This window comes from Amphiprion ocellaris, chromosome 4, assembly GCF_022539595.1.
Source record: "Amphiprion ocellaris isolate individual 3 ecotype Okinawa chromosome 4, ASM2253959v1, whole genome shotgun sequence".
Taxonomy (NCBI): domain Eukaryota; kingdom Metazoa; phylum Chordata; class Actinopteri; family Pomacentridae; genus Amphiprion; species Amphiprion ocellaris.
Window position 1 is genome coordinate 19,944,797 of NC_072769.1, and position 67,715 is coordinate 20,012,511.

At 39.1% G+C, this 67,715-nt stretch overlaps 2 protein-coding genes across 3 annotated transcripts; both read left to right on the plus strand.

Annotated features, from left to right (window-relative positions):
* The first annotated feature begins 4,793 nt into the window (after nucleotides 1-4,793).
* si:dkey-17e16.9 (polyunsaturated fatty acid lipoxygenase ALOX15B) lies at nucleotides 4,794-12,905 on the plus strand. Its single transcript, XM_023274006.3, has 15 exons — nucleotides 4,794-5,141; nucleotides 5,326-5,502; nucleotides 5,746-5,950; nucleotides 6,108-6,189; nucleotides 6,457-6,579; nucleotides 6,675-6,778; nucleotides 7,581-7,747; nucleotides 7,859-8,002; nucleotides 8,299-8,502; nucleotides 8,760-8,846; nucleotides 8,940-9,109; nucleotides 9,729-9,850; nucleotides 9,959-10,059; nucleotides 10,846-11,016; nucleotides 11,153-12,905. Exons 2-15 carry the CDS (start codon nucleotides 5,350-5,352, stop codon nucleotides 11,330-11,332), a joined length of 2,013 nt encoding a protein of 670 aa, XP_023129774.2. The 5' UTR covers nucleotides 4,794-5,141; nucleotides 5,326-5,349; the 3' UTR covers nucleotides 11,333-12,905.
* Nucleotides 12,906-14,786: 1,881 nt separating this feature from the next.
* Nucleotides 14,787-32,503, plus strand: aimp1a (aminoacyl tRNA synthetase complex interacting multifunctional protein 1a). Of its 2 annotated transcripts, none has more exons than XM_023274013.3 (7): nucleotides 14,787-14,942; nucleotides 19,279-19,409; nucleotides 20,211-20,324; nucleotides 24,522-24,683; nucleotides 26,160-26,368; nucleotides 30,031-30,199; nucleotides 32,205-32,503. In XM_023274013.3, coding segments are annotated over exons 1-7 (954 nt in total). In that variant the 5' UTR covers nucleotides 14,787-14,940; the 3' UTR covers nucleotides 32,372-32,503. The 2 variants fall into 2 exon arrangements, with proteins under 2 accessions (XP_023129781.2, XP_023129782.2); XM_023274014.3 differs by having other exon boundaries at nucleotides 14,883-15,032.
* The last annotated feature ends 35,212 nt before the right edge of the window (nucleotides 32,504-67,715 follow it).

Below are 67,715 nucleotides of genomic sequence, written 5' to 3' on the forward strand. Positions count from 1 at the left end.
ACAGTATTTTTGTCTGTTAGACTTTTCAAGGGACTTGGACACAACTGTTGGTGCCCTCAGTGTTTTCACATTTTAGGCCTAAAGTCATTTCAGGGCATGTGACAGACCTGTCAGGATGTCAGGCCGGCCACACCCGATGGTGTCCCAGGTGTTACAGGGTGTATGCCACCTTGACACGGTTCATGGAATCATTGTCCATTTTGTGATCTCAATGTCCTCTTTAATCAACCTCTTGTGCTTGTTGGTCTCCAATGTTATAATTTTGCCCTTACCCCAGTCCATAATTGGTTGTTTCTCTTGCAGTGGTCGGTGACGGCTGATTTTTTGTTTTCTTGATCTGCTTTTTCTTTTAGTGCTCTTGTGAGTCGTCCTGCTGTCTCTTTTTCACACTCTGTCTGGTATTCCTTTTTTCTTGTACTGAATGCTCCCCCTGCTTCTCCTATGTATGTTTTCTTGCATGATCTACACAGTGTGTCATATATGACGTTATGTCACAGGGTCAGTCATGCAGCAGTGGTTTCTTCTTTAGAAAATGTACACTACTGTTCAAAAGTTTGGGGTCACTAAGAAATGTCCGAATTTTTTGAAAGAAAAACTTTTTTTTTCAATGAAGACAACATTTAATTAATCAGAAATACAGTCTAGACATTGTTGATGTGGTAAATGACTATTCTAGCTGGAAAAGGTTTTTAATGGAATATCTACATAGAGGTACAGAGGAACATTTCCAGCAACCATCACTCCTGTGTTCTAATGCTACATTGTGTTAGCTAAATGTGTTGAAAGGCTAGTTGATGATTAGAAAACGTTTGTGCAATTATGTTAGCACATGAATAAAAGTGTGAGTTTTCATGGAAAACATGAAATTGGGTGACCCCAAACTTTTGAACGATAGTGTGTTGTATCATCACATAGTTCAGCGTGTTGAATTCTCAGACAGCTCTGTTCATAGTGAATAACGATAAATTACCAGACACAAGTTCAGAAAAAGTGGCAAAATCAGTGAATTCTTATTTGTTGGGAAGTTTAATTTTGCTTTATACATTATTCATTCAATCTGAACCTCAGATGATATCCTATTTCTCAGTCAAACATTGCGTGGCACAAGTGAAGTTCTGTCAACAGTCAATGTCAGTTTTCTTAATGACTGTTGGGTGTGAAATAATCTTTTTTCTGGTTTCGTAGGTTTTGTAGTCAAATTTCTACATTTTGTGTCACCATCTAAAGGACTTATATTGCACAACACAGGTCAAAGAGAGATTACAGTGAGAGCAACATCACTTCAGCCTAACGGTATATTCTGGCAATAACTGCTTCCTCAAGAATTCCAGATGCCAATTTTGCATTTACATCTCTAGTTAATGTCTTTATTAGACTAAATATTAGATACAAAAAATGTCAGACAGCACATCAACATAGTTATTCTATCAGAGACCCTTCAAGTTCAGTCCAGACAGTTTTTGTTTCTTTCTTTTGTGTGAAATGATTAGTTGTCCCGTTAATTTTGACTTTACTTCCTCACACTTCCTTTATTGTCTGTGTCAACTCTGATGCTGAAATAACTGTCCCTTCACGGCATTGCCTAAGGTGCTTCCTGCTTGCTGGAACTTTCATTGTGTAAAGTCGTGATTTCTCATGTGCTGTAATAGTAGTTCTGATTAACTCAGTGACGTCACAACACTGTTCAATTCAATTCAGTTTTATTTATATAGCGCCAATTACAGTCAAATTGTCTCAAGAAGCTTTACAGAACCCATATGCCTGAACCCCCAGAGCAAGCCCCAAGGCGACAGTGGCAAGGAAAACACCCTTTTAACAGGGAAAAAACCCTTGAGCAGAACTCGGCTGTTTATGTGGGGGGACCCATCTGCTGCTGGCCGGGTAGGTTGAGAGGGACAGAAGAGGTGGAGAGGTAGAGATAGAGGTAGAGGGATAGAGGTAAAGGGGTAGCGGTAAAGGGGGAGGGATGGGAGAAGAGGTGGGTGGGGAACAAGGAACATATAACACACAGTTGGATACATGTATGATACGCTAGATGATACATACAAAGTACAAGCTAGCATTGAAATTGATTCATAGTTTACTGTTATGATGTACGGCTCTGGCATTAAATATACTACATATATAGCTGGTAGTAAAATTCAAACAGTATGTAGATGAGCATATCAAGTATAGTGAGGGTGATGCAGAGTAGATTGGTGGAAATGGGCAGCTGGAAGCAGTGGGCTGGAGGAAGGTCAGCAGCAGCATCCCACAGTGGACACGATGGAAACTAGGCCAGTTGGTGGGAGAACAACCACAGATCTGAAGCATCCAGCTCTGGGACCAGGGACACTTGGAGAAAGGACGCAGGGAGAAACAGAGTGAGTGTAATGCAATAATGGTATATGTAGTAAATACATAGGTAGTTAGAGAAGGGCTCAGTGCATCCAGAGAGGTTCCCCAGCAGCCTAGGCCTATAGCAGCATAACTAGGGGCAAACTAAAGGACAAAGGGGAAGTCAGTTGTGCAAATGAAAACACAAGCATACCCCGTCAGGGTCCCCCAGTCAGCCCTAACTATAAGCTTTGTCGAAAAGGAAGGTTTTAAGCCTGGTCTTAAAAATAGAGAGGGTGTCTGCCTCCCGAACCCAAACTGGGAGCTGGTTCCACAGGAGAGGCGCCTGATAACTGAAGGCTCTGCCTCCCATTCTACTTTTAGAGATTCTAGGAACAACAAGTAAGCCTGCAGTCTGAGAGCGAAGAGTTCTGCTAGGATAATATGGTACTATCAGGTCTTTAAGATATGATGGAGATTGGTTGTTAAGAGCTTTATATGTCAGAAGAAGGATTTTGAATTCTATTCTAGATTTAACAGGAAGCCAATGAAGAGAAACCAGCATAGGAGAAATATGATCTCTCTTGTTAACTCCCATCAGTACTCTGGCTGCAGCATTTTGGATCAGCTGAAGATCTTTCAGAGAGCTATTGGGACAACCTGATAGTAATGAACTGTAATAGTCAAGCCTGGAAGTAACAAATGCATGGATTAGTTTTTCTGCATCACTCTGAGACAGGATGTTCCTGATTTTTACAATATTTCTCAGAGCTGTTGAGTCTTGTCAGTTCATGAATGATTTACTTCATGACAACAGGAAATTGACTGCCTTTCTTTTGTTTTGTTTTTTCCTCCCTCCCAGTTTGCTGCACATCTAGTCAAGGTGAATTTTCCACGGGTTTGTATTCTGGATGGAGGAATCAACAAGCTGAAGCCCACTGGACTCCTGACCATCCCCTCGCGTCAGATCTAAACCTGTTCCTCAGCTTCACTGGAGCATAAGGCACAAGTGAATATACTGTTTATTGAAGTGAAGGAAAAGACTTAAAGAACAAAAGTCATCACTGTATTTAGACTTTTAAGAAAAATATTCTAATCAAACTGAAAAAATCCTCCTGTTAATGCTCTGACTTCATTATCATGCAAACTTATTTGATTATTTTTTATGTCAAATCTTTTTTTTTTACTAAAAGAACTGCTATGTTCTGTGGAAGCTTTAAAATCAAAGCACAAATGTAAAAAATGTTTGCGTGAGAGACAATAAAAATATCAGTGATTTGTGCATTTGGTGATTTCATAAGTCCTGTTTTGCATTTACAATGTTGAAAAGTCACAGTATTCTAATAATAACAAGAATAGCACTCAGAGAGCGCAGTACTCCGCCAAGGCTGCTCAGTCGTATTATTTCCAATGGATAAGTCCTGATAAGACCACAGCGGTGGATTTGTAGTAGGATCATAATCATGTGACGTCAGCAGGCAGCTGACGTAGTGTTCACTTGTCATAGTTACAGTGACGCTGTGCCACTATCTCACAAGGATACAGAAATCTTTAACAAATCCGTGGACCCAGACTATAAGCCGCATCACTGGCAATATCTAATAACTTGGTCCTTGTGTCGTTTCTGACCTTCCCTGAAAATTTCATCCAAATCCATTAGTCCATTTTTGAGTAATGTTGCGCACGGACAGAATAACAGACAAACGCACACATCGACACATACCTCCGCGGCGGAGCAATTAAAGAATTAAAGATGACATCACACCAAAGGACCAGGCAATTAAAATTCAAATAAAACAAGAGAAAATATATAAAATAAGCAGGGCATAATAAAAAATAGAAGACTAAAACTAATTAAAGCTAAAAGTAAACTTCACATAAAAAAAAAACTTATCTCTACTTTCTTCTATATGTACTGTATTTGCAGTGCTTTCTATTTTTGTTTCTCTCATGCATTTTATAATTGAAGCTCCAATTATGTAGGTGAAAGTGTTATTTGTGATAATTTTTTTTTGTTCATTTCAATGGTCTCACATTTAACAGCAGAAATGCAGCTGTACTGGATGAACTGGTGTTGCTTTCAGAGTGTTTTGCAGTGTAATGGAAATTTTATTATTTGAAGCCTTATCATTTAAGAACTGCTTTGCTATCTGAAAATATATATATTGTTTGATATTGATGAATGAAGAAAAAGATTCCTGTGCCTTTGTAATGTAACACATGTGCAGTGTAACCTTTGATATTGTTAAACGTTGCATAACCCAGCCAAAATGCTGTGTCTGCTGACCTTTCTATCAGACATACCATATGGTAAGGGTGAGGCGCTAGAAGCGCAACTAAGGATGTCACGCCTCATTGAACCTCGCCTTTCTTATCACTAAGCGCTCACACTTGTTGTTTAACCCTTTGATGTGGTTAGACAGATAACCAATTTTCTATGTGTGTGTATGTGCAACTGAAAGTATATAATGGGTTATTTCCTTTTGAGAGGCGCACTTGGAGTTCCTCTCTCGCTGCATGCCACCTGTTTCCATGATGCTTCAATAAAAAGACAAAGACACTTCTGGACTCATCAGGGTTTTATTCATACATCGATCGATCAAGGCTGAACTTATTTTTTCCACAACAGCAGCGTCTCTTCCTGTTTTTTCGGAGTTTTTTCAGGTGCAGTAGTTGATCATACATGTCCAATGTTCCATCACAGAGCTGACTATAGCTGCTGCCTGGACACTCCCACCAAACTGTGTGTATAAAAAGAGAAATCAGTGGTGATAAGTTTTAACAACCGGTCACTTCTTCAAAGGAACTTCCCCTTATTGGCAGAGGTAGGACAGATGTTTGAGTTCAATAAGCAATGATTGGACTGCAATGAATCAGTCGATATTATTTGTGAGGATATCTTTTGCTATTGTTATTTTTGCTGTGCTGTCAGATATCAGTACATTTTTGCATTGTTTTCGTTCATCTGATGATCACAGAATGGTTATTGTAATATTCTCTCCTCACTAGCATTCCAGACTTTGAAGATTGAAAATGGTGGAATATATAGTGACTGTACACACTGGCTTTCTTGCCAGTGGCAGCACTATAAATAAGATCAACATTAAGCTGGTGGGCACAGATGGAGAGAGCGACCACAAATGGCTCAAGCCCTGGAAAGGAGCTTTAACCTTCGTGAAGGGACTAGTAAGTTCAGAATATGCATCTCTATGTTTAAATCTATCACATGCTTCCTCAGCTTTGCACAGATCGTAGGCACAATAAACACTGATTTAGAGAACGTGAGGATTAACTCAGACTCATGTGTAGCAACCGGAAATGTGCATCAAGTGTTCCCAAAAGCTCATCATTTATTCAAGGCCATCGTATTGCAGCATTTTTATTTGTTACAACTGATTACAAACACACTGTATTCTGTCATTGTTCTAGAGCTCGTACTTTTATGTGTCCTGCCCCACCTCCCTTGGAAAGCTGGTGCTGATTGAACTAGACAAACAGAATCTCCTGGAGGTGACAGAGGACAAGTGGTTCCCTGCCAAGGTAGAAGTGAAATCCCCTGAAGGAGAAATCTACAACTTTCCCATCTACCGCTGGATCATTGACAACGAAGTGCACCGATTCAGGGAGGGAACAGGTTTGTGGAGACTTGTAATATTCTGTGTACCGACCACAAAAGATATGAAACAAAAACAGGCTCTGCAAACTAGACTGAGGAGTCTCAAGCAACTTCATCCCATCATACAGTATTAGTCAACAGTTCTAAACCTGGTTCTTTTGTTTTTCCTTTAAAGCTCTGAGAGTCTTTGACGACACCCATCATCTTGGCAGGTACAGTCGACAGCAGGAGCTGAAGCAGCGTGAGGAAGAGTATCGGTGAGAGCTCAGAGTTTGCACACATTTTAGTAAATACGCAACTCAAACCTAACAGACCTCCTCTACCATCAGTTGAATATGGATTCATGATGCATCATGATAAATGAACCACAATTTAACATTGTTCCATCTGCCAGGATTTATTAAAATCTATCAAACCACAAACTATATTGTGAAAATGCAAGCGTATAATGTTCTAGTCTAAGTTAAAACTGCAGATACATTCAAATCCATTCTCACCACTCTGCTCTTCTTTATTTTTCCTAGCTGGGATGTGTATGTGGAGGGAATACCCCACTGCATTAAGGCAGAAGACCCTTCTTCACTGCCTCGTGAGGTCCGCTTTTCCTTCACCAAGAAAACAGAGTTTGCCTTCACAGCATCCACAGGGTGAAGGCCTCATCTGTCTGCATATTTATCTATTTGGATACTTATTGAAATTATCTACAGCATCATGATGCTCTTGCTGTGTTTTTTCTTTCTAGACTGGCAGAGCTGGGGCTGAAAGGACTGACAGCTTCTGAGGAGCCATGGACTAATATTGATGACATCAGTCAGGTGTTTTACAACAAATGGACTCCCGTATCAGGTACTGTAATATCATGGTAGGTTATTGGATTACTTTATACAATGTATATAGTAGCATGTATTCAACTACCTCCTCAAAAATAATGGCTGTTTTTAGTCCCCAAAAAGCTGTTAGATTTTACTGTATACTGAACTGTCCATGGGCTGCACAGTAGATCAGTGGTTAGCACCATTGCCTTGCATCTAGAAGATCCCCTGCTCTGCCTGGAGTTTGCATGTTCTCCCTGTGCCTGTACGGGTTTTCTCCAGGTTCTCCAGCTTCCTCCCACAGTCCAAAGACATGCTGAGGTTAATTGGTAACTCTAAACTGTCCATAGGTGTGAATGTGAGTCTGATTGTTTGTCTCTATGTGTAACCCTGAGATAGACTGGTGACCCGTCCAGGGTGTCCCCTGCCTTCACCCTAAGTCAGCTGGGATAGACTCCAGCCCCCATAACCCTACTAAGGATTAAGCGGTGTATAGATGTTCACCTTGTAAAATATGAAATATCGGCTTTTGGAAAATTTGCTTCAAAGAAGACACTATTTTTTATTATGAAAATTGTGCTACGCTTTTATAAAATGTGAAGAAAATGCAGATGTATCCAAACAGATCCAGGTGTTGCATTATATAGAATACTAACGGTAGTAGGTTTCATGTAATCAAGACTTTGGCTGGGAGCAACATATGTCTAAGACACTGAATTCTGTGTAGCCAGTTTATTTTCCTCCAAATTATATTGTGCAGTCAAAAGTTCCAGTAATAATAGTGACAGAGCCCAAAGTTTTAAACACCACAACATTAAATCTTGCTCTTTTTCCAGAGTATGCCCAAAAACACTGGAAGGAGGATGCTTTCTTTGGTTACCAGTATCTAAATGGTGTCAACCCCATATTGATCCAACGCTGTAAAGTCCTGCCTGGAAACTTTCCCATTACTGCTGACAAGATCTTCCTCCATGGTCACTGTAAACTGACTGACGAAATGCAGGTGATTTTCTCCTACTCCTAAAATCCTTTGTCCTTTGTACCTATTGTATCATCTCTGATCATAGTAAGAGATGCATGTGTTGCTGCTCACTCTAACTGATATTCCCAACAGAAAGGCAACATATATCTGTGTGACTACAAGCGTTTGGAAGGACTGCAAGCAAACACCATCAATGGGAAGAAGCAGTACTTGATGGCTCCCCTCGTTCTGCTCCAGAAAACTCCTGATGATAAGCTGATGCCAATTGCCATTCAGGTGAAAAACACACTCAAATGCTACTAATGCTAAAGTTTTATGTTAAAGTATTGATCAAGGCAGTTTTTATCCAATATGTAAGATGTAGGTTCCCAGTGACTGTAGAAATCCACCTTGCTGACTGTACCTTTTAGCAGACACTAGCAGCAGCTACATGGCCAGTAGTGTATCTAGATGGCAGCTTTGAATTTTTTCTGTGGGGGAAGCAAGTTCATTACTTTCTGCCTGAGGCTGAGCCCAGTGAGGCTGAGCCCCCCACCCCAAAAAGATTTGAATCTTTTGTCCTTCATCTGCAGCTGAAGCAGAATCCAGCAGATGACAACCCGATCTTCTATCCTACTGACTCTGAGTACGACTGGTTGACGGCAAAGATTTTTGTGAGAAGTGCGGATTTCAACGAGCATCAGCTCAACGTTCACCTGCTGCGCACCCACTTACTGGCAGAAGTTTTTGCAGTGTCGCTGCTGCGCAATGTGCCCATGATTCATCCTCTGTACAAGGTAACTGCAGCAAATGTACCATTGAACTTTGGTGTGCGTTTATTCACACTACTGAATGGTGTAGAAGCATCGAGATTCCCTAGTTTATTACTAAAAAGTCATTTTATTTGTTCATAATACATGGATAAAACAGGATAAAAAAACAACACAAACAGCAAATATGAATATAAAACTTCAAATCAATTTCAGATAAAACAGAGTGCACAAACTACAGTTCCAATGTACTGTTTTACTAACAGAGATCCCTTTTTCTACAGCTTCTCATCCCTCACACTCGCTACACTCTGCAGATCAACTTCTTAGCTCGGCGTCTTCTAATATCTGAGACTGGAGTTTTCATTCAGGTACGACAAGACCAACACAGTCAAGAGAGCATTACCTAACAATGTATTTTGTAAGATTTGTAGAACATTTGTCTCACTGCGATTTGACTCTAGTTTGCATCTTCTGGTGGAGAGGCTATGATGACGATCCTGAAAAGATCTCTGTCTGAGATGACCTACACCTCCCTCTGTATACCAGATGACATTGCAGAGCGCGGTGTGGAGGATGTGCCAAACTACTACTACAGAGATGATGGACTCAAGCTGTGGGACATCATCTACAAGTACAGGAGAGAATTTTCATTTTGCATGATCTTGATAACTAATACATCGATGCAAAGACACAGATATTTTGGATACTTTAGTCGCGATAGAATAATTACGTCTTGTTGGGGATTGTTTGCATTCAGAAGCCATGGAGGACACTAAGATAAAAAAAAAACAAACGAAGTGAAACACAATCACACAAGGGTTTTCTAATCATCAATTAGCCTTTCAACACCATTAGCTAACAATGTAGCATTAGAACACAGGAGTGATGGTTGCTGGAAATGTTCCTCTGTACCCCTATGTAGATATTCCATTAAAAATCAGCTGTTTCCAGATAGAATAGTCATTTACCACATGAACAATGTCTAGATGTTATCTTCATTGCAAAAAAATCTGCTTTTCTTTCAAAAATAAAGACATTTCTAAGTGACCCCAGACTTTTCAACAGTACTATACACACACACACACACACACGCACGCACGCACGCACACACACACACACACACACACACACACACAATATTCTAGTATATTGTAAATAAATGTAGGAATAAAAAACATTTCCTACTCCTACAGAATGTAAATAAAATTCAAGTAGGAGTGTTTTATAGAGTATATTCCTGTTTCTCAAAGGTTTGTGGAGGGGATCCTTGGCCACTACTACAAGAGTGATGCTGAAGTCCAGCAAGACACTGAACTGCAGAAGTGGACTTCAGACATTTTTGAACATGGATTCCTGTCCCAAGCAAACACAGGTGGGCTTTATGTGAAGATTTTATCATATTACAGTCATACATAAATGAAACTTCAGATTGGTTTCCTGAACATGTTGAAGTCATACTGTTAATTCTCCTGATTATCAGGGATTCCACAGAGCCTCACCACTGTAGCCCAGATGGTCAAGTTTGTTACCATGATGATCTTCACGTGCTCTGGCCAGCACTCAGCTGTGAACGGTGGACAGGTGAATCCTCGTAATTTATTGAGATAATTGGTGAAAATATTTCAGTGTTTTTTTGGAACAGCTTGATGAGGTACACAGACAGATGAATTCTGGCCAAATAAACAGCATTAAACTTTGAGGGTTGTTATACAACCACATTAGAGGCACTGTAATTCTGTACTCACAAAATGGAATCATAGTAATCATTTTAATGGGCAGAGTTTATAGCGTCAACATGCAAACAGTTGGGTGGATTATATCTATATATACTACCAGTCAAAACATTGGACGCACCTTCTCATTCAATGCTTTTTAGTTATTTATATTATTTTCTACATTGTAGTTTAATACTGAAGATTAACACTTTCTTGTTTACAACATAGTTCCATATGTATTCTTTTATAGTTGTGATGTCTTCAGTATTAATATACAATGTATAAAATAATACAAATACATTAAAAGCAGTGAATGAGAAGTTGTGTCCAAACTTTTGACTTGTAGTGTACATATCTGTAGGTATTCATCTTTAAACAGAGGTTTTGGACAGACTGAATTGTTGACATGATGATGGAACACCACGGTTATTAGAGTTCATCCTGAGTTAGTGATGACAATCCACAGTTGATGAGACATTTCTGTCAAAACTGTCAATGTCAAACTCACTGGATTCATCCTCTGGGATCTGTGAATGTCTGAACAGAAATGAGCAAAAAAAAAAATTACAATGCTAAAAAACATAGACATAATTAAACACCAATCACTTTGCTACATCCCTTCAGTTATTCATCAGTTATTGATTCCTTGCAGTATGACTACGGTGGCTGGATGCCCAACACACCCACCTCCCTGCAACTTCCCCCACCAACCAGAAAGGGGACGACAAGCGAGGCCACGATGCTGCAGACGCTCCCTGACATTAACGCAACAGCTCAGGGTTTGTCAGCCATGTGGCTACTCAGCAAGCGGTCCAGCGACTTCGTAAGTGAACATGACTCAATTAAAAGTGACATAATTTATATACAAGTTTCTACACACTATGATGTCAAGAGTCTGTGTTTGATAAACACTGAAATATTATAGGAAGAGAAGCTGATTGTATGATTGGTCTCGTCAGGTCGCTCTTGGCCAGTACCCCGACGACCATTTCAGTGAGGAGGTTCCCTGCAAGATGATACAAAACTTTCAAGGAGAGCTGGAAGTGTTGAGCGCAGTCATCAAAGCCAGAAACAAGGGTTTGGAGGTGCCATACACATACATGGATCCGAAGGAGATAGAAAATAGTGTGGCCATTTAAACACTAGAAGGTGTGACTCCTGTGAAAGTGACCAAATTCAGCTTCATACTAAAGAAACAGGCCACAGAGGAGGAACTGTATGTTGTCATTTTAACTGATACTAAGCCAATGTTCATGATCCTTGCATGCTGATATGTATTTTGTAGGCAGGCTCATAGATTTAGCTGCAGTAAAAAATTATTGCTTCACCTCATAATCCTAAATCCTTTTCTGCATTGATCACTGAATTTGCTTTGTTAATCTGAAACATTAAGAAGTGGGTTTTTTTTGTGGGGATGTTTTTTTCATTTTTATTAGTGCTGGACAACGATTAAAATTTTTTAATCGCGATTAATTGCATTGTTTCGCGTCAAATTAAATAATGAATTTAGAAGTAGCCTATTCTGCACTTTTATTTTAAAAGTACTGAGCAAATATATATGAGCAAAAATGCAATCACATTTGGTTTGCACTTGCACAAACAAACAAAGTGCTTTTTAACAGCAGTATTCCCTTTACCCAATAGCAGTTAAAATATTTCTTGCAAATCTCAACCTAAACATTAATGTAATCAAATCAAACCAAAGCTATTTGCCACTGCAAGGGCATTAATGTTTGTTATCGGAAAACAAGCTACCCTCAGAGTCCAGAGCCATGATCATAACATTATAACAGGAACCTTCCCAGCAACACCAAGTTAACATTTATACAGCTGTATTCTTATTTTTCCTCTGAACAGGAACCAGCAGAAACATTTTTCTTTAATCAGGGAGCAGCAGAAACAGTCTATGTTCAGTAGCAGCTGTCCCTGTTAGAGTGAGGTCAAGTGGTCCAGCACTAAAAAGTCCACAGCTGCGACTGACTGTGCAGAAGACTATTTAGTCTGTGAAGTTCATGTTTGTACTTCTTTGGGTTTTTTTTGGCCTTTTAAGGCTTTAATATATAGGACAGTGGAGACTGACAGGAAACATGGGGAGAAGAGCAAATGGCCATGGGCTGGACTCGAACCCATCACCGCTGCTTCGGGACCTATAGTCCTGATTTATATTGTCACACACAAAAAGCCTTCCAGTGATGCAGGTTGAGGCTAATACGTGCCGTCATTCGTTGTGATCCGAAGAACGTTCCTCAGACCGACATCTTCCACAATACTAATCGGAATGCAGTCTATAGCTAACTACTTCGCTGTGACATTTTTTTTAGCTTGTCTTGTTTTAGTTTATCTCCATTTGTCCCACATGCTGCATCCAGCCAGTCTGCCTGTTAGTTTGGGTGAGACAAGATGATGCCCATCCCAAGTACTGATCAACATCCAGCCCTCCTGTGATCCAAGGTTTGTCTGTCTGTGGATTCAGAGCCAGTGAGCAACGGACTTTCGCAATAATAATAATAATAATAATAATAACAATAATAAAAAATGGCGTTAACGCGCGATAACATAATTGTCAGCATTAATTAATTAATGCATTAACTTGCTCAGCCCTAATTTTTACGTATGTTTTTTTTGTCAACACCAAGAAGAAAGAAATCTGATTTTTCTGTAGTACGTTTGTTCTCTTATAGCATTGCACTAATAAACTGAGCTAAACTTTGATCTGCATGTGAGCCTCCTTCTTCTTAGTCACTCATTCAACTGCACATTCTTCCATATTGGTTTAAGAAAAATATTTGATAACTCATATTTTTTCTACTTCGTTGCTGTTTCCATTTTCCTAAAAAAAAAAAAGATTGTGTTTTTTAGTTGCAGAAGCAGTGAATAACGAAACAGAAGATGTAACCCAAGTTGGCTGAACAGACACTCAGAGCATCATTTCACTTTCAGACGGTTTATTTTACAAGCTTCATAAAGATCTGATGAGATGCAAATGCCTTGTAACTGCAACAAGCGGTCCATTTGCATTATGGAGCTTAAGCTTTTGTAGTTGTAATCAAAAGAAAGTGCTGTTTTATACTTTTATATCGTTACACAACATCGAATAGGTCCATTGTTTATCTGCAGCAGTTGCTTAGTGACAGTTTTCGCATCTTACTGTTCGTTGTCACCTCTCATTACTGCTGAAGATACATTACAGCACTGTAAATTAGCGGCACTTTGCACTGTACACAACATCATTTAAGGTGTGACAGTTTTCACTAATCTGGCTGGATTCTCACTAATCCCTGGATTTCACACCTACTTTAGACTTCTTGTTGAAATGTGTTGCATATTTCTTTAACATTTCATAATGCAGAGATTTGCAGCACAAATACCCCATTATATTGTTGCATGGAGACCGACTCATTAGCCTGAATGTGATTATAATGCTCTCATATATTGTGGGTTTATCAATCAAACTTTATTTGTATAGCACTTGTCATACAATAAAATTGCACCACAAAGTGCTTTACAACATTAAAAACATTGAATTAAAAACAAGAAATCCTTTCCCTCCCACCCTGGGTATGTACATATATACACGCAACTGCACGTACACACGCATACACACACCGGATAGAGCCCCCAGTGTGGACGACCCCCTGAGGAAACATGGGACTTTAGGGATCCTTAAAAAGGAGTGAGAGGCGAAAAACAATAATAATTGTAGATTCAATTCAGTGCATCATTTATAAATATCAATAATCAAAAGAATAAATGAATATGAACATAAAATGAAACAAAGAATAATAAACAAATAAAATTAAATGCTATCAATTACCGGTACAGGTTACATTATGATAATACCTCTGATAAGGTGCAAAACAGAAAATCATACCATACTAGGGCAAGCTGCAGCTCGGTTCTCCTATTAAGCAGCAGGGATATAAGGGCACTGATATAAGACAGGGAAAAAATGTAAAAGTGTTAAATTATTTAAAATTTTTGAGATTTAGGTATTGTTAAAGATGCAAATATGTTGGTGTTCAGGTTGTTCAGTCATCACTTTTTCAAGTTCTGCACTTTGTTATAAGAGACAGTTTTATCAAAAGTTATTTATTAATACATGTCAAAATATTTTTGAACCACACTGAATTTAGCTCAAAAACATTCATCGTGTCTTCTTATTAATACAGTAGTATTGAGTTCTTTTGTTCTTTTCTTGCATTCAAAAGTCATTACTTGATTCAGTCAACCGATAATGTTCTGAGCCGGTCTGGGCTAAAACTGCCAGGGCTGATTTTTTGCCCCAGTCCACCCCTGCTGAGATGTGACGGGAACAGCTGAGTGAACGTTGACCCATTACGTTATTTTTGTGCGACAAAGTTCTGAGGACAGTTTCGAATAACAAAACAATAGTTATGGAACTTAAATAAATAAGTGAAAATCAACGTCTTCAACAAAATATTTCTTGAAATGATTTTTTTCCTTTTTTGACGAGTTAGTTTCTTATCCTAAAAATTATATACAGGCAATTGCCGCTGACGTCCAAAAGTCGTCAACAGTGCTAGATCTATAGAACATGTGGCTAACGGACGTGAAGACACTGCTACTGCGCCTGCGTCCTCTCCGGATGTTGCTGCGATCTGACCGCTGGGTCCTAAATGAGCCTGTTTGTGGCTAACTGCTAGCTGCCCGTCAGCTAGCTGTTCTAACTGCAGCTGTCAAGCCCCCAGCTGTCCCTGAAACGTGTAGGGGTTGCTGCTCAGAGTCCATGTAAGTTTTTGAAATGAGTTAAGTTATATCTTACAGCTCAAACTAAGTGTTGCTTTATTACAATTGTAATTCATCAGAGACGTCCAACAGGCAAGTACTAGCATGTAGCATAGCAGTGCTTTCGGTGTTAGTTGAGAGACGTAGACGTGAACCGGTGTTTGTGCTGTCTTGTAGAAAAATGTGCAAATCGACAGCAGTCCGACTCCAGCTCTAAACATAACCCAGAATGGCTAAGTAGTAAATAGCTAGCACAAATGAAATAGCTAATAGCTGACTGATTAACCTGACGCAACGTTACCTCATGCTGAGTGCACTGTATTGAACCGTCCATTGCACAGCCCATCATTTGGTCTTTGTGTGAATGTCTAATTATATCTAATCTCAGTAATATTTGCTGCACTAATATGCAGTGGTGCAAAATAACTGAATACATATCCTGAAATATTATACCTAAATACAATTTGAGTATTTCCATGTTATGCTGCTCTGTTTCCACTCCTACCTAGCAGAGGGAAATATTGTACTACATTTGTCTGACAACTTTTGCACATTAGATTATTATCTAATGTGCAAAAGTTGTCAGACAAATGTAGTACAATATTAGCTTATTATAAGCTTCTAAAATGCAGCACACTGCTAAAGATTAAACCTTTTTGGCTTCTGATGTCTAATAAATAGCAGTGTGTATTCAGGATCACAATTCAGGTGTGACAGATTATGACAATGAGATAACAAGTTTTTAAAATACAACAAATTGTTACAGATTCAATCTTTTTGGCTTCTGACCTTACAAAAAGGTGTGTGCTATGTGGTTTATAGTTCAGATGTTGAGCTGTTAACAGTTACACTGAATTGTGAGTTTTCACTTCAAACTTCTCACGTGGTTTTATTTAAAAAAAATTTTTTCAAATGATTCACTATCTCACTAAAAATCAAAGATCAGAGAAAAACTGAAAACAGATTTGTGCATCAAAACATCGTTTTTTCTTCTTCTCATGTTAATCAGCTTAATACGTCTCAGATGTACACTACAATTAAAAAATTTGGGGTCACTTAGAAATGTCCTTATTTTTGAAAGAAAAGCAGCTTTTTTTCAATGAAGATGACGTTAAATTAATGAGAAATACAGTCTAGACATTGTAATGGAGCTGGAAACAGCTGATTTTAATGGAATATCTACATAGAGGTACAGAGGAACATTTCCATCAACCATCACTCCTGTGTTCTAATGCTACATTGTGTTAGCTAATGGTGTTGAAAGGCTAATTGATGATTAGAAAACCCTTGTGCAATTATGTTAGCACATGAATAAAAGTGAGAGTTTTCATGGAAAGCATGAAATTGTCTGGGTGACCCCAAACTTTTGAACTGTAGTATGTCTGTGTCTCTTTATGTAGACCTGTAAATTCTTACTGTGTCTTTATCTGTTTACACACTGGTATTGCAGTAATAATAATCTAATGATGTTGTCAATATATTAATTGCAATTTCTTGCAAGTACTTAAGTACTTTTCACTTAACTGGGATTTTTGTGTAGGATTTCCATATGTAATGAGGTGTTTTTACATTGGTGTGCTGGTATTTTTACTTGAGTAAAATATATGAATACTTCTTCCACCACTGCTAGTATGGCACCCAAAGATTATTCTACTTACTCACTGAGTTGTTAAGTATTTTTTGATAATATGTAACACTTAACCAAATAATAATGTCCTAAATTGAGTCATTTGTGTTGACTAAAGTCAAACCTCCGAAAGTTTACGCAGAATACTTACACAGTGGCATAAAATAGAATAAATCCAGCAAATCCTCACATTAAAAAAGCAAGTGATTAATGATTTATTATACTTAACCCTCAAAAATGGGTTGTTTAACTGGTGATTACCTGATTAAGGCATGCATTTAAAAATCACATTTTTTGTAACATTTTCATAACTTTATTGTCAATAACAGAAACACAAAAAATGTGTTGGCTATTTATTACATTTTTACAATCATTCATGGATGTCAGAAACTGACTTTTACACAGGAACACATTTTTGGCTACATGCAAAGTACAGCTGATATGTTTTTAACTCTTTATCATCTCACCAAGTATTTAAATCACCATCTTAATTAATAATGACAACAATTAATCAATTGAGCATAAGACATGGGGACATCGGTACTCTAGATAAGATAAGATAAGATAGTCCTTTATTACTCCCCATGTCAGGGGAAATTTCCAGTGTTACAGCTGCAAAAATCTTTCAGAGCAGCACTAACCATATGTACAGTAAAGATAATAAGTAACTGTAAAAGTGCTGAAAATGCTCTAGTGCTTTCACGTCATCTGTATTCTTGACAATGAATATTTTAACTAATTTTATCTGCATTAATTGCCAGTAGTTTACCCTTTTCAATGTTAATCATTGCTGGACTTTTTAAAAAATAGCTATTATTTCTAAGTGTTCAGCATGACGTAGTTTTATCCCTGTGAAAGTCAAGTATGAGAAAGATGACTGCATGTGTCTTGAAGACCGGTAAATCTGGTGCTACAGGCTAGACAGTACATGATTCCCTTTAAACTGAAAATGTGCAGGTCCTTCTAATGCCTTCAGGTGGTGCTGGCACACTGCACTCACTTTGCATTCATAGTGGTCTGGTAGGCAGCCAGGTAGGGAAATATCCAGTATATTTCTGCTGTGGGAATGAACCATGAAAAGAGAAAACACTTGTCTGCTGGTGGGTCTGCTCACACACCACCACCACCATACCAGAGAAAGCCAGACAGATTTGCATACTTCATTCAAACCACGTGTCGAGCTATTCAGTATTATCTTTGATATTTTAATTGGACAGTGAATGTAGACATAAAATGTCGATAGCAAGAAGGCATCTGCTAAAACATAAACTGCTAACTTGGTTGATTTATACAGTTGCAAAGATGAATCCAATATCCTGTAATTTCTATAGAGTGAAGTCCTGTAAATCAGGAGGGCTGAAAGCTGGTGAAAGCACGTCACTTTTTACATTGTTAACACATTTGGCTATTTCTGTCTAAAATCCACACCTGCAGTGTCTTTTTATGCTGCAGACCATATCTCAGCTTCAAGATTCATTTTCAGAGGTTATCCAAATGAGATCAGCCCTTTTTTATGGCTCTTGTTATTACTCCACCACTGGTCCTGTTTAAATCAATTCAATTTCTCAAAAAGCAATGCTTTGATCCTTGATTTTATCAACTCCAGCTCTTTTGTGTTTCCAATTTCCTCATCCCCCAACATTTTGTTTTCATCTTGGGCCAGCTGTTGTTTTCCAGTGCCTCCCTGTAATATGTGTAAGACGTTTTCTTCTCCATGCCTCAGCCTTGTAAAAATCCTTCTTTTCCTCTGTCTTCATGAAGTACTTTGCCAAGCTCAACATTATAAAGGAACATTACCCCAAATTCAAACTGGTATCCCACTAAGGTTAAATTGAGTGACATTTTATCACTCACTACTGTGGAAGACAGATAGAAAACATTCAAGATTTTGTGACGGTTTTGAACCCCAAAATGTTGCAGAAGATTTCCTCAGAATCAAGGTTTGCTCAACTGTTTTCTCATTTTTGTAAAAATCCAGCAGGTGTTTCTCTTTCTCTGCATGCCTTGTGGACACAAGTCAAATTATGTCAGTTTAGGCAACCAGCCAAAGTACAGCAGTCATGAAAATCTCATTAGTGCATGGTTTATACCTACTGAGAGTGCACGTTAAGGAAAACATATGAATACGATTGCTGTGTAATACACATTGCAGTCAGGCATTCACAGCACCTTATTTGTGGTTATGCAGCATTTAATAATGGAAACCTTCTCATGCTGCCACATCATATTATGAAGCATTACTCAAAAACAGCACAGTGTAATGCCCTATAGAGAAAACCTGCAACACATACCAACTTTGTGGAAATTACAGTGTTGGGCTTTTGTGAGGCTATCTCAGACTGTTTGACTTGACTCTGTGGTCATCTTGGAGGCTGTAGTTTGTGGTGAAGTTGTAGTGGAATGCAAACCTTGTAACTCAAACACGTCTTTGTATATGTCCAGTACGGTGCTTTGGAATGCCATCTGTTTCTACGTTGTTGGTGTCGGACGGTTTTAAGCAAGGAACAGGATGACTTCGCCGTACATAACAATTTAAAACAAATCAAATCAGACTAAACTTATGAAACCCAAAACACCTACTGAGGACTTAACATGTAGAATGTTTGATCTCGGAATGCAATAACTAGGGGCTAATATTTAGCCCTAATATCTACAAAAGCTTTGTGGAAGTTTGCTGAATTTCTTTTTTTTGTTGTTGTTGTTGTTGGTCAGGTTTTTAGCTCGCTCACTGGTCAAGATGTCAAGTCACAATCCTTTGTTGAGGCTGGAGCAGCGAGCAGCTGAGGCTGATCAGATCATCGAGTACCTCAAACAGCAAGTCCAGCTACTAAAGGACAAAGCCAGTAAGACATAAACACACACAAAGATGCTTGTTCTCAGCCAAATGAGGTGTATTTAGGTTTGTAGTACGGTTAGATTTTCAAATTAGTCTAGATAGGCAACATCTTTAGGAAATGAAGTCCTTAATAAATGCTGTACATGTGTTTTTTGAGTATTATCTGCTATTATTACAGCAAATAAGTAGTATTTAGAAATAATGCACTGCTTACTAGACCTCAGGGTAGATCTGATCATATACTACTGGTCAAAAGTTTAGGGTCACCCAGGCAATTCGTCGTTTTCCATGAAAACTCACACTTTTATTCATGTGCTACCATAATTGCACATGGGTTTTCTTATAATCAATTAGCCAATTAGCTAACACAATGTAGCATTAGAACACAGGAGTGATGGTTGCTGGAAATGTTCCTCTGTACCCCTATGTAGATATTCCATTAAAAATCAGCTGTTTCCAGCTAGAATAGTCATTTACCACATTAACAATGTCTACACTGTATTTCTGATTCATTTAATGTTATCTTCATTGAAAAAAAACAAAAAACGTTTCATTCAAATCTAAGGACATTTCTAAGTGACCCCAAACTTTTGAACGACAGTGTAAGTGTTGAGTGAAGGTTAGCAAAGCTTTTTTCCCCTCCTATTTCATAATTTTTTATTCCAATAAGTATTCAGTAGTCAACATATCTTAGTTGATACCACACTGTAGTTGCTCTGGGTTTTTTAAAAAAATGCTTTTGAATGTCTTACAGGAACCTGAAATTTAATTCTGTGCTGAGAAGTAACAAAAATTTGCCTTGTTACAGTTGTCCAGGCAAGTGTCAGAGAGGAGAAGAAACTGATGGTGGAGAATGCCAAATTGAAGAATGACATTGAGCAACTGAAAAAACAGCTGCTAGAGAAAGAAAAGAAGAGAGGAGGTATGTTAAGTTTTGTTCCCAGCAAGACTTCTATTATGGATTGAATGTTTGTTTGTCTTTAAAAAAGACCTTGATGTTGTTATCCTTTATATCCAGTTAAAGAAGCGGTTGTGTGTGCCTCATTTCTGAACATTTGATCTCAGTTGTTGTTCATTAGAGCCTTTGTTTGGTTTGTCCTATCAATGATACCATCTTGTGCATTCTCGCCTGAGCCCATTATAACCAGCTCTTTTTTGTTGTTGTCTTTGCCATAAGCAACCACAGCACTTCAAGAATCCCCATTAGGGTGATGGGGACAGCATGTGTGTCAGTTATTGTGCTTCTGACATACGTTGGCATTCAAGGGCAAATTGCTCACATCATTTAATGTTTTCCAGAAAGAAGATGCAGGAATGAAAGGGGGCTGGAAGAACTAAGTAATTTAACCTTGCTCCAAAAACTCAATATGTTTTGGAACGTTGAAGGAATGCATTCCAATACACCCAAGACAGTATTTTTTTTCCACATGTTGTATATGAAGTTTTTTTGAGGTTTCTCTTCAATGATTTTAAGGCGGCTTAAACAGCTTAATCAAAACATGGATAAATATGGACCTTTTTGAAAGAAATTTCTGTTGGCTTTTACTGATTTGTTACTAGATTAGAAAAGCAGACTAGTCAGTGTGACTTAACAAATGTCGAGGGGACAAAAAGCATTTTGGAGCTAAAAAGCAAAAACCAGTAATAACTGAAGCTCTTTATCAAGTGTGCTTTATTGTCATCTTACTGACATTTTACATCAAATCATATTGTGGGCCGAAGTTCCAACCCTTGTTAGCAGATAGTTATTCTTCACACATCCAGCAGATGCTAAGCCACGCTAGAACTGTCATTCCTCCCAGACGATCACACTGTCTCTACCGAGATCTCATCATGCCTTGCAGATATCTCGGCATGGATAAAAAAAACGACACCTTCAACTCAACTTCTCCGAGGCTGAGCTCCTTGTAATCCCAGCCAACCCCTCTATACAACAAGAAATCAACATCAAACTTGAATAAACCTAACTCAAACCCACAAAGTCTGCCAGAAACTTGGGTGTCATGATCGATGACCAACCAACCTTCAAGGCTCATGTAGCCTCTGTTGCTCGGTCGTGTCAATTCGTCCTGTACAACATCAGGAAGGTCAGACCTTTCCTGTCTGAACATGCAGCACAGCTCCTGGTCTAGGCTCTCGTATTATCACGCATCGACTACTACAACTCCTTACTGGCAGGCCTCCCCGCATGGACAGTCAAACCTCTGCAGATGATCCAGAATGCAGCGGCACGTCTGGTTTTCAACCAGCCAAAAACAGCACACGCCATCCTGCTGTTCAGATGGCTTCACTGGCTTCCAGGTTCTGCCCGCATAAAATTTAAAACTCTGACATTTGCATTCAAAACTAGAATGAAAACAGCTCCCTCCTACCTGATCTCTCTCATTTAGGTCTACACTCCCTCCCGCTCACTATACTCATCCAAAAAAAGGCTCCTAATACAACCATCACAACAGGTCTGGTCCATAGCTAGACTCTTCTCCTCTGTGGTTCCCCGGTGTTGGAACGAGTTACCAAACGTCTGCTAAATGAAATTGCAGAATTAGCAGTAATTTTTCGGAGTGTTTCCGATCACCTGATAAATGTAGGTTCAGTGTCAACTGTCCTTGGAGCTATGCTGTGATCAACGGCAACTCCCAATTAACTATCTGGCTCCTCCACTGCTAAATGTCCCACTGTAATCAGCAGCTAGTCACACATGCTTAGTCTGTTGGAGTAAATCGTCTCTATAGTGCTTCCGAAATGCACCGGACAGATGCTCTGTCCCTTTTTTTCCCCCCAAGTAAAGAAACAGAATATTCATGTCCCATATTCTATTTGAAATTTATACACATTTTTTAAGTGCTTGAAGAAATTATCAACAATCATAAAGTGTATGTCACGCAGTAGAGCCAATAAAACAGATTGAATGGTCAAAGTTGACATTTGAGTCGTATTGATTGATTCAAGATTACAAGAAAACACTCCATCTTAAAAGTTGCTGGTGACTTGAGAGCCTTTTTTTCATCCTCTCATTTATTATTCACTCTTGTGGTGATTGTTTTTATTTGTGAAACTTAGCAAAAACAGCCTGTCAAACGTGCATCCACAGTTCCTGCTTAGTTTAGCTATGTTTTTATTGCATAGCATGTTAAATGAATTTGACCTCTGCCTACACTGCAACTTTTCCTCAGAATGGGTATTTTGAGGGCATTTCCATTTACTTGGCTCAAGTAAATGGAATAATTTACAACACTATCTACTAATTACAACCTCCATGGTATTGTTTAAAGCTCTACTTGGCTAGATGCTAATATTCTCAACATAATGAAACTAATTATAAGTCTAACATTTGATTGTGTGGTCAGTTTTGATTGACTAATGTCTGTAAGTTTCCCACTGAAGGAATAGTGGTTAAATAACCTTTAATCATGATCACATTATTTTCATGGAAAAAACCTTTATTATATCATTTTTAATACACAAATATGAGTTTTCAGAGGTTTATCCAATACACAGGAGAATGTTAATAATTGTTTAACTAAAAATGACTGAATATTGAAGAGGGAGAAGAAAGGTCAGGGGCAAGAAAACCAAAGCAAGAGGTTGCAAAAGTGCTGAAAAATCTCAGCAGAGCCAAAGAGCTCCAGAGCTGAGCTGTAATCTTTGGTTTGTAGCTATGGGTTTTAAATGTCCTGATATACAAAATATGTTGGGTTTAGTTTTGGGAAAATGTACTGCTTAAGACAACAACAATTGTATTTCATGTACACTACCGTTCAAACATTCGGGGTCACTTAGCAAGGTCCTTATTTCTGAAAGAAAAGCAGTTTTGTTTCAATGAAGATAGCATTAAATGAGTCAGAAATACAGTCGAGACATTGTTAATGTGGTAAATTACTACTCTAGCTGGAAAAGGCTGATTTTTAATGGAATTTCTACAGAACTTGCTTTCCAAAAAATGTAATTAGCCACAGTTAACTCATGATTTAACAAGGGGGGCAATTTATCATATAGGGCCAGGTAGGTTTGGATAGCTTTTTTCCCTTGAAACCTTAAATCATCACTTAAAACTGCATTTTGTGTTTACGTGGGTTACCTATGTCTAATATTTACATTTGCTTGATGATCTTAAACATTAAAGTGGGGAAAATCTGCAAAAATATAAGAATTTGAGAAGGGGACAAATACTTTTTCACAACACCTTGCTTATGCACAGTGTTGTAAAAATACAGGGTACAGAGGAACATTTCCAGCAACCATCACTCCTGTGTTCTAATGCTACATTGTGTTAGCTAATGGTGTTGAAAGGCTAATTGATGATTAGAAAACCCTTGTGCAGTTATGTTAGCACATGAATAAAAGTGTGAGTTTTCATGGAAAACATGAAATTATCTGGGTGACCCCAAACTCTTCAACGGTAGAGTAATTATGCAGCCACTTGGAATTGAACATTTCACTTGCTGTATCATATGTACTATTGTCATTGAATGGAAAGAGTGTGTTTTAAATGTAAAAAACCTCGAGAGGAAACTTGATGGGAAGTTTGGGGAATTGGGAGTTTGGGAGGTTATTGCCTGTAATTCCAAGGTAAACCGGAAAGGTCCTGTTCTCAAGTCTGAACATAGAATTAAGGTAATTAAAAGCATTATGGTGATGGTGGTGTGCCTGCAGACCGATGTTTGTCAGACACAGGCAGTAGATTTTGTAGGGATTCAAACATCAGGCGCCTTAAATGAGGGGTTACTTCTTTCTACAGAGTTATATGAGGACATTGTTTCCAGCTTTATGGTTCCATTTCCATGTTTCCATCAACTTGGACACTGTGTCATTTTCCCATCTAAACTGTTTGCATCAGGAGAGCAGTCTGCCCACTGGGTGTGTAAATAAACCTCCATCTGTATCATTTCGTTGTATTATGTTGATGCAACCAGCTCTGTGTGCGTGAAAAGGGACAACTAAGAAGTCGTTTACCTCGTGTGTTTGAAATGTAAATTTTCTGTTTTGCAGCAGTGCTGCTACGCTCTTGTCTGTCTTTTCAGTTGGGATCCCAGGAGTGTGCACAGATGATATCAGTCAGATATTGTGTTTAATTTGCTATTTAACCATTACTGACAAACTGCATGTGTTCCCTCCTCAGTGCTGGATGTTGCAATGCCATTAAGTGCCACTAGTGTTGAGTGCAGTTCGAAGCCCGCTCCTCCCAAACCCTCTGGTCCAGCACCCTCAGCTTCCCCTGCTGCTGCTGTCCAGAGCCCCCCTCCCAAAGACGAGGGCAAAAAGAAGAAGCCAGAGAAAAAAGGTAAAGGCTAGAGAACAATGTATAGCACACTGTATGATCTGTTACGAATACAACAAAGTTTTTGCATCCATCACATCATTTCGTCATTTTCAGTTTGTTAGCAGAAATATACACTACCATTCAAAAGTTTGGGGTCATTAAGAAATGTCCTTAGTTTTGAATGAAACGTTTTTTGTTTTTTTTTTCAATGAAGATAACATTAAATGAATCAGAAATACAGTCTAGACATTGTTAATGTGGTAAATGACTATTCTAGCTGGAAACGGCTGATTTTTAATAGAATATCTACATAGGGGTACAGAGGAACATTTCCAGCAACCATCACTCCTGTGTTCTAATGCTACATTGTGTTAGCTAATGGTGTTGAAAGGCTGTTTGAGGATTAGAAAACCCTTGCCTCAGAATTTTAGTTAGTAAGCAATATATCACTTAAATCTGTTTTAGGAACATGCTATTTGGCTAATTAAATGGACTTTGGGAACACACAGGGAACAGCCAGCTCTGGATGTGTTGTTGAGGTTATGATCTAGAAAGAAGAAGCAAAAAGAGACAGAAAAATTGAGTGTCTGACATTTTTCAATGATTAAATATTGAATTCTGGTGTTACCTTGGGCTTCAGTGTAGCCGTAGTATGACCTTATCCAACAAGTTAGTCTACAAACACGTGGAACTTCAGTGGAGTTCTCGTTATGTTGTGTCGCTGTGCTGTCATCACAGCAGAGCAAAGATTACTTGGGGTGAGTTCAGATAATTAAAAACAAAGGCAGGGGTTTAAATTTCTATTCCTGAGAGCGTGTGGGCTCAGTGGAATGATTGAAGACTCCAATCCACTGGAATTAATGTGTGTAAGCAAACCAGGCGAGTGAAACCTACATTGTCTCCTGGGGGGAACCATCTGCTATTCCGCTATGTCACTGGATCACATGGCGCTCACCTTCGGCCAAAAGTGGGTAATGGTATTGTCATTTAGTCAAGGCACGTGCTCTACAATTCTGGGAAGAAATTAAAAAGTGTTTTTCTAAATTCTTGATTTACTTATGGCTCACATGATACGCATGCCACCCTGAGGCCCGTCGTTGATGTTTTCATTTATGGGAGGAAATTAAATCAGATTCCAGCTAGATGCCCAGTATTGTTTCATCCTAGATTTGTTTTCTGTCATAGTTCTCGGAAAGATAACAGTTGACTGAAATATTCTCTGTGACTTAAGAAAAGCAAACATTTCTGATAATATCATGCACATTTATTATAATAGCATGAAAACTGTCACAGATGCCCGTCTTCAGCGAACCTCACTCTTAACACACGATGACTAACTACTGTCTGGCTTTCTGTGCTAAAAATGCACAACATCCAACCATTTTGTTAAACTTTTATTCACTTTGACTCAGTTACAAACACTGAACTGTCACATTTTAAGGTAAAGTGTGTTTGTGTGCCCTGTTAGTATAACAGTTTCCCATGCTTTAATGCCAGGAGGGGAGAAAGCAGAGAAAAAGCAGGCAGCCCCTAGTCAAGAGGAGGCCAAGGTGGATGTGTCCCGTCTGGACCTGCGTATTGGACGTATAATCACAGCTGAGAAGCATCCAGATGCTGACAGTCTTTATGTGGAGCAAGTCGATGTGGGAGAAGCTTCTCCCAGAACAGTGGTCAGCGGACTTGTCAAGCACATACCTCTGGACCAGGTACAGTATTACTCTTTTTAGATGTGATTCACAGAGGTTTGGACAGAGGTTTGAAACTGATGAGATGACTAACTCTCAAGAGTGTCCCATAATACACGCTGAGATTCAGACTCATTTACTGATTTAGTTTGTATTAGGGCTGTACATATATAGTCCAGTACAGGGATATTGTACATATATAGTATAGTACAGGTGTATTGTACATATATAGTATAGTACAGGTGTATTGTACATATATAGTATAGTACAGGTATATTGAACATATATAGTATAATACAGGTGTATTGTACATATGTAGTATAGTACAGGTGTATTGTACATATATAGTATAGTACAGGTATATTGTACATATATAGTATAGTACAGGTATATTGTACATATATAGTATAGTACAGGTGTATTGTACATATATAGTATAGTACAGGTGTATTGAACATATATAGTATAATACAGGTGTATTGTACATATATAGTATAGTACAGGTGTATTGTACATATATAGTATAGTACAGGTGTATTGAACATATATAGTATAATACAGGTGTATTGTACATATATGGTATAATACAGGTGTATTGAACATATATAGTATAATACAGGTGTATTGTACATATATAGTATAATACAGGTGTATTGTACATATATAGTATAGTACAGGTGTATTGAACATATATAGTATAATACAGGTGTATTGTACATATATAGTATAGTACAGGTGTATTGTACATATATAGTATAGTACAGGTGTATTGTACATATATAGTATAGTACAGGTGTATTGTACATATATAGTATAATACAGGTGTATTGTACATATATAGTATAGTACAGGTGTATTGTACATATATAGTATAGTACAGGTGTATTGTACATATATAGTATAGTACAGGTGTATTGTACATATATAGTATAATACAGGTGTATTGTACATATATAGTATAGTACAGGTGTATTGTACATATATAGTATAGTACAGGTGTATTGAACATATATAGTATAGTACAGGTGTATTGTACATATATAGTATAGTACAGGTGTATTGTACATATATAGTATAGTACAGGTATATTGTACATATATAGTATAGTACAGGTGTATTGTACATATATAGTGTAGTACAGAGGTATTCGATAAAACTCAAAGCCATGGGAACCTCACATGTATTTAGTTGTTGATGCAGAAATTGCATAAATATGTTTTTATGTTTGGTTCGTTTAAACTGCTGCTACTGCAGCTGATAGAACACAACTAAGAAAACAGATCAGTTTATTATTATTTATTACAGAGAATATTCAATCAGTAACTTTAGCTTCACTTTGATTTGGTCACAAATTAAAGTGATTTCCTTCATTATGAGACAGTGTCAGACCTACATGCACTTCAATACAATATCATGTTTAGATGTATGAAGTTTGATAGTTTTGTTCAGTTGTCTGTTGTCAATAATCATCTGCATTGATCAGTAAAATAAATACATTAATGCATGTTTTCCAGTTTTCTATCAGCATTCCTGTCTTACATAATTTACAGTTGCAGCTTTTTACCATCATAATTTTTTATTTTACTCGTTCCCCATTAAAACAACCTGTTGACTGAAGCAACTGAACACCATCGGTTCATTTTGTGCAGAAAACGAGTCAAATGAAGCATTAAACTCCCTTTTTTGTGTGGACGAATTTGAAGCAGAAAGTCTGAGTTAACAAAGAAAGTTGAAAACCACCTTCATCCTGTTAACTCTGACTGAGGTTTTAGTTTTTGTCGACTCACATAAAGAAAGTCTGACTGTTAAACTGCCTTCATAGTTCAGCCTCTGATCTGCTAAACGCCATAAACACTAGAAAAGCTGTGCCGGTTAAAATCAAAGTGTCCTGTCAAATTTAAAATCCCCTTCTAATTGATTGATTATAGGCCCGCATAGGATAAAGTCTGGGTCCAGACTAGTTAGTGATCTGGGGTCTAGTATGTAGTGGTTTAAGCGAACCCTCGATTCAGAGAATTTTGCCTTTTTTTTAGTAATCAAATTACTTGAGGAACTGTTTCAGCCCTAGTTGTTATTTATTTTATTTTTTAAAAATATGTTAAAAGTCTTTGTTGAAAACCAGTCTCTGTGTAGTTGTCACATAGTTATGATCCAGTGTGGAAGTCACTGAACATCTCATCAGGCCTCAAGTTGCAAGCTTATTGATGACTAAAATACCAGCCTGTAAACTGGCTTGCTGGAGTGTTTTGAGTGAAGTAGATGTACAATTCAGTAATAGTTAGGTTTTCACATTAGCTTAATGGTTCCCCACACAGATTTTATTTGAGAGTTGTTTTCAGAATCAAAAGCAGTGGTGAACACTGTATTTTAATGTTTAACTAGGACATTCATAAGAATTTGTTAGTCCAATTAAAGTGATTTGTTAGATAACTACTCAACATTTTATGATTGTGATTGAAGAACTCCATAGAACATTAGTGTTTATGTTAAACTCACAGAAATGTATGATTTTTTTCTAAAGCAGTGTAATTAGTATGTTTTGTTTGATATAAATGGAAAGCATCATTCACTTTTACAGTCATCAGCATTTCAGTTTGTTTCCTGACATTTCTCAGCCAGAGTCCCCTGGTGTATGAGTTGCATTTTACTGTATGTAGACATTGTATATCATTTAAATGGAAGCCTGCCAAAATCATGTGTAACAAACACTGCTTAGCTTAGTCAAAAAAGCATTTATATGCGGGATATTTAATGCACACAGACAAATATTAAACATTAGCTTTTTCAAATGGTCTGTGGTGCTGCATTGACGTTAAGTAGCACAGATTTATTTATTGCAGTTGGAAGGGCTAAACAACTGCTGCTCTTTATGTCTCTGTGTCAGTCTGTTACTCACAGAGGCAATAAATGTAAAATCAGATTCTATTTGACCTTCTTGTTAACCATCTTATTTATATGAATGATAATCTAACCTCCTGCCAAGCAAGCAGGAGTAATAAATAAGTATCTGAGATATATAAGTGCTTTTACGCTTTTGAGTATAAATGTGTATAAATAGTAGGTGCTACCCAGAAATACAAGTCAGACAAAGTGTAACTATAAAATAGTGAGGATAAGAGGCTATTGTATAATGAAGTATTGCACAACAGTCTGTTGTAAAACGTTCACATGCTCTCACCAGTTTGCCAAAACTGCCTACAGATGAAAAACTACCACTAAAACCCTGTCAAAGCAATATGAGTAATTTTAAATTTATGTAGCAATTTCTTCAAAGATGTAGGCAGGATTATTTTCTGAGTTCTGGTTTACATCATAGCATGAAATGCAGAATTTTTCTCAGCTTTTGCAGAAACTGCCTTTTGTCCTCCTTTTAAATTTTGGTAAACCACAGAGGTCTCTGGGCTCAAAAGTCTAATGTTTTCCTGTTTGCTCACTTTGGTTTATGAAATGAGGCAAGCAAACCATAAACCCCCGGACACAGTAACTTTAAAATTGATATATTGTAATTGGCATTATTGTTGCTGATGGATTATGAAATTCTCTGTCCTCTCCCCAGATAGACCACATCTGTAAGAAGGTGTTTTTTTTTTACTTGAATTAGCTGGGTGTTACTTGTTTTTCTTCTCTGTTGTCAAGAGAGTATGAGTCACAAAACTGTATTCAATCTCGTGTCCCCCATACAGATGCAGAACCGCATGGCAGTCCTGATGTGTAACCTGAAGCCAGCCAAGATGAGAGGGGTGGTGTCCCAGGCCATGGTCATGTGTGCCAGCTCTCCAGACAAGGTTGAAATCCTCGACCCTCCAAGTGGAGCAGTACCAGGGGACAGAGTTACTTTCCAGGGCTTCCCAGGTACCAGATTACTATCGTTTACCCATCAAAAACATTGATTATTGGGATGTGGAAAATACTGCATGCTACCAAACAAACCAAATGGAAATAGAGGCGGTTTTTTTCACCACTTAATGACTGTCAGAGATCGTCATTGACTTTAGCCTGAGAAAGTTTCCCACTGTAATATCCACAAAATACCTCTGTCTTTAGTTAATGAAGGGTGTCGTTAAACCTTTTCACTGGCAAAAACAACATGGCAATTTCATTCTTCTAAAGACACCAATCACGATGCATTTTCAGACCCCACTGCAAGTGCTTATTTAGAGGACTCCTCGGTTCTGTTTGGTGATGGCTAAATGGTCTGTGACTGCTGATTTGGCAGACTAATCAACACTTATTGCTAGGAATGCAACCTAATTTTGTTTTATCATCAGTTGGAAAGATAAGTGTCCTAATTGTTCTGTTCAGTTCAACCAATATAGATGAGTTTGAACAAAAAAGAACATGTGAACCTTATTTTCTACCTACTAACGTCTCAGCTAGACCATAATAGAGCCAAGTCCCTTTCCTGTGAGGTATTCCAAACAGAAACTTTAATGAATGTGGCCTAAATAAAAACAGCACCAACAGGCAACTGGATTTGTAAAAGTTTGTAAAGCTGAATATGAGAAGAGAATTAGTCGTGTTTTCACATATCCTACTGAGAACAATAACCATATAGGGAGTTTCCTTTAAAAGAATAAAGTGAAGAGGAGGATATAATGAAGGTGGATCTGTGGTCCGTGCACCCACAGCCCAGCTGCATCCGCTGAGGCTTTCATCCCTGCACTACACATGTCCCACCCATTGCAAAAGCTGTTTGATTCCTTCAGCAATAACATTTTTATGAATACTACATTACAAAAATTTATATTCTAACTGTCCTCTGAAAAAGAGAACAAAAGGAGCAAAGAAAAGAGCAAAGATGGGATTGACTGTTGCCATGTCTTGTTGGGTGTTTTATACTGTTTTCCAACAATATGTTAAAAATTGAAGCTGTTGAAAAGTACATTGGAAATAGGGGGTTAAAGAAGTTCTTGTGTCCTTCCTAACTGCACTCTTTTCCCACCAGAGCCCTATAATGCAGATTCAATTACAGCCAATCCACCACTGGTGTGAGTACATGGTTGTAATTGCTCACATTTCCCCTCAGCTAATGGGGCCCAGTACTTCTGCTTGAACTTAAGAATGTGCGCAAGTTGCTCATCAAAACCTCTTTCACGCTTCTGATCAAAACTGATTGTTGCCACTCTTGGGTTGTAAACCGGCAGAAATCACAGCTTTGGGAAATGAAACACATTTGTTTCCTCATACCCCAAGATGGTCGTGTCGAGCGGAAAAAGTCAACAGCAGACAGAAGCCAGGCCAGCGTTGGCTATAAATTTTCACAAAGGCCAAGCAACATCAAAAACAAAGCCGTCATGTAATGAGAACCTCACCTAATTGTTTTCCTTGGATGCATATTTTGATTCTGAGAAATTCAGTTAAGATGTTTTGAGTTAGAACAAATGGCAGTTTTTAAAAGGCGATGCACTACCATGACAGAAATGCGAACCGTTCACAATTCATGTGGAAGAAGTAAAACTAGAATTGCTGTAATAAATCATGAATATAATTGTTGGTCATTTCCTTACAATTTGTATTGGCCATGAAAGGTCCATGCAGGAGCATTTAAAATCATCAATGAGCAAATGCATGAATATATTAAAAGTGTGTTTGGGCGCCCAGGAAGCTCAACTGGTTGAGCAGGCGACCCATGAACAGGGGCTCTAGTCCCCAACGCATCACGGCCCTCTGCTGCAGGTCTTCCCCCTATTCTTCTCTCTACTAACCTATCCAAACATGCCAAAAAAATAACTTTAAAAACCAAAAAAAAAGTACATTTGAGTCGGTTATGCAAGGACGTGGCATATCACACTCAGGTCATGATTCTCACAGCTGGCCTTTGTGATGGATTAGCTTCTGATGTATGTTTTAAATGCAGGCGAACCCGACAAAGAGCTGAACCCCAAAAAGAAGGTGTGGGAGCAGGTTCAGCCAGACCTGCGCACGGACGGCCAGTGTGTTGCAACCTACAAGGGAGCGGCCTTTGAAGTCGCCGGCAAGGGAGTGTGCAAAGCCCAAACCATGAGCAACAGTGGAATCAAATAAAATAACAGAGCTGCTTGAAATAGCTCAGTGTTTACTTGGCAATCATCTCCTGCAATGACCATGATGGAGCTGAGAAACGAGATGCATGGAAGTAAATGCTTTGAAGATGTTCAATAAAGGGTTTTAGAAATAGTATGTCCTTTTTTTTTTCATCCTAATAATCAGTCCTATCACTGTGAGCTTCTTTTCGACCTCTAAACTCGACTCAGTCATGCTCTATAAAGTGTAATCAATACAGTTGTGTGTTTATGCTTTAATTCCCCAACTTTGCATCTTCTCCTGAGGCACGTTAGCCTGATTGTGCTTTGATTTGGGGTTATAACTCTGAAGAACAGACCAAACTGCACTTTAGCCGGTTTATAATTCAACTAGTCTTGGGCATTTTAATTGAGCTGGAGAGGAAATGGGGACGTTATACTCCAGAGCCCAACAAAAACATATCAGGTTTTCAGGCTTATTGCAGAAGCTATTTAGCTGGGTCTCAGCCCTGGCACACTAATCTCCTGGTCCACTGTCATTATCTCCGTCTGGATGTAGTGATGTTGGTGCCGTGTGTTTTGTTTATTGTCCTCCTGAAAGAAAACATCCACCTTCATCCGGAAACATCGGTCTGCATCAAAGAAATGGAGAGCTGTGCACCAGAGCCTCTGTTGTTACATCAACGGTTTTTAAAGCACAAACATTTGTCATGTGTCAGAACAGAACGCAGCACAGAGTCCTATTTTCAAGTACACCAAAAAGTTTGCAGTTGTGTTCACGCATTTTCCTCGATTTGTTTTGCTTTGAGGTTCCTAAGTGTAATGGAGGGGCAGAAAAACACCTATTTATCATCCTAAACTTTTGCATGACAGTAATTTTTTTTCGATGGAGCTATATTTTTGCAACAAATCATCAAATGACAATGAGACCAAGTGAAAGGTGTTTCTCACCTCACAGTGAGCCTGTAAAGAGTAATTACATAAATCTGCAGCTTTATAATGATTATCAGCTCATCATTTAGCCAGAAAACAATCTAAGTTTCTTTTATTTGGCAGGGACAGTGTTCATTGTTCACAAGAACAAACTCAGAAAAAAATAGCCTTGAGACTAATTGTCATCTGTTTTCCCTGAAAAGTTTTTATGAAGGAACCCTAAAAGGAAATAAAATTTATGATAGTGCAGAGTTGAAATTTACACAAAAAAACTCAAATTTCAATCTAAATTAAATTGATAACAAATTCCGAGCCAAATTCAGAACTGGTGGAGTTCAAACACCAGTCATCCTCAGGCCAGAAGTCTTCACTCTCCTTTGTATTACCAGTAGAATAAAAGGATCCATCCATTATCTATACACCGCTTAATCCTTATTAGCATCACAGGAAGGCTGGGAGTCTATCCCAGCTGATTCAGGGTGAATACAGAGGACACCCTGGACAGGTCACCAGTCTATCACAGCACTACACATAGAGACAATCACACTTAAATCCACACCTATGAACAATTCAGTCACCAATTAACCTCAGCAAAAAACTCTGTTTTTGCGCTGTGAGAGGAAGCCAGAGTACCCAGAAAAAACCCATGCACACACAGAACATGCAAACTCCATGCAGAAAATCCCAGTCCAGGACACGAACCAGGGATCTTCTAGCTGCAAGGCAACAGTGCTATCTGTAGGACTCTGCTGCTATTTATTCCTGTTGCCAATTTGACCAGGTTTCCCAAAAGTCCATGTACAGCCTCTCTATCAACCAGCTGCAGCTGGTTTCAGATTGAGAACATGGATTTTTCTTGCAGCAGTAACACCTGCCTGATAACCTATTAGACACTGTCCAGTGGTGTTTGTGTGCTTTTGAATGAAATTACCTGTCACACTCCAAATACTTGTACATCTCAAGAAAAAAAAAATGTTTAGAGATCCTCACTGAGAAAAACCTCTCATTTGGGTTTAGATGAAATAGACAGCTTATCTAAGCGAGCCGTGCTAAACAGTCTCCTCACCTAAACCACAGTGTTCCTTTTGGGTTTTGTGAAACCACAAGGAGTGTTGCAATCTGAGTGGAGGCTCTCTCTGTGAATCCTCAAGTTAGACATTTGCACATTTTAATGGGAACTGATGTATTGTGTTACCTATTTATATTAATATGTATAATATCTTTTATTTCTTATCCATATCTGTGTATTGGCATTTCCTAGATTATTACTCAGCCAAGGAACAGCGGAGTTATGTGACAACTGGCGTACATTTGTCCGTCTCTTTGTCAGCAACATTACTCAAAAATGGACCATCGGATTTGGATGAAATTTTCAGAGGTCAGAAATGACACAAGGTCCAAGGGATTAGATTTTGGCAGTGATGCGGCTTATAATTTGGATCCGTGAATTTGTTAAAGATTTCTCTATCGTTGAGAGATAGCGGCACAGCGTCACTGTAACTATGACAACAAGTAAACACTACGTCAGCTGCCTGCTGACGATCACATGATTGCAATCCTACTACAAATCCACCGCCGCGGAGTTATCAGGACTTATCCGTCGGAAATGATACAAGGAACAACTGATTAAATTGTGGGGGTGTTTCTGAGTCTCATCAATTCCCGCCACCCACTACATATTTAGATCACGTGATTCGGTATCCGTACATAACGTACACATGCATAACACATGCCTGTGCTCAGCGCAAGGTCATTTTGTTTGTGGGTACATCTATATTAAATGTCCACATTCTATTGTGCCGTGATTTCTGCCAGAAATATTTTCAAGATTTCATGCATCGGAAATAATACAACAACTGAGCAGCCTTGGTGGAGTACTGCGCTCTCTGAGTGCTTTTCTTGTTCTTTCTGTGGACACATGCAACCAGATGTTGGGGAAGAATTTCAATGCCATAAGTACTCATCTTACGCATTGCAAATGCTCTGTGAAAAGCCATGCATCAAACCAACACCTTTGCACCTGCGCTGTCCATGCTGCAACTCTTCTCTGTACTCTAAAGATGCAGTAGAACTCCATTTCTTTATTTCCACTTCATTCTTTATCCTCCAAGTCCTGTCCTCCACTTGACCTGAGCAAAGAAAAATAGTTCTCTTCTAGCAGCCCTTCATGGAGGTGGACACATACAAATGCAACACCTTTAGACATGACTTAATATGAAGAGAAGGAAACTGGAAAACCCCAAGCAACTCTTTGATGCGATGGAGCTTAACTCACCCATAAAAGCAGGATTTAGTGTCCTGGTAACTATGACTAAAAGGCAAATTTGACATTATTTTTCTCTAAATGTTGGGTTCTAATCTCCACCAGCCGCAACATCATGAAAAAGCAGAATCATGAGGAATATATTTCTCATTTCTGACGCCAAGCATTCATTCCTGCAGCGGGACGTCAAAGTCAAACTATGACAGGTCTTTAAAGAGGAATGCAAACCTCCGGGATGAAAGTCATGTCTCATATTGGCGAGTATGATTTGCATTTATGGCGAGATCCAAATGAATGTGTATCAAGAAATTGTGTTTCTTGATGACTTCAAGATCCTTTGGATGTGTGGTGGACCCTGTCAAATTGATAAATGTGTTATTGTTTTTTGTTGCCCCCCCCACCCCACCCCAACCTTATTTTCAAAGTGATATATTAACTGTTGATCCATTTCACTGCGTTTGTTGTTCAGCAGTAAAATCCCCCCAAGCTGACTGGAACTATTGGATCAACAGTGGCCTCATGTCTCTAGTATATGCAACACTTTAACAAGTTTCTTTTATTTTAAATTGTACAGTAGTTTTGTACTGCTTTGTTTGAACTTTCCACACAGTCTGTGCTCTTTGAACGTATGTGTGGCTTTTAGGGTAAGTAACATTTAAATATTCACCTTACAAACACAGTTACCACACATCACCATACAGTATTATGCAAAGAGAAGTCTTTATTTTGATTCTATACTTAGCTGATCTTTGCTTAGACACAGAAATCTAGTGAATGGCCCAACCTGCTCATTTGTTTTAACATCACTACTGTTTTAACCGCTCTTTTTTTCTTGTGTTTTTTTTTTTTTTTTTTTGACCAGAAAAGTCAAGCTTTTTTTCTGTACATCCATAAGAAAAATCTTCTCCATCCATGTAGTTTGGCAGAAGTTTTTATTTGGTCTACGTCTACAAGTGATAATGATGTCATGAACTGTTGTCGGTTCCAAACCAGCGTAAATATCTTCCAAGCCAAATGTTTTTACTACGACGGTTGCACTGCTGGAAATAAGTGGCAAGTACAGTAAATTTGTGGGTAGTAGAACTAAAACAATGGGCAAGTACTGGTTGAAAGGCCAAGAAGAGCTGCAGGCTTACACATTTCTATGAAATCATTACTGTGGAAACCCTCTTTGCTGTTACACCTTACATTTTTTTTTTAATTTAATACCTGCTAGTGAAGCTTTATGTGATCAGATTGTGTATTTCTTATGGAGCCTTCAGTGCCTTATGTGAGTATAAGAGTCATTCCAGAATTGGACGACATTTGGGATTCAAATCTTTTGAAAAATGCACCTTCTCTTTTACAGTTTTCTGCTCCATATTCATCAATAATAGGTAATAAACTATCAAAGGCTTGATTGGCTCAGCTTACACATGAATGGTAGTATTTTTATTCCATGTTTTATTTGTTGTTTGCTAACCCTACTCTAATCACAGTAACAGGGTTGCTAATCCATGCTAATGTTAGCTTTTTCTCAGGAGTAGAAGCTAGATATTTAGCTAGATGTTACTGCTGACCAAGAGGACAAACTGACTGATGGAAAAAAGTAAAAAGAATTTGTCTGATCCTGATAATATGCATAACAGGGTTGCATGAGGTAGAGTGAGACATTCAATCAAGGCTGACAATGTTATGAAAATATGAAAAATAGAAGAGAGGACATAGCTTACCTACCTACCAGTTCTTTTGGAAAACTGATGATGTTAATTCCAGCATTTCATGTGATTCACTGTTTCCTTCTTCTTCTTCTACCAGCCAAAAAGGTTATGCTAACAGGGTTGTTGTGGGACACACAATCTATGTATAGTAATTAGTATTTAAAATATTATGTTGCTTAAAAAAATGTTCCTACAGTTACAAGAGACATCAATGAAAAAATAATACCAAAAAAGTAAATTTAAATTTAATTTTAACTGTTTTATTTGAGATTTAATTTGGTCATCAGGGGGGTGGGACAAGAGAAAAATGGCATTTTAGGGGGAACTCCAGACTTATTTGGTGTTTTAAAAAACATTTTCAAATATTCTTTTCTCCTAGTTTTTTTTTTTTTTTAAGATTTGGTCTCAGGACAAGTAATTTTACACAACAACTGCATGTCCTCCAATTCTGGAATGACCCAAATATTCTGCATCAGCCCTTATATTTTCATCTCTCGGCCACACCAAAACCCAAAACTCACTAAACAAGCACCAAGTGGTTTCATTCAATTTATCGCTTGTAATCAATTCATTTTTTTTTAAACAATAACAGCCCTAAAAATGTTGCTTGTAAATGAAAGTATTTGCAAATAAACTCTACGGTGATAGACAGTAGAGCTTAATAGCCTGAAAATCCCTCCACACTGCTTCATGGAGAACGTAGTTGTTACACAATAGCAAATTAAATGCGAATAATCAGGATTTGGATCAGATCAAGCAAACAACCTACAAATTCAAATAATCAACAGCTTTGTTTCAATAATGGCAGTCGATGGGCAGAAACATGTTTTGGGTGGAAAATGCTGTTGTGAGAACTGAGGGAAACTCAAGCCTCCGTGGACATATTTTGGCTGTAGTTGAAAGAGCAGCTCGTGCATGCTCCTCAGTGTGCGGTTCCACGCTTCACTAGTGTTCACAATGAGCAAAATTATCCGAGCTTCTCTTTCAACTGCAGGAAATCTATTATCCGTACGATGGGCCCCGCTGGACATTTTAAAGCACTGGTTACATACATGGCAACATTTCTGTGAGCGAAGCGAATATTTTCGTACAAGTCTGGAGAACCAAGAGAATTTCAGTGGTGTTATTAGTGGAAGAAAAAGTCTTGCCACTGCTGAATTGCTGTGACTTCCCTATCTTAAGACCTTAATTCATCAGGCAACTCCGGGAATCACAGGATTTGTATTTTCTGGGGGAGTAATTCCAAAGGAAACAGCTGTAGGTTATCCCCAGTTTGGGTTATGTTGTCTGACAGGTTCAGCTGAAAGGAGGAAACCTAGGCCACAGCCAAGTGATGAAAAGCAAAAGGAAAATATTAATGGTAAAAACAACACAATACATCATAACAGTGTAAAAACGGGGTAAAGGAAATATGGCTCAATAAGTAAAGAAAGATAAAAGTAAGCAAAGCATAAGAAATAATGTTTAATTTGTTCTTAAATCACACAATCTTCCTCAGCCAAGCAGTTTCTAAATTAAAAATATAGATGTTAAAGTGGTGTGATTGAGATGATAACATCATGTAAACCCAAAAGGTCCATTTAGTGGCTCTTGGAGATTTTTAACTGGACCTCACAGTCTTCGTTTAGCACTTAAAGATGTTTTTACATAACTATAGTTTTACACTTGGCTTTGATACGTTTGATAAACTGCTACCATCAAGAATAAATACCAAAGAAACACAGTCATTTCTACACAGTAGGTGAAGTGAAGAAATGTTCAGATCTTCTCCTGAAGCCAAAGGTCTAAATCATCTTACTTTATTGAAAGATGGAAAGCACGAGAACCAAAACTAAAATGTATTAGTGTACAATGTGGGTGTGTTTTGGAATAATCAAGAAAAATGTATATTCATTTTGAATGGAGCATTAATCTTCAATGTATGCATTTAAATTTAATAACATTATATGCTGCTGGGTAACCAATAAAGTCTCATCTTATCTATCAATCATTCATTCTTAATTCAACATAATCTAGTCATTGGGTAAATTTTGCAAAACTACTCATCATCTACAAATTAACTCATAAATGAAGTCATCAGAAGTAGAAAATCCAGTTTTCCTTGTAGTTGACTAGATATATTTAATACTAATACTCAAGTACATCAAAATTGTCCTTGTACTGTCTTGTTTTTTTCAATGTAAATAGAGTTACTTGCCATCACGTTATACAATAGAAAAAAGCTATAATTGTGCAGTAGCTCAATATATTCAGTGTAGAATTCTTCATGTAAAAAATATATGTACAACTGGTGAACAGAGCCACACTAGCAACACAAATGGCACCGGTATTGATACAACATTTTAATATATCATGTGAGGTCTGATGTTAAATATCACACGTGTTTTGTTTTCCGATCTTCTCAGCTAATAGATAAACGTTATTTTATCTTGGTGTATCCATCTTTTGTGAATACATTTGTGCTGAAAAACTGATTGACTTGAAACAATGATAAGATTTTAAAGCAACTTCAACCAAAGCCTCTTTGTCTCCAGAGGTAATTGTCACAGTATACTGTAATAACAGCAGAAACCAGTGAACAAGAAAATTTATTGTACTTCAGAGACACCTTGAGCGTTGCTGTGCTGACCACAGGAGGGCAGAGCCCCACCACAATAGTACCGTCCCCACTGCACAAAGAATAGGTTTTGTGCGCCTCATTGAAGAGTTAAAAGTGCTTGATTGAGCTGACCTTTACTACGGTAAATTACTTTTTTTTCTCTGTTGACATTTAAGCCAGTTTGAAGTGGCAGAAGGAAAGTCCTGCTCATGCAGAATCATTCATTGCTGCAGTAATGTGTAAGAGGATGCAGAGGAGGAGGAAGTATTATATGACTGTATAATTATCCTTCTGAACAAAATGCTTTGTTTGTGCTTATCTGATCCATTTGTGATACTGATCCATACCGAGCTGGTACATCTAGCCATCCATTTCTTATCAATGAGCTAAGTGATGAAAGACTATATTTGAAACAGAAATTTGAGTTTTAAAAAATCTATCAGACCAGAGTAAATAAGGATGTGGTTAGACTCGCTAATTACCAGACCTGTTGCCAAAGAATGGAAAAGGAAAAGACTGCAGAAACATGTGCTTTGAGTTGCAGCCTTCGTTCTTGTACCTCATTTGTCTTAGGAGATGGCTGACAATCTGTGTAACTCCAAACCCTTTGTAAGGGATTTATTTGTCAGTACAGCTCAGAGATCAGCCTGGTAACCTCAGGCCAAAAATCCAGCATCTCACTCAAAAGTGACCCCAGTCTAAAGTCTGTGACAGCTACACTGAGACTCTGCTCAGGGTCTGGTGTCTTGATGAGCTCATTCATCTTTCAGCAGTCAACAGGCCCGCAGAGACATTTCCACATGCCAAAGAAGATAAGACAATTGACAGAGAGAGTCTCCAGTGAGACACCAGCAGAGCTTCACCTTCTCAGACAGCTCGGGCTTGTCTTCATTTTCCTTGACACTTAATGAGTCAGTCTGAGTGTGTCTTTAGTCCTCTTGGAGGAGGGGGAGGAGGGAAGTTCCCAGGGGGAAACTTTTGAGGTGAGGACCATAATTAGAATCAAACAAGGACATCACTGTCCCCCGCATCCACAAGTGAAACCCAAGATAACAAGGAAGAGAGATGTGAATGAGAGGCTTTTTGGACAAATTAAGGCACGAAGCTGAGACCATTACCTGTTTTGGTTTATGGCTTCTTGCCTGTTAAGGGCTGATTTGCATGTCACCAGTCACGACGATGATGGGCTCTTGGGTATGATGGCAGATGACAGTCAGAAGTGTAGTGTAAGGGTAATTTTATACCTAGCAAATCGGTGAACACAGTTATTTGATTTACAGAGTGAGAGTTGGACAAGGAGCTCTTGTTTCGCTGTGGTTGCTGTCGTATAATGTATTATTATTAAGAGAATGAGATCGGTTTACCTTCCTAAGCTCTGTTAGGGATATTGTTCAAGGACAAATCCAACTCACATGAAAGCAGATGGCATGTACACACAGTCAATTACCATATGTGGACAAGTGATATAGTGATATTAGTGAAAGGCACCATGTAATCCAATGTTGTCTTGAATAACATGTGGTGCACGCAGCGGAGCAGCTGTTTTAGGTATAAACAACGAAGACAGACATTGTTGGTGCCCACAGTCCTTTCTGGAGTTGCCACATTGGATATAATGTTGCTGCTTTAATGCTTGTTGATCTGGTTTATTTTCCCATAGCATTTTGGGGAAAACCCCTCATTTATGGACAGGAGGGGAAGTGCTGATGCTGGATTTTGACATCCTGGCACTGAATGACTAAATAACCACATATGCACACAATCAAACTGTAAACTAGACCGAAGCCATGCTAACCATTCATATCCTAGAAACTGATCCTTCATCAAAGTAGTCCAGCTGGATAGTTTTGACGCAGAGAAGCCGACAATGGATTGACACCGTCCCCCCAAAAGTTTCCAATTTAACAGCCCAAATACCATTTAATTATTGATATTATTGAAGTATTAATCTAGTCAGATGTGGAGCAGGTGATTCCATTTCATATACTGTTGCTTCTCAGCTGCGTATAGCTCAGCAGCTGTGACTAATGCAAACTTGCTCTTCCAGAGAATTTGTGGGGGCCCTAGTAACACAACATCAGACAATGGAAACATTGAGTGTAATGACTTCAGTGTCTCCTAATAGCCAGACCAAAGGCTGAACTCCAGACCCCCAAAAACACACCTGAACCATGTCGCTGACTCACTGCTGTGCTGTGTGTGTGTCCTGGTTACAAACGCTGCACAGCAGCCAAGGCTGGTATAGTAGGTTCCGATGACACCCCTGAGTGGAAAAACACATAAGCTATGACTCTGTCTGACAGATCTCTTGCTCAGTGGTGAAGCAACACTTACTTTTAAGGAATAATCTCATCACTGGCTGCCCCACACTCCTTTTATCCCCAGTATAGATTTTAATGTACCGCAGCGGTGTTACCAGGACATCTGTTGGATGTTTAGAGTGGTGAGTCTCATGAGTCGATTTTCCCAAACGTCAATCCGTTGGATGATCCAGCTTCTCAACAAGTGCTAGGGAGGATTTGCAGGGAAGTTCACTGCAGATATTTCTGATCCCCTGCCTTTTCCTCAATTGCCACCTGAAATTTGACATTCTTTTGATTTTTAGTGAAACATTTCCACAAATATTGGATGGATGCTATTTTTAATACATTCACGGTCCCAAGAGAATGAATCTTGGAACGTTTGTTTATCTCCTGACTTGCTTTCCTTATCTATAACTACTACACCCAGGCAATGTTTTCTCTCAGAGGGCTGTGGCTCAGGTTGTAGAGAGAGCTGTCCACTAATCACAAGGTTTGTGGTTTGGTTCTATATTCCATGAAGTGCCCTTGGGCAAGACACTGCCCATGAAGCACATTGTAAAGCACTTTAAGTACTGCCAAGAAAGAAATGTGCTGTGTAGGTGCAGACTTAACCAGGAAAATAACACTGGTGCAACATGTGTATGGAGATTAATAGTTCCTACAGGACTGACCTGGATGACTCTCTGCCTTTTCCTTTTGTGCACTTTTAAAATTGACATTCATTGCTGTGACTGAATTTTACCAACACCCACTGGATAAAACGTCATGTGTTTCGTACATAATCTTCCATCTAGCATCATCAAGTCAAACTTTTTTGCTTTATGACCAAATACTTGAATTCCCCATGATCATTATCTGCACTTTGTTTAGTGCTAATTGGTGAGCTGATATAATGATGATAAATCTTTTACACTTCCCGTCCCAAAAAAAAGTTGCACACGCTAATATTTCATTGGACCGCCTTTAGCTTTGAGTATGGCACACATTCACCATGGCATCATTTCGATAAACTCTGCAATGTCACAGCATTTATTTCTGTCCAGAGTTGCATTCATTTTCTACCAAGATCTTATACTGATGATGGGTGTCGAACCGCTGCACAAAGTCTTCTCCAGCACATCCCAAAGATTCTCAGTGGGACTGAGGTCTGGACTCTGTGGAGGACAATCCATGTGTGAAAATGACGTCTCATGTTTCCTGATCCACTCATTCACAATATGAGCCCCATGAATCCTGCCATCGTCATCTTGGAACATGTCCATGTCATCAGAGAAGAAAAACTCCATTGATGGAAAGACCTGGTCATTCAGTATATTCAGGTAGTCAGCTGACCTCATTCTTTGGGAACATAATGTTGCTGAACCTGACCAACCCCAGATCATAACCCTAAACCCCCACAGGCTGGTAGACACTAGACATGATGAGTTCATCACTTCATCCTCCTCTCTTCTTACCCTGATGCCCCCATCACTTTGGAACAGGGTAAATCTGGACTCATCAGACCACATGACCTCCTTTCATTGCTCCTGAGTCCAATCTTTATGCTACCTAGTAAACTGAAGCCCTTTTTTCTGATTAGCCTCACTGATCAGTGGTTTTCTTAGAGCTACGGCTGTTTAGTCCCAATCCTAGATTTCCCTTCACATTGTCCATGTGGAAATGCTTTCACTACTAAACATAGCTGTGAGTTCTACTGTTGATTTCCTATGATAATCTAAGAGTTTGTTCTGATCACATTTGTTCCTCGAAGATGATGGTTCTCCACTATCCTTCAGGTTTTAATAATACGTTGGACAATTCTTAACCTGATTTTAGTAGTTTCAGAAATCTCCTTAGTTGTTTTCTTTGCTTGATCCAGGCCAATAATTTGACCCTTCTGACACAGATTAACATCCTTTCCATGACCACAGGATATGTCTTCCAACATGGTTGTTTAAGAAATGAGAAGCTCCTCACTGTATCATCTAGGGTTAAATAAGTTGTTGCTGCTGAAACATATAAATCACTGCAGTAATTATCAAATGGAAGGCCCTTACCTATTTGCTTAGTTAAATCTAAGTGGCGACTTTTTTTGTGGACAGGCAGTGTAATTCCTAAAAATCTGCATGTTTAGATAATTTTTCTGAGCATCATAAGCAAATGCCAACATCTGCATGCTGATATTTCCCTCAGAGCACCACTGAGCCCCTCAGAGCTGGTAGCGCAACTCAAGACTTTTACTCCTGTTTCCTCACATTGAAGCCCACAAGTGTGCATGCCAAGCTACCACGGTGTCTCAGCCAACCTCTCAGCCTAAAGTGCAATCATGATCATGCAATTTAGGGTTCACCACAATAAATCTCAGGCTCTGATTCCTGCATAGTGACCCTGAGTTTGAAACCTGTCAGCCATGTCTGCCTTATCGTCCAGCAGTTGATTGAGAGATACGCTCAGTGTCACGTAGTAGTATAAAGCCTTCCCTTCCACTGATCTTATCTAACAGGAGGCCTCAGATTATGTTACAGGAGTAAACAAAAAAATAAGTCACAGAGATAAATGGAGCACTATGTAGGCTCATTCCTCCACATAATGATAAAGACATGCAAATCATTTCCCCTGATAAACAGACTATTGGGAGAGCCCCTTCTATCAGATGTAGATTAATCCATCCATCCATTATCTATACACCGCTTAATCCTCACTAGGGTCGCGGGGGGTGCTGGAGCCTATCCCAGCTGACTCGGGCGAAGGCAGGGGACACCCTAGACAGGTCGCCAGTCTGTCGCAGGGCCACATACAAAGACAAACAATCACTCACACATTCACACCTACCGGCAATTTAGAGTAATCAATTAACCTCAGCATATTTTTGGACTGTGGGAGGAAGCCGGAGTACCCGGAGAAAACCCACGCATGCACAGGGAGAACATGCAAACTCCATGCAGAAAGATCCCGGGAAAGCCGGGACGCGAACCAGGGACCTTCTTGCTGCAAGGCGAAAGTGCTAACCACTACACCACTGTGCAGCCCCATGTAGATTAATCATGCTTATAAATTCAATTCTCAGCCAGCTAGAGTTGTAGCTTGTTTGCCTAGAGAGTTTCCATGGGCCACTTTAAAGTGAGTTATTTGCATACAATCTATGACCTGTGCATGTCTGAGCAAATGTTTGATGTTTTTTCACTTAAAAACTGTCCAATGTGCTGATTTGAATGGGGGAAATGGCACAGAATGCCATCACAAAACCCTCATAAAGATAAAAAGTTGCAGTGTTTGGCTTAATTCTTTAATTCGTAACTCTCCTAACATGGCCGTTTCTGGGTTTTCAAAATTTTAACTTTAAGGTTTTTACTACATATATTTTTATGTGTGCAAGTAGGTGCACTTTGTGCGTATAGGCCAGCTGCTGCTTGTGTGAGAAGAATAGAATGCATGGGAATTCAGCGTTTTTTCTCATAGTGGAACACTGAAAGGATGTCCACTAAAGAGTCACATCAGCCTGTCCCATGGAGACGCTTAGATAAACACACAGCTAAAAGAGAGGGGGAGTCAGGTTGCACCATGAGGTATTGGTAAGAGAAAGGAGAAGCAAAAAGCATTGTGAAAGCATTGTGGTTGCTCCATTTTCTATCCCCGGTAATTTTTAGCCCCCCCTGTCTTCGCAGACCGGACACCTATAATTTCTCAAACAAACACAAAACAGCATCCTTCAAAGCCTCAAAACAAAGAGCTGGAGACCTGATATAATAATTTGAGTTGGGTGAGGATGTTGGCTCTCAGGAGTCAGCTATGACCTGAGGAGACAGCTGGACCGAGGGGAGCTTTAGTAAAGAGTGCCTGTGGCCAAGTGTATCAGTTGATGGTCAACGGGGTCGTGACATGAATAAGAAACTATGAAAGGTTAGAGGGTCACTTACAACGACTGTCATCACTTAGCATTAGCTGTTTCACCTGAGGATGGTGGGATTGTCACCAGAATGATGGTTGAATCACTGTTTGACTCTGCTTTGCAACATTTTGCATCTGGGCAGTGATTTTTTACACAACTGCCAAGTAACTGACACACAGACTCTGATTTACTCGAGAATTATTTATTGTGTAGTTAAACAAAAGAGGGACGCGAGCGGTAAAAAGGTTTTGATTGGGCTCCTCCAACCTGACATATTAATCTGTAAGATCTTGTGAAAACATCCAGATCCAGGGTGAAATTCCCCCTCTGAGTCACCAATGAGTATTTGGAATCCAGCTTCAAACTACCAATAAGTGTTGTCAAATGATTTTGGTGGGGCTAGCATGTACATTTTTATTCTTTTGAACCTCCAAACTGTCCAGGCTGTCGTTAAAGATTTATTTCCTTCATATCCCACACTGGGGATGTTTGGATAGTGATCTTGGGAAGCAAAAACAGACAGATAATAAATACAGCCAAAGCACTCACTGCCTCTGGTCACAATATTTCAAGTGCAGATGTTTAGTTTCTAATCAAGTGATGGTGGAATAATGAATGTGCTTAAGGTCAACACAAAGACAGGAGTCCACCTATGGGATGAACTGTAACGTATTACATCTGGATCGGACATCATTAAGAAACACCAACACCAACTCTGATTTCTCAAATCTACCTAATATGCCTCATATGGTGTTAAAACTGGTTTCATTAGCAAGAAATCCATTGAGTGTATGAAGACTATAGATAGAAACTCTTGTAGTTCAAGTGTATTCATCCAGTTAGTTTTGAAAAATGAATACAAATCCCCATCATCTCCACGAAAAACAGTAGAAAAGATTGATTATTGACGAGTATGAATGATGACACTGAGGAGACCCCACATCTGCCGACCTGCTGACAGTCACAGTGTGATTTGTCAGGGTTTGACTTTTTTTCTCTCTCCAGCTCACAAAGTCTAGAACAAGAGCCAAGACATTAGTTGTACACTGGAGCATGTTTAACTGTAAAAACCATGAATTCACAGGAAGGCTGACTTTTAATCTCCACCGGGCCTTTATCAGGGTGCCGTGAAACAGATATCTGAACACATCTACAGTATAATCTTGCAACGTCTGAGTCGAGCATAATCGAGTCTGTCAGGTCCACTGTGCCAAAGAAAAGGAAAGCAATCATTTGGCATGGTTTTGCCCGACTACAGTTACTAGAGGAGAACACCAAAACTCATTAATAATATGCAGAGATCCGTACATTTGAAAAATACTTCACTGCACCTTTTCTTCCAAACAAAATATAGACAAGTTCCATCATACGACTGGTTTAGGTCTAATTGCTCATTGCCAGCAGGTGGCAAAGTGTTCAGTCTGTGAAGCTCTTTAATGTCACAGATGAGGAGTATTTCTAATGACTCGGCAGACTCGCAGCTCCACTTGTGCGTCCACTTGTTCCAGATGCTTCCGTCACCGTTGATATTTAACATGCAGCACCACGAACATTTATATATATCATGTCTTTTATCATATTCAATAAAATGTTCTGGAGGGAAATAAAGTTGTTAATTTGCTATGACAGTGTCAGATACAGTTTCTGATAAAGGGTCAATGTACCTGCCAAGGAATACATCACTCCTGCAGCAGGACCTCTTACTCCACTGCTTTGTATAAACACAGTAGTGTTATTTCTGGTTCTGTACCATAGGGTGTCAATAAAACCTCTAAATGGGCCTTCATGTACTGTGAAAATCAAAACGTGCATTTCAAAAATAGAGTTAATGATCCATAACAGCTCAAGAGTCCTAATCACCCCACTAGATGATTCTCAGTATTTCCAAAATGGAACAAAAAATAGGTGAAAGGTTTTCTGAAGTGGGTGTTGCACAGTGGGTCAGCACTGTCGCCTTGCAGCTAGAAGATCCCCAGTTCACATCCCCACCTTCCCGGTATCTTTCTGCATGGAGTTTGCATGTTCTTCCTGTGCATGTGTGGGTTTTCTCCAGGTACTCCAGCTTAATCCCGCCGTCCAAAAACATGCTGAGGTTAATTGTCCGTGCATGCTTGTCTGTAGGTGTGAATGTGGGTGATTGTCTCTATATGTAGCCGTGTGATAGACTAGCAACCTGTCCAGGGTGTCCCCTGCCTTCACCCTAAAGCTTGGGTTATGCTTTCCGTACAAACATGACGCGTGGAAATGAGACACCCGGAATCCGCACGAGAGAACGCATGTGGCTCTTATCCTCTGCACAGCGTCTGCTCCCAAACTGCAGGGGGCAGTGTATCGCAAGCACACGTCTACCACAGGACTAAACAGGAGTTGAATAAGTTTACTATCGTTTCCACCACTTACAACATGGTATTTTACCGAATAGTTGCATTTCAGCAGTTAGTTTTATTTTCACGCCATGAATTGTTCATAACCCAGTTGTCACAGTGATCTCTGTGTGATGAAAAAAAAATAATAAATGCCTGTATTTCTAAACTTCTGCTACTAGGAGCTTCTGTTCTTCTGCCATGTTTTCCACATATCTCCATCCATGTTCTTAGAAAAATTTGGAGGTGCGTGATGTGGAAACTTCCCGCTTTTCTGCTAAAATGATGTAATTCGTCTTCCTACCCTATGAGGATTAAGCGGTGTATAGATAATGGATGTACGGATGGATGGGTATTCTGGAGTGAAACAAACTGGGCTACAGCAGAGGAGAGCTTAGCGTCACCTACTCCAGGGTCGCAGTGATCATGGGCTGCGGCTGATTGAAGCCGCATGTCACATAAATAAATAACTGAAGCCTAAACACTTTCAGCAGGCCACGTTTGTGGAAACCACTCATGTATGTTCGGCAACTAACTGTATTGTGCTGAGTTCAAACAAAACCGGACCCCTGCAGGGAGAAGCATTTCTGATCAATATATATCACTCCTTTCGACGCGTGCCGTGACCTCTGCTGATGCTAATGATACATGACAACGCCGGGGTTGCAGACAGACACAGAATCCAAGAAGAAATACAGCACATTAAACACACGGAGGAGAGTAATGAATGGACCAGATCATAAACACCCCACAGTGCCTGTGGTACAGTTGTATCTGGAGTACATGTTCCGCCATTAATCTTAGCTGCATATTACCTTTGATGCTTACATTCTTCTTCTTTTTTTTCCTTTTTAAGATGCTGGCTGTTGGAAGCTTTGTGGCAATGATAAATAAAAAACAAATGTTATGCAATGTTAGGTGAAAAGAGCAGTCTGAGCATTTTTAGATGAAGCTTTGCACAAGCCGGCGAGCCCACACAGGCCCTCGCTGCCTATCAGTTATGGTAAATGAATCTGGGTGGTGGCAGTTAATCAAGGAGTGAATGGGACTTCACCTCGAGTGTCTGTGAGAAAACCTCCCAGTGAGCTGCTGATAAATGACGAGTTGGCAGCCAGTTTTGCGGTCGTGTGTGTGTGTGTGTGTGTGTGTGTGTGTGTGTGTGTGTGTGTGTGTGTAAGAGAGGAGGGGGGGATAGCTGCTTCAGATTGTGCACATGGGCACCCCTGTAAAAGGAAATTAGAGGCCAATGTAAAGCTGTGGGTGCAGCCGATGGTCCTGTGCTTAGTGTGTGTGTGTGTGTGTGTGTGTGTGTGTGTGTGTGTGTGTGTGTGTGTGTGTGTGTGTGTGTGTGTGTGTGTGTGTGTGCGTGTGCAGGTTTGCACATGTGTGTGTTGCCTATTCAAGTGGAGGGATGGGTGGGAGGAGGGAGCTGTCTTTCTAAATGGCCAGAGAGAGGAAGGATGTCTCCAGCCTTGACTCTGGCGTCCCTTTGTTGTTAATGAAAACAAAACAAAAAGAGAGGAGGACAAGGGGAGAGAGGGAGAGGAAAGAGAGGAAAAAAGAGCACAGCGGAAGAGAGTTGGGAGGGATGGTGGGAGGGATGGTGGGAGGAAGGGCGGGAGGAGAGGGGAAAGCAGAAAAGTTAGAGCCGGTCGCTAAAAACAATACAGTCTGCTCTGTGACAGAGACGTGATGTCACATTAGTGGAGTCCCTGGTGTGGGGGTGGGAGGACGAGTGGGCTGGGTGGGGCCATACCTCCATCCTCCCTCTCCCCATGTGCGACTCTCCTTCTTTTTTTTTTCTTAGTGAATGAACCTTGGGAAGCATAATAGGCCAGGCTCGCAGCTCCACTTCCGCACAGCTGTCATTTGAAACAGTGAGATTTCCAGGTCGTTCATTCATGCCCCGGTCCCTGCTGAGCACTGCTCAGAGAGAGTGAGCGAAGCCTGGTGAAAGATCGCCCTCAAGGGAGTGTGTTTCTGTGTGTGTGTGTGTGTGTGTGTGTGTGTGTGTGTGTGTGTGTGCAGGCGTGCTTGTGTGCATTGAGGGGAAGCAGGAAGATGACAGGTGGAGGGAAAAAAAGAGGAAGAGGCATATGGTTTGTGAGAGAACGCTACGATATAAATTTTTAGATTCACAGTTGTGTCTGGCATTTGCACATTTTTAGACGTACACTACCGTTCAAAATTTTGGGGTCACCCAGACAATTTCATATTTTCCATGAAAACTCACACTTTCATTCATGTGTTAAAATAATTGCACAAAGGCTTTCTAATCATCATTTTGGCCTTTCAACACCATTAACTAACACAATGTAGCATTAGAACACAGGAGTGATGGTTGCTGGAAATGTTCCTCTGTACCTCTATGGAGATATTCCATTAAAAATCAGCCGTTTCCAGCTAGAATAGTCATTTACTACATTAACAATGTCTGGACTGTATTTCTGATTAATTGAATGTTATCTTCATTGAAAAAAAAGCTTTTCTTTTAAAAAAAAAGGACATTTCTAAGTGACCCCAAACTTTTGAATGGTAGTGTATACACAGCTTGAGTAGTGATCACATGTGTGGCTTCCTGACGCCATGGTGTGCTTGAACCTCAAATTTTTGGCATTTTTACTTTTAAAAAATAACCCAAGAACACCCAACTACATTTTGTGACAGATATGCATTTTTGTACATTTATTGACTCTACATTAGATATTTCTAATAGCATTAAACGTTGTCGTATGCTCGAGTTAAAACCTTTCTATCCAAAGCTCAAACTTAATGCAATTTTCATTTCCTCAGAAGTGAACTAATCTAATATTACTGAAGAGGTTTTTCTTTTGCACATCATTTGAATAAATCACCTACAGCCGCCATCACATCCTTGCTTTTGTTTAAACAGGTGTAAAAGACACAGGAGTCCACTTTCTCCCCGACTCTTTGACATATTTATGAAACATTATAAAATTCACACAAGAAGTATTTATTGTGTTGTTTTATTACATCGTATTGTGTTCCTGTGTGTTCTCACCCTCTTGATGATCCCTGTACGTGCTCTGCTGTTTCCTCTTTTGCAAACACCCACAGCTTGCTGTTGTTCTACAAGAAGGTTCACAGCTTGATTAGTAACCCTGCACAAAGCTAAATTGAATCCAAACACATTCGCAGCTCGTGTGGAAGCACCTGGGTGGGCGCGCAAGTCAAGGAAAAAAAGTCATTAGTTGGCAGCAGTACAGTTCTATTAATACACATTTGAGCTGCAGTACATAATCAGGCACAAGTGTGGATTTGAACGTCCTCGTGGTACATGGGCCTGCCACAGAGACAGAGAGAGAGAGCAAAGTAACCTGCTGAGATCCAAACCACCCATCGAGCAGCCTTCAGTAATGCAGCACAGCCTTGGACAAGCTCTTCTGCAGGAATCGCCTCAGAAACAATTTCAGTAACATTTAGCATTCTCATCTGCTCTGGCCAATTTGTGCAACAGAAATGACCTTAGGGAAGCTTCCATTGCTGTTTTACAGCAGGGACCAAAGAGTAACGTCAACAGTCTGCTCAATTAGGTGCACATGGCGTGAAGAAGATGTTTAGCAAAAGGCCAGGGCATCTCACGGTGTAAATAAATAGCTTGTAAGTATGAGCTTGCATGCTTCGGGATTCTGCATGTGTTTGTCTCATCGCTCTGATTGCTTACAGAGTCGGCTGGCTCCCGCTCGCTGCAGAGCTGTGGAGCTAAATCATAGATGGTAAAGGGCGGTTGGAATATTCCACTATCTTCACCACGGAGCAGTGGGAGGATACCAAAGATTGATTGCTGTAGGTTTTGAATAATAGAAAGACAGATGGACAGAGAACCAAGAGATCAAGGACAGCAGGACAGGCAAATAGAGAAAGGATCTGTGTGGATCCACCATGGGAAGCTCCCAGTAATTGTTGGACTTTATTATCTAGCAAGAGGAAATTGTACCCTTTGCCACCCACAAGCACTCAATGGTAACTATCAAGTTAAACTGCCAAAGTGAAACATTGTGACAAAGCCTCCTTTTAGAGATGAGGGATGACAGTGAGATGGGGACGGGGTGGGGGTTAAAGCTTGGCCCCTGGGAGTAGGAGGGGCAGTGTCACCGTTTGGGACTGTTGAAAGGAGCACAATGACGCCTGGTATCGGGTTTGCCTGTTTGACAAATGGATCTCCTGCTGTGATCGTGGCGAGTGCAAGAGCCCTTACCGGTTGACAACAACAGAGGATGGAGATAAACATGAAGCATCTTTTACCTACAAGACTTTTTATTGATTTTTTAAAAATTGCACTGCTACTTAAAAGATCAAATTCAATAGTTGCACCTTGTTATACTTGGACATTTCCTGTCTGAGTTTCCTGGAAAGGCAGCTGCACAGAGTTGTTAACACATAAACCATCCACTCATCCGTGGCGATTGAGCAACGAAGCAACAGCAGCCACAAGTCACCCCCAAACACACAAAATCCTCACTGATGCTCACTTTCAAAGGAGGCTTTGCAAAATAAACTGAGACTGTGTTTGTTTGCAGCTAGTCATACTCGACGTCCCAAAAAAAAAATGGAGACGGAAGCACGTGTCATCACACCCTGGAAATTAATGACTCATATTAGTGACTGTAGCTGTCTGGAACTACCTAACTGTGTTATGCAAATGTAGAAGCCATGTAAATGTGGTTCTGGGGAATTTTAGGTTAAAAAGAAAAATTGGAAAAGAAGTTAAATACCACATGCACATACTAATCCACTAAACACAGGCATAACAACGACACAAAAGAACACAGCAGCCAAACCACCATAATGCTATTTGATGGTAATTTAATATAAGCTAGTCGCGGAATACATGCAGTCGAAGTAATCCTCATATATAAACTGTTTTACTGGATAAACACAGTATGTAGGAGTAGCAGGGTTACATTTGGTGTCTCTGTGTGTGCTTAACAAGCAGCAGATTCCTACATTGTTGCTGTTGTGTGCACATTTACATCTTGGGATATTTTACTCATTACTTTCATTTCAGTGTTAAACTAATGAGGTAAGTGGGAGCAAAACAAGTCCATTCTGGGTTGAATTTTACTCGCATGGTGGACAATTATTTCTGTCTGTTGTAACAATTCCTGCTACAGTCAGAATCAGAATCCATTGAGTATCTATGCACCACTTGATCCTCACTAGGGTCGTGGGGGTCTGGAGTCTATCCCAGCTGACTTAGGGCGAAGGCAGGAGACAGGTCACCAGTCTATCACAAGACTAAACTTATGGCGCTTTTTCACCAGCACCTACTTGGCTCAACTGTACTTGGTTTGTGAGGTTTGCCATTAGGACATAGTACCTGGTACCAGGTGCTATTTTAGTACCTATTTGGCCAGGGTTCCAAGCGAGTTGAGTCGAGCCGATAATGTGACGTCTACAGAGTACAGGCCACTGATTGGACAGGGAGTGATGACACAGAGGGACTCCTTCACGAAAACAAAACCTGCCATTTAAAAAAAAAAACAAAAACTGGCAACTGCGACAGTGTGCATTGCTCTCTGACTCTTCTTTTACTTTGAATCTGGCAAAAAGCCATAGGCCGAGCAGCAGGTATACCATCGCCTTGATGTCCTCCATTGTTGTGTTGCGTTTGTGTTGCACACAAATGACATTAAGGGACTTCCGGGCCGCCGTGCTATGACGACTCCACCCACGATGAGGTGTGACTCAGTTGTAATGGAAAACGACCTAAACCCAGTTGAGTCGAGCCAAGTAAGTGCTGGTGGAAAAGCGTCAATAGAGACAAACAATGACACTCACATTCATACCTACAGACAATTTAGAATCACTAGTTAATCTTCAGCATGTCTTTGGACTGTGGGAGGAAGCTGGAGAATCCGGAGAAAACCCACACATGCACAGGGAGAACATGAAAACTCTATGCAGAAATATCCCAGGAAGGCCAGGATGCGAACCGGGTATCTCCTAGCTTCCAGGCAAAAGAGCTAACCACCAAGCCACTGTGCAGCCCTGAATCAGAATCAAAATCCCATTGCTCCCATTCAAAGTCAGAAATACCAACAGTACCAAATCAATAGATAAAAGTAGAATGATATGACCTAAAAATATAATCATAAGTAGAAAAATATGTCTAAAAAATATGAACGTAAGTAGAAACAGTATAAGCATAAATGTAGTACATGCTTTTCCTAAGAAAATAAAGTGTAAGTGTGCGGTGCATTAACTAGTGTGTTACTGCACAGAGATATTCAAGATTCAAGAACTTTGTTGTCATATACACAGCAGAAACACAGTGGTTACCCTGAATAATGAGATTCTTATTTTACCAGTTCCCTCCACACAACTGAAATAACAAATAAAATAAGATAAAATTGAAAGAAATAAAACAATAGAATAAAATAAAAACAAGATAAAATAACATGAAAAAAGTTAAGTATAAATTCTATGTGCTAATGTTGGCATCTTGTACAATACTGTCATATGTAAACAGGCCAGGGATATGTGGAAAATATTGCGATTTCTAGATATTGCTGGTGAATCAGTGATTTAGTAGCCTGATGGCCTGTGGATAGAAACTGTTTATGTTGTTATTGCACCAAGTTGTTACACAATATTGAGTGCAATATATGCTATTTATAATGATTTTTATGTTTCCCAACTTTGTGGTCCACAGTGGTCAATTTGTAGTAGGATTGCAATCATGTGATCGTCAGCAGGCAGCTGATGTAGCGTTCACTTGTTGTCATAGTTACAGTGACGCTGTAACGTTATCTCGCAATGATACAGAAATCTTTACAAATCTGTGGATCCAGACTATAAGCCACATCACTGCCAAAATCTAATCACTTGTTCCTTGTGTCGTTTCTGACCTTCCCTGAAAATTTCATCCAAATCTGTTAATCCTTTTTTGAGTAATGTTGCGAACAGACAGACAGACAAACCACTGCCAATCATCACATAACTCCACTGTGTTCCTTGGCGGAGCAATAACACCAAAAATATGAGTGTTTCTTTTTTTAAGCAGCACACCAAAAACCATGTGAACTGATAGGACATAGACTCCAGCACACTGGAGCTGAAATTGTGTTTGCTTCGGTTTTTATTCTGGATAAGAAACACACCGGAGCTAAAGAGTGATTTAAAGAGGTCAGCATCAGCAAATGACGACAGTTTGTGATTCCCCCACCACACACAGGCACAAGTTTTCTTCCCTAATACTTAACCTGTTTTGACATATCTGGCCATGAAGTCAGCGCGGCCCTCACCTATTTACAAAAGACAGCCTTTGAACTGAGTGACTGCTACCCTCGACTTACTCTCACCAATAAAACCACACACAAATCTTCAATCCAGGCCTTGTAAATCAGGGTGAGCACTGATCAAAGCGGGGCTGTGAATCTTACATGACATATCCTCCATTCCTTGCTAAACACATTCACATGCGGCACTCAAAAGTGTAGCACTTGTTTGTTGACCCCTTATCCATTTCAGGCACTGAGCGTTCATTTTATTTGAGGCTGAATTCATCTGACCGTTCCCAAATGCAGTATGGTCGAACAGCGTGAAGCTGGTTCCCTGTACAAACAGAAAGACTGGCCACACATCTGTCGGAATTGTGTGTTTTAAGCATATTTTGGTTTTAACCATCACTTACTGAGGCAGCAGTTTGGAGGATAGTAGACTAAACTAACCAACTGGAGTTGCCTTATTTAATTAAATTCAAGCATTTGTGGCATGCGTGTCATTTTTGTGACTATTTTGATTTTGTAGGCAAAATATCCTCTGAAATAATTAACTTTTAACAAGACTGTTAAACTTGTTTTCAGTGAGCAAGCAGGACTCAACTTGTGATCTTCATCATGTCAGCTAATATCTGTTTATTAGATATAGACCAGGTGTCAAGCTCATCTTAGTTCAGGGGCCACGTTCAGCCCAATTTGATCTCAAGTGGGCAGTAAAATCAGAGCATAATAACCTGTAAATAACCACAACTCCAAATTTTTCCTTTGTTTTAGTGCAAAAAAGTTCACATTTAAGGAATTATCTTTTTACAAAACATTATGAACAAAGTGAAATTTCTTCAGAAAAATAAATTTCAACAACATTATTCTTCAGTTTATCATTTACACATTACAACTTAGTGTGTCTACAAAGGCACAAAACATTTAGTCAGATATCTATATAGTATTTTACTTTATGATCAAAATGTCAAAAGTCAGACAAAAAAAGAAAAAACAAAAACGAGACAAAATATTAGAAAATGAGACACAAAAAAGACCAAAAAACAGCCAAAACAAGACAAAATATTACAAAAATGAGACACAAATTGACAAAAATGAGACACAAAATGCCAAAAACAAGAAACAAAATGACAAAAAATTATGAAACTCATGAAATAAAACAAAAAAAGACAAAAATGATACAAAAACATTACAAAGCGACAAAAAATGAGACAAACTACGAAATCGAGAAACAAAATGGCAAAAAATAGACAAAACGACAAAATTGATACACAAAACAGTGAATAAAGCAAACACAAAATGATAAAAATAAGACAAAAAAACAGAAGTGAGACAAAAAGGAAACACAAAACGACAAAAACGAGAAGCAAAACAACAAACGTGAGGCAAACAACAAAAGTCAGACAAAAAAAAGACAAAATCAATAAAAACAAGACAAAATATTACAAAAATGAGACACAAAATGACAAAAGAGCAATGAACAACCTATTATTTCATTTTATGATCAAAACAACTTGTCATGGTCTAGAATTGATTTTAAATTTATAGTTTTACAAATTCACAATCTGCAGTTAATGTCTTCTCTGTAATTTTTACACTTTACAAAGTCGTCCCGTGGCCGGATTGGACCCTCTTGAGGGACAACTTTGAACCACGGGCCGCATGTTTGACACCCCTGATACAGACATTTCATCCTAAAGAGGGTTGCAAAGGGGTAGAGGACACCTGGACAGATTAGATGCTCAGTTCAGCATCAACATAAAGATAAAAAACACTCACAACCATTTAAAATCACCGTTCACACGTCTTTAACTGTGGGAGGAAGCCACAGTCCTCAGAGAAAACCCAACACAGGCACAGGAAGAACATGCAAGCTCCACACAAACCAAGCAACCAGAAGAACCAAACCTACAACCTTCTTGCTGTTAACGCACCACTGCTGACCGTTGCACCACTCTGCCACCTGTCAGCTGATATTCGGCTTTATATTTCCAAACACAATTGCCATTAATTAAATAATCACAAACCAACTGCGTGTTTGCTGATCCAATCATAGGTTTACGACACGAAGGCTAAGCAAACATGTCAGGTTTTGTCTTTTAGAACACACGCTGAAGCCATTCTGATCAAGTTGTTGGAATGTAATAGTCGGAACAGAAAAAGCTTTCCAAAACAAAAAATCAAGAGCAGAAATGCAAGGAATGGATTAAAGAGTGTGTTTATCTGCTCTTGCATGAGCTGCAATTATTAGAATTCCTGCTTATCTAGTTTACCAATCGCAATGTTTCCAAGCAAGGAGCGTAAAATGAGTTTGTTTTTATTGTGGGCGCAAAATCTGTTTAAGACTAGAACACAGTGGATCTGTGTCTCCACGGTGTAGAAGCCAGGCTCACATACTGTCCTGTTCTGTACTGGATTTGTGGAAGTTTACATTCCAATTACCTCAGCCAACATTATCTAACGTAGTGTCCAACTCGCCAAACACACAAGCCCTCTCTCTTAAAAGAAAATCCTGCTGTTTTATAATATAGACAATCATAAAAGCTCAACAGGACCCGTTGTCTCTAAAATTACATAAAACTTTGAGTGGTGAATCTTCCAAAAGTGCATTTGTGGCCAAAAGAAAATGAAAAACTGAACAGGACTAGTAACATTATCTGAGGACCTTATTCAGTGATCAGTTGTCACTTGGGATTTTACAATGCCAGAAACGTTCATCTGTTGCTATTTAAATGTTAAAATAGAAAACTAGAAAATGTGAAACTGTGTTCTCTCTTTACAGCTGTTTAGATCAACAACAAAATAGAACACTGTATTCTTACAGCTCTTCTTTTGCAATAACATCGTTTTAACACTCGTATTTTCTCTCTGTAACATTTTGATTGCAGTCACAGCACTGTTGTTCTGGATAAAAGTACAGTCCTGCACTAAAATCGTTTGATGATGCTGTACCTGTACATATCCATATGTGAACTCACCATGACTCGTCCGTGCATGTTAAAGGTGTACATTATCTTTATTATATCTTTATTTTTAGCATTATTGTACCATTGTAGGCTGCACAGTGGCTTGGTGTTTAGTGCTGTCGCCTTGCAGCTAGAAGATCCCTGGTTTGCACCCTGGCCTTCCCGGGATCTTTCTGGGTGGAGTTTGCATGTTCTCCCTGTGCATATGTTGGTTTTCTGCAGGTTCTCTAGCTTCCTCCCGCAGTCCAAAAACATGCTGAGGTTAATTGGTGACTCTAAATGGTCCGTAGTGTAGCCCTGTGATAGACTGGTGACCTGTCCAGGTGTCTCCTGCCTTCATCCTCAGTCAGCTGGGATAGACTCCAGCCCCCCACGACCCTAATGAGGATTAAGCAGTGTTTAGATAATGGATGGATGGATGTACCTTTGTATTTCTTGTCCTGCTTTTTCATTTGCCTCATTTGTATTTAGGTGGTCTAGCATGTACATTTCCCCACCCTGTATGTCTGACTTTCTTAAAAGCAGGGCTCACAGTGGTCTCAGGATCAGGGCCTCCTTTAGAGGAGACTGTGAGGTCCCACACAGAAAAACAGCATTTGGACAAAATGCTCCTTCTGTGAAGGCCAGTAAGATCTGGAACAGTCTCCATAAGGAAGTGTCCCACGTTACCAACCCTCAAAACTCACCGAAACAGTGGCTGAAATTGAACCAGTCTTGTGACTACTGACCTTTAACTTCTTTGTGTACTTTCTGTAATGTGCTTTTATTGTGACCTATTGTCCTGTGTTTCACTGTTATGTTTTATTGTTTGTTTGTTGTTGTTTTTTTTTACCTGCCTAGGGACTGCGAATGTTAGTTAGCATTGTTGCTTCTGGTTGTCAAAAACTTGCACCAGATCATCCCACTCTTGGTGCCACAGACTGACAAAACAAGCACAGTCACATATTCAAAACGGCACTGACTCTGACCAAAGTTTAGTTCTTGGCGATGTCCGTCGACGCCACAAAGTCTTCTAGTCCTGTGGAGGGATTTGGGGCTTCAGGGATTTTGCCCTGTTGTTAATCCATCAAGTTTATTTTTCAAGGTAATCCACTGCAGACAGCAAAAATAAATTTTTAGCCTCTAAAATGTTTTTTCTTCAACTGTAGTTTGTGTTTTTGTATGCGTAAGCGATTTGTGTTTAGGTTGTAGTGGAGCTGACCTTAGTGTGACTCGGAATAATAGCAGGTCGTTGCTCACTAGCTTATGAAAGTCTTTTGTGCTTTGTTGCGAAACGTAACAGAAACCCAAGTGGTCATGCATAAACATGTGTTTGGCATGAAAATTAAACATGATTACTAACTAACAACAGGCGTCAAGCTCGTGCTGGTGTTCTTACATTAACTTTGTTGTATCTAAATCAAACTGACCTGACAGGTTGTAGGGTTTTTTTTTTGCTCTTTGTCTTGCTTAACTTCCAGTGTTCAGACCTGTGTTTGCCAGCGTGGCCTTTCTCTCATAATTCTTTCAATTGGCTTTCGTCCACGCGCTATTTCCTGAAAAAGAAAATCAGCATGTATACCAACAACCAGTTCCCCCTGGGGTTCCATAAATTTTAAGTTTCCTTAGTTTGGCAGAGGCAAAGCTCATGGAAGCCAAAACAGATGTTCCAAGATTGAAAAACAAGAATAGAGTCATGACCCACAAAGTGTGTTGGAGATCAGCCTGAAGCAGGTGTAAATGGGTTTATTATAATGACAGAAAGCCTGTCATGACATCCTGAATCCATTCAGAAACAAACTCCTCTGTGCTCAGGTGCTGCTGGAAATACAGCGCATTTACAAAATCAGAGTCAATCAGATGTAACTGCTGATTTTGGACCAATAATGGATAAAAAAATGAACACACTTCTGCTTTGACAAGATCTTGATATAAATAGTTTACACACAAAACTACATATACAGTTAAACACACGTTTCAGTGTAGGCTGTTGCAGATGTGAGACCTTAAGAAAACAGAAATTGTTTAAGCACATGCTATCTGAATCATAACTTTTGCATGAAGTAATTGGATCTATTATTTGGATGTCCTGCTTAATGTCCAGATGAACCGTCCATCTGAGACTTCTCAGGAGAAAGTATATGGGCTAAAGTATTTGGCTAGACGCCACGTGTTTTTCGTTCACTTGTTTTGGACTGTCCTCTAATGTTTCCTTTCACAAAAAAGGAAGGTTAGAAAAATTCTAAACTAAAGAAGCATAAAAACAGGAATCAGCGAATATGGACAGACAATATGGAGCAAAAGGAAATACTTGAGGTTTGGCATGTCAACCAGCATTCCTTTCTCTGCATCTCAACCTGCCGGCGATCGGAACGTCTCATTTTTTTCATCCTCCAAGAAACGTCTCCTACACACAGGTCGATACAATCATTTAAAAACGGAAGAATATCCTGAAATGAATTACCTCATAACGATGATAATGAAATCAACAAAGCTGGGTCATAGGAAGTTCAGCGCCACTTAATGGCATTTCTGGCTATAAAAGAAATCTGGTAATTTGCGCTTTTATGTGAAAGTTTTCAAAACAACATGTAGCAAATAACACAGCTTCAAAGATGTGAAATTGTCTGTGACCAAATACCAAAATTGTTTGGTAAGTCACTGGGACCGGTCTGGAGAGTTATGAGAACATATGTCAAACACACAAACTGCATCAGCAGAGCGACCGTGGACGGTAGCCAACAGGATAAACACACACTGTGGAGGTTCAATTAACTGGCATTTCACCAGACACATGACACATCTTTATTGAACTGTTGGCAACGTGTGTTTATTATAGAACTCAAAGTCCTTCAAAAATGTGTTATGCTTATTATGACATATTTGGGTGTTTAAATAAGTCCGATTTTTGTGACATCAAAACTGTTTTGGAAACCAGTTATGATGGTGTGATGCACGACTTCCACGAGTGTGATGTGGAAACTCGAACCCTTTGTTGAGCATGCAGTGTGAACAGAGACATCTTGTGTTATTTTCATTGCATATTTACAGATTCTAGCGGTGCTCTTAGGATCGTGTTAGTAGTTTCTGCATTTTTTTTTGTGAAATACACTACCGTTCAAAAGTTTGGGGTTTACCCAGACAATGTTGCTCTACACTAGCTAAAGTTGCTCTAAAGAAGTTAAAGTTGCTCTAAAGGAGTTAAAGTTCCTCTGCATTAGTTAAAGGTGCTCTATATTAGCTAAAGTTGACCTACACTACCACTCAAAAGTCTGGGGTCACCCAGTCAAATTCATGTTTTCCATGAAAACTCACACTTTCATTCATGTACTAACATAATTGCACAAGGGTTTTCTAATCATCAATGAGCCTTTCAACACCATCAGCTAACACAATGTAGCATTAGAACACAGGAGTGATGGTTGCTGGAAATGTTCCTCTGTACCTCTATGGAGATATTCCATTAAAAACCATCCGTTTCCAGCTAGAATAGTCATTTACCACATTAACAATGTCTAGACTGGATTTATGATTAATTTAATGTTATCTTCATTGAAACAAAAACTGCTTTTCTTTCAAAAATAAGGACATTTCTAAATGGCCCCAAATTTTTGAACGGTAGTGTGTATATATCAAGTTAAAATACAATTTGAGGAAATTCAATGGTCACTAAAACCACCTACTGTGTCTGTACTTGAGATTTTTTCATGAGTACAAATAAGACTTCAAGGAAGCCATTACAGGCTGATGCTTTGCAGATGTGATCTCTCGAAAAAATCCTTTGATACACTTCTGTTACAGTAAAAATGTGCAAGGCATGTTTGGCTACGTCGAGGCCACAGCGATTTTTATTGCATGTTATGGGCACAGTATGATTAAATAGAAAAATTTAGGACATCTTTAGGACTTTTCTCAGCGCATTCACTGTTTTTCACCACTTCAGACAATCAGACAACATGTGCTGAAAGCTCTTTGAGAGGCCACTTTGAAGCAAAACTCACATGTTTAAGAACATCATTGTACAACATCACCGGGTCCTTTTTGATATTTCCAAAGAAAACAACATGTTTTTTCCATCAACCCTAACTGGAGATGTAATTTGCAAAAACATCAAATGCAGCATCGTTGTGTTGAGTTATTGTCCTCTTCTGTGTGCCGTGATGTTCACTTAATGTTTTTGAGTTACTGACCAACTTCACTTTTCATGTGTCTGGTTGAAAATCACAAAAAAAAGTTTAAAAGATAATATTAAAGTTGTTGAAAATGGTCTCAGCCACAATGCCTTGTAACTACTTGGATGCTTTTGTCTGAGTTGTTAAAGGCAGCCCGAACCAGATGTTACGTTTACGTGGCCCTAGGAACTGCTGCAGCGCTACAATATACCGACTACTATATTATTTGAGATTTACAAGTGTTGTGCAGTAAATCACCCAGACCGACTGTCAGTTTGCATTTACATTACAATCTAAGCAGCATTCCAAGATAAGCTCCTTTCTTCACGATCAGTCGGTAAAAATTCTTTAGCTTTAACATCTGGTGCATGTGTGGTTGCCCAGTTTGATTTGTATTCTCTGCGTATGTCGTCTGTAAATTATTAAAGAATACACGTTCAGTTTTTCCCTCCGTCATGAGCTTATTTTACGGACTATGTGGAAAGTTTGTAAGTGACCTCTTACGTAAATTTCTTCACCAGATGTTAAATATTTGTATTTCAATAAAAGGTGTGAAAAATGGTGCAGATTCCTAAATATGTACCTTTGTTCACTACTATCTTATATGAGACAATGTAAACCGGCATTTTCCACTATATTTGTGTTCAGATTTGATGGATATTTCACTACTTACTTCAATTTAAGCTTGTAAGAGACACAATAAATCATTTTCTCACATTCCTATTACAGTAAAAAGCAGCAGATTTTTCAGCACCAAACTCTGCACACTGCACTTTACAAGGTAGTGTTTTCAATACAGCAAGTGTCCGGTCTCCCTTTTTTATTTTTCACATGTGCTTTTGATTGAATGTAATAACTCTACCTTTGTTTGGATAAGGTTTCTATTTGCCGAAGTATTGGATGCTTTCTTTTTCTCATCTCCACGGACACTGGAAAGGGTGCATTCAGGGTGACTGGAGACTTCAGGTCTCTATGGAAAGAAGCGGTAGATACAGAGAGAAAGCACTTTTCTCGAGTTCCAGGCCACCCACAGAATCTGGAGTCTCCACCAAGAGCTTGCTAATGAGAGAGTGACTGTCACTCGGTCTGCACTTTCCAGTGTGTGTCAGCAGAAAATACAAATGAAGGAGTTCACACAGGCAGGTTCGACTACCCGTGAAGTTGCCAGCTAAGTAAATATGCTAAATGATTCAGTGGAAGGCTTTGATTTTGTGCCCGTGTTTGCGCTGTGTAAATTATAAACGTAATTTGGGTTTGTACGGTTCATATCATTCTGTGTGGCAGAGAGGGAAAGTCTTCTGGAGCAGGCAGGCCTCATGACTTTATCACACAGTCCTCCACATCAGGGATGGATCAGTGTTGTCGTGACTGTGAGCAGATGAAGGTGATGGTTGTCATCAGATTCATTTGATGATCATGGAACAAAGATCAGTTTTGTTTGTGTCATTCTTTTATCCATTTGTAAGTCTTTATTCTATAAGAAAACAAAGCCAGTCAGATAGAGTCATTCTTCAGAATATGGAAAAAGTTGGGTAGATCACAGCAAATGTGTTGGTAGATGTTTGATGAGACTTTACTCTTCTGTCACAGGGTCTGGGGGACGTTGTCTAAATGTTTTTTGTTTTTTTTCTGGTTGCAAGAGACCCAAAGCTAAGGAACGTACTTAATCCATGTAACTGGAGGCAAATTATCACTGTGATAGTTATGCAGGGAGAAGTGGAAGATTAAAAACTAGGGCTGGGACTTTAGTGCGTTAATTTCGACCTATTAATTACAGAAAGAATGACGCATTTTAAAAAAAAAATAACACAATTAATCGCACCTTTCTCAGTTTCCTAATAGGTGGAAATAGAACGTCCAGTGAAATAAAAGTGCAACAGCGTAAAAGAAAACACCCCATTACAAATACTAAAAGTAGCAAAAGTAAATGTATGATTCAAGATCACATTATTTCTCTTAATAAGGTACTAAGAGCCTTCAAAATATACAAGAACAGAAGAAACAGGAGCAGTATGTTGTTTTTTTTTTTTGATATGTGACAGCTAATACTTTAGGTGATGAAGGTGGAGCTAGTTTTGAGTACATTCCCACCTTAACGGTTCATATGATAAATCTGAGGGGTCATGAGTTAAAAAAAATGAAGATTATAAAAAATTTCTGCTGAATTTTGGTGATAAAATACTCAAAATATCTTGATCTAATTACAAAACCTGATTAAATACACTACTATTAGTAGCAGTGATTTGATAAATGTGCTAATGAAGCAATTATATGAAATTTAAGGAATTCTGTTCTGCGCTTAAATCATACAAACAAATGTAAAAAGTCATAAATAAATCGACTCTCCTTAAAGCCCAAGTGCATTTTGGGTCATGGCCGTCTGTTGGCATTCAGAGAGCACACACTGAGGACTATTACAGATATATACATACAGCCAGATATCAGGGAATATATACATCCAAGGCTAAATTGAATAAATGGTGAAGTCTAAGCCTGCAGGCTCCTTATTGTGTGCTTATCTTCTCTATCTAAATCTGCTCTCCGCTGTCACTGAAGCAACTATTCCAACTGGCAAATTTTTGGTTTTATCATTACAGCAAGTTCACGGTTATTAGTTTCCATGACTTCCCTTTGCAACAGCGCACGGTCCAAGAAAAGAGCCGTTCTTACATTAGAGGCTATTCGAATAGATGAAATCTCTCTGCCAGCTCTCAATCCCTGGACCGCCGCCTGCTCAACCGCTGCTTTTTGTCAGTCCTCAGTATCTGTGCTCCACTGTTATTAAACAGTTGCATTAGTCCTTAATGGAAAAACCACAGTGTGTTTAACAGCAGTCCAACAACCCAGGGAGACACTATACCGAGTGTTGTATAGAGAAATTGTGTGAAGACTCAACTGATTGGGTGTGACTGATGAATAAATCACATCTCATCTTCTTCTCAGTAGCCCTTAAATCTGCAACTTTATATTCAGGTTCAGTTACATGAGCCACCGCTTTCATCCAGCAGCATATTTAGAATAACTACAAAGAATTATATAAATTGTACATGAAAATACTCTAAAGGATATACACTACCATTCAATAGTTTGGGGTCACTTAGAAATGTCCTTATTTTTGAAAGAAAAGCATTTTTTTTCAATGAAGACAACAATAAATTAATCAGAAATCCAGTCTAGACATTGTTAATGTGGTAAATGACTATTCTAGCTGGAAACAGCTGATTTTTAATGGAATATCTACATAGAGGTACAGAGGAACATTTCCAGCAACCATCACTCCTGTGTTCTAATGCTACATTGTGTTAGCTAATGGTGTTGAAAGGCTAACTGATGATTAGAAAACCCTTGTGCAATTATGTTGAATAAAAGTGTGAGTTTTCATGGAAAACATGAAATTGTCTGGATGGCCCATAACTGTTGAACAGTAGTTTCTTTTAAGATTACATTTAATTTCATTGTACTGGTTGCAACAACAATAAAGATAATGATTGATTGATTGATTGATTGATTGATTGATTGATTGATTGATTGATTGATTGATTGATTGATTGATTGATTGATATGTGTGGCCTGTTGAGATGGCAGTGTTCGCTCATAGATAGTTTCACCTTTAAAAATTCTGTTAACGTTACCGTGCTTAAGCACGGCAAGCATTTAGTGCACAGGTTGTTTTCTTTTTTAGCTGTGATGGATATGGGTTTTTTTAATCTACTTGGTAGTCACCCAGCAGTCATATTCATAGGACTTCTTTAAACCTCAAACAGGCACAAATCCCACATTTTCTGGCGATGCAGAGCAGATCAAATTTTTTTCCCAAAAGATTTCTGTGTTGCTTGTGCTTTTGGTCACACTCTACTCATCGGTTTAAAGTGGGATTTGCTTGATTTAAGAGACTGGTAATACACGACCAGTCAAAAGTTTGGACTCATCTTCTCATTTAATGGTTTTTCTTTATTTTCATGACTATTTACATTGTAGATTCTCACTGAAGGCATCAAAACTATGAACACATATGGAATTATGCAGTAAACAAACAATTGTGAAACAAGTCAAAACATGTTTTATGTTTTAGATTCCTCAAAGAAGCCACCCTTTGCTTTGATTACTGCTTTACAAACCCTTGGCCTTCACTCAGTGAGCTTCATGAGGTAGTCACCTGAAATGGTTTTCACTTCACAGGTGTGCCTTGTCAAGGTTCGTTTAATGGGGTTGGGACCATCAGTTGTGTTGTACAGAAGTCAGGTTGGTCCACAGTTGACAGCCCTATTTGACAACTGTAAGAATCCATATTATGGCAAGAACCAATCCGCTAAGTAAAGAGAAACGACAGTCCATCATTACTTGAAGAACTGAAGGTCAGTCAGGCACCGGGAGAACATGCAAACTCCATGCAGAAAGATTCCAGGCCCAGGTCAGGACACAAACCAGGGATCTTCTAGCTGCAAGGTGAAAGTGCTAACCACTGTGCAGCCCTGTACTAACACAGTCACACCTATTTTGAATCATCCAAACTGTGGTGATGTTTGTTGATGTTGTCAGCTGTTAAAATCTGACCAAACCTCACATATTACTGATGAAACATGTTGAATTCTTAGGTTAGAGGGTTTTTCTCCACAATTTAACTCTGATTGTTGCTTATTTGCTATCATAAGGCTCACATTCCTGCTTCTGGTGTGATGTTATTTCAAACGTCAGTAATGTGCCAAAAAATGCACTAACACAGTGTCGACTGTTTGCATGTAAACAATGTAATGGACACAAACAACACAGATTACAAACAGAACACAAATTCATCTTTGCAGATGTTTTGTGAGAAGTGAAATCCAGTTCATGCATTTGTTGAATGAAATGCATTTAGCTGAGTAACCTTGAAAGTAAATATAAATTTGTTGGGATAGCAAAATGCTCCTCTAGCATCTTAAACAACATTTTCAGGAGGAGCACATGAAGATGATATTTGTAAAATAGCAGCAAGC

Coding starts and splice junctions, on each gene's coding strand:
- si:dkey-17e16.9 (XM_023274006.3), top strand. CDS start 5,350: ATGGTGGAATATATAGTGACTGTACACACTGGCTTTCTTGCCAGTGGC. Junction 5,503..5,745: donor TAACCTTCGTGAAGGGACTA/GTAAGTTCAGAA, acceptor TCATTGTTCTAG/AGCTCGTACTTTTATGTGTC. Junction 6,779..7,580: donor CAAATGGACTCCCGTATCAG/GTACTGTAATAT, acceptor CTCTTTTTCCAG/AGTATGCCCAAAAACACTGG.
- aimp1a (XM_023274013.3), top strand. Junction 24,684..26,159: donor GAAGAAGCCAGAGAAAAAAG/GTAAAGGCTAGA, acceptor CTTTAATGCCAG/GAGGGGAGAAAGCAGAGAAA. Junction 30,200..32,204: donor TACTTTCCAGGGCTTCCCAG/GTACCAGATTAC, acceptor TTTTAAATGCAG/GCGAACCCGACAAAGAGCTG.